At 40.2% G+C, this 71,766-nt stretch overlaps 2 protein-coding genes across 3 annotated transcripts; both read left to right on the forward strand.

The window, feature by feature from the left end:
* The first annotated feature begins 42,198 nt into the window (after positions 1–42,198).
* Positions 42,199–44,394, forward strand: LOC113359934 (zinc finger BED domain-containing protein RICESLEEPER 2-like). The gene is made up of 6 exons (XM_026603493.1): positions 42,199–42,589; positions 42,823–42,963; positions 43,110–43,153; positions 43,229–43,476; positions 43,571–44,141; positions 44,257–44,394. Exons 1-6 carry the CDS (start codon positions 42,199–42,201, stop codon positions 44,392–44,394), a joined length of 1,533 nt encoding a protein of 510 aa, XP_026459278.1.
* A 1,294-nt stretch (positions 44,395–45,688) lies between these two features.
* Positions 45,689–51,971, forward strand: LOC113357290 (glutamine synthetase cytosolic isozyme 1-like). Of its 2 annotated transcripts, none has more exons than XM_026600655.1 (4): positions 45,689–45,902; positions 46,027–46,186; positions 49,861–50,897; positions 51,096–51,971. In XM_026600655.1, the coding sequence occupies exons 3-4, from the start codon at positions 50,505–50,507 to the stop codon at positions 51,777–51,779; spliced, it is 1,077 nt and encodes a 358-aa protein (XP_026456440.1). In that variant the 5' UTR covers positions 45,689–45,902; positions 46,027–46,186; positions 49,861–50,504; the 3' UTR covers positions 51,780–51,971. The 2 variants fall into 2 exon arrangements, with proteins under 2 accessions (XP_026456440.1, XP_026456441.1); XM_026600656.1 differs by having other exon boundaries at positions 49,864–50,897.
* Positions 51,972–71,766: the final 19,795 nt, after the last annotated feature.

Below are 71,766 nucleotides of genomic sequence, written 5' to 3' on the forward strand. Positions count from 1 at the left end.
GAGATAGTGCGGATAACACTCTTGGTATCGATGTACCTGTCAGTTGAGATACTGTGGTCAATACATCCCGTGGAGTCGTCTCTTGTACTACCAACTCCAGCGGAGCAGGAGATGTTCCTGTAAGTGTAACACTACCTATCACCAGAGCCATAGCAACCACAAATCCCGGCATCTCCTAAAGTGTAACGCCTCCGGCAGTCACCAGGGAAACAACTTCCACTCCTTCATCATCAAGACGAGGAGACGGAGGGACGAGAGGAGGACAATCTTCCATTACTATCGCAGACTTGATGGAGAGTCAGGAAGCTCTTGCTAAGACTCAAACGGATATGGCTGCAACTCAGAAGGAGAAACTCGCGTAGCTCTCGAACGCCAAAGAGAAAGGGACCAGCCGTCCAACTTCATCACACGTGAGGGCCTGGAACGAATTCTCCAAAACCGAGGCAAAGGAGATCCAAATATGTACACCAGCATCAGCCGCCGTACCCTCAAGATGTGCAACGAATTCCTCTTCCAAGAGGATACACCTCTCCTTAGTTCTCCCTCTACGATGGTACTGGTAATGCTCGTGAACACATCTCTTGATTCTTGGAATCCCTGGGGGAGCATGGATACAATCATGTTCTCCGCCTGAAAGAATTCTCAAAGTCACTTACTGGAAGGGCATACACCTGGTACAACAACATCGCGCCTAACAGCATATCCAATTGGGACGAGATGGTCAGTGCTTTCTACAGAAAGTATTTCTTCGTATCCGAACATATCACCTTTACATACCTGGGAAGAGTTTTTCAGCGGAATAACGAGCATCCGAACGACTTCGTTAATAGGTTCAGAACCCAAGCACTGGATTGTCACGACCCAAACGTCACCGAATGCCAATTGGTAGAGTTGTGCATTAATGGGATGATGCCCATATACTGCGCTTTATTAGAGAACCTGGGCTTTCAAACGTTCTCCGAGCTCCATGAAGCTGCCAAACGCTCAACCACAACTGCACCAGCATTGCTAGAGAGAACCAGGGTTGTTCGAAGCGAAAATCTACGTGAGAGTCGAGGAAGCAGGCATCTCACGAACAAGCAATACAACACTGGTCCTTCTGTGAGTATGGTGGGCGGAGGAGGAAAAAGGAAAGCTTCAGCAACAGAACAACAAGCCAAGCGTACAGCTCTGACACGCACGACTTCGTCTCGGAAGGGAGCGGAAAAAGATCCTGCACAAGACACCGAAGATGCAGGCTTCCCTTTCCCCATGAATTAAGTAATGGAACTCTTGGAAGCATGGATTCAAGACGACGCCATCAAGCTGCCTCCTATCAGACGTACACCAACTGAAAAAGACATAGCAGACCCCAAGTACTGCCGCTACCATAGGTTTGTCCATCATCCAACCAAAGATTGCAACAAGCTGAAACAAATCTTCAGAGAGAAGATAGAGGCAGGTGAACTCCAACTAGGGAACAAAGGTGTTCATAGAAATCCTCTTCCTGTCAGGAACTGCATGATTGCTGGGGATTCTGTTCGCAAGACTGTACAATCTATGATGGAGCGCTTGTGTGAAATCTTATATTTCTCCAAGGAACGGCGCTAGGACATATTTGCAGCCCTCAACCGCGTTGTATCAGGCAGGAGTTTGTATCCAGAAAAGGAAGCAGTCCCGAAACCTCAATCCTTCTTGGAAGATGCAAGCAGGGGAAACTGGGGACTCTTAACCGTCACTCGTTTGAAGGATGTCGAGTTCGATAGCACATTAATTGATACGGCCTTCGAATTCAAAATCATCACTCTCAAGGCCTTGAAAGCAGCAAGTATTTCAAAGAAGGAAGCTACTCGCAGGCCAACTGTGATTAAAACTCCAGAAGGAGAGCTTGGAGATGCATATGGATACATCGATCTTGAAGTTAAATTGGGTGATGCCTCGACACAAGCAAAGTTCTACATAGTCAAAGAACATCCCAGTTACGACATGATCCTAGGACGCTCTTGGGTACATGACAACAAGACAACACTCGGAGTTTGTCCTCTACCAGGCTCGATACCTGAAAGGATCTCCAACAAGCCGTCTGGACTTGAAGACTGTCTGTTGCCGCACCATCTGCAGCTCGCCAATGTGACAAAACTTCCCGGAGAGAGCCCGTCAGCATACATTAAAAGGTTCCGAGCCCAAGTAAGTCTTATCACGCAACCCTTTTTGCAACCAATCACTCCTCACCCTGACAAGCACTAGGGAATGGTTCCAACTAACAAACCAACCCCGACTAAGAGATGTGAATGGGAGGCCGTCCCCTTCAAGCATTTTATCAAAATCTTAGAGGCTGTCTCGGTCAAAGATGATAAGGACAAGATCCATGCATCTGCACGCCCAAACCCATTTGGAATTGGAGATTTGGTGACGAAGACGGCTACATTCAAGGTTGGAAGCATGACGGTGAAAGTAACCAATCCACCTGGCTCACTCACTGAAAGAGAGGATGAACCATACCTGGTAGCAGACGTTATCCTAGGAGGCTACTGCAAGCTCATCAACGCTGACAAACTGTAAGGCGTAACAATTCACTCGCGATGGCTCAAACCCTACCGTACTTAAGACGTTGTGCTACCACTTTCCAGCGTCCTCCACACTTTAAAACGCTGTGCTATTTTCTCCAGCGTGTCTTTTTACAATTACCTTTTCATGTCATATTTGTAATTCCTCCATAAAATGATTGCAATACTTGCATTCATAATAAGGGTTTCAATTTTCAATTTAAAATTAATTGAAGTATTATTTCCATCCAAGAACTTCTTTACCCCTAAAGGAAGACACAAAGTCCTGAGTCAGCCTAAAACCCATTAGAGCAAGCCAGAGAAGGAAACCCTAAGTAAACATTTCGTAAGAAGTCAAGGAAATAAAATATGTGCGGAAAAGGAAGATGCTTTGAGCCATTCACCCAGCAAGACCAGGGAGATCTCACGTCAGGAGCACATACAGGTCCGTGGTATTCCATTATGACATTAGTTCTTTTATCATAAAGAATCACATACATATGAAGGCACACCATTGCACCTGAAAAGGTTCAGATATAGTCTTAACAAAAGATTATAACATAAAAACGTTTATTCAATCAAGCATACAAAAGATCCTGGACTCAGCCGCCACTGAGTACAAGGAAGATGTTTATGAATTACGGAAATGTATTTAAAGAGAAGAGAAGCAAAAATCCTAGCCGTCAACAAGGTCGACCGCGTCAACACCACTACTAGGTCCTGCTTCAAAGCCATCACCATCGTGGGACGTTACTTTTTTTTCCTTCGAATCTTCCGCTTCAGATGATTCCGCAGCAACGCTCTCCTTCCCATATCATCGGCAGGAGAAACTTCCATGTCTTCCTCAAAGGCCACATCAACATCAGAGATTGTGTTGGATGCTTTCAGACGCTCAGGTTCATCTGCGTCGGAATCAAGGATTATCACACCGTCGTGAATTAGATAATCACACTTATATTCACCAGGAGGGCGTCTGTGTTCAACCCTCCGCCTCTTTAACAGTGCTGCAAACCTCTATGCCCTTGCGCTCACTGGTGCACGCAACGCTTCATCGCGCCTTCATCCCTCCTCCATGTCAATTGCAGCTGAAATGACAAAAATACGTCCCCTGGCAATACGCAGATGCAGAAGAGACATCCCCTGTATAGCACGACCGACTTCGCGAAGTGGGAGATCGATTTTAGCCATTACTTCTTCTTGCGCATTAGCTTCGGACTTGTCAACTTCGAAACTTTTTTCTGGAGAAATTACAGAATGATCATCGCTCACCGCTTCCATGACAAGCTACAAAGAAGAAGAAGTTGTGAGCTCCACAAAAAAAAAATTCGTGAGGAAAGAAAAAGGGTCGGTACCTTTTATAAACAAATAATTGGGAGAATCCCAATAGAACAAGGATTCCTCTTTTGATTGGATTCCTCTTTTGATTCAAACACCCAAGGAAGGAAACCGGTCCCACCAAAGGATTCCATGCTTGCACGGCGGCGTTTACATGGAAAACTACTAGCGATCGGTCAAAGTTCTTCCGGGTAAACTTTCTTTATCCTGTCTTTCTCACATAAGTATGCCACCATCTCATGCCTACCCCACAATAGTGTAACCATTATGTGCTAGGAAGGGGACTTAATGTTGATGGTGGATTTTCATTAAAGGCTAAAATTGTAAAGGCTGAAATTATGCGCTAACATCCTGCAAAGGATAAAGCCACTGATAAAATGGTGAATACTTCCTCACTATAAACTTACAGCATTATCAATTAATGCATGACCAGCCTTGTATTTTCTGTACTGCTCCACTCTCATTATTGGTGCGGCATGACGAATGAGTGTTTCTCTCAGCAGAGCAACACGAATCTCCAAGCGTTAATAATGAAGCATATACGAAATACCCGTACAGGCTGCAATTCTCGGAGTGTTATACTAACCCGATCGAGCATCTGGACTGTCTAGTGTAGATGGTGGATTTTCGACAAAGGATAAAATCATAAACTCGTAATCATACGAAGCTCTGATTCAGTAATCAAACGTGAGTATCGAGACACGGGACTCTCATCGAATTCTCAACGGAGAGTACTTTCTCTCAGAGTACATGTAGATATGTAGTCTCACGACTGGACAACGACATATCTCATGAATACTGAATACTATCAGTGATTATTTCTATATAGCATCACGTGATGGACGGCTCCTAGACAGATTGCTCTGTTAGTATAGAGTTATAACGTCTTCAGGAACAAACAACGAGTTTACCCTGACTATATAAAGGATATGACTTACCGACAATCTCATATCGGGATAATTAATGCTCCTAGACAGCTTGCTCTGCTAGTATAGAGCCACAAAGTTAATTATTCCTAATTACAATTGCTCTTATTCCATGGTCGAATCCATGACTGGTCCCATGGAATGGCAATAACAATTGTTCTGATTCTATGATCGAATCCACGACTTGATCTCATAGAATAACAATAGCTATATTATCTCATTACTCCGGTTTCATGATCGAATCCACAACTGGTCTCGTAAATGGTAATAGATAAATCTTTATTACTCTGATTCTATGGTCGAATCTACGATCCCATGGAATGGTAATGCTCACTTTATTATTCTGAATTCATAGTCGAATCCTCAGCTGATCCTATGAATTAATAATAAACATCTTATTGCTCAGTTTTCTGAATTATTCTCCACCGAATTCCATAATTAGTAATAAATAATCAACAACCGGGCGTTTGAGCTACCTCTAAGTAAGCCCCAATTCAAATGGTGAAAGTGTATTCAACGACGATACACTAACAGTCACCACATAAACGAGTATTTCAAAATACAACGAAACGATGAACCTATGCAAAATAGAGAAGAAAATAATAAATAATTAAAAATATTGACCAGGGTGCTGGAGCACGGACACACGACCAACCGACCGTGTCGTGGTCAATCCCACGCAAGTTTTATATTTTTAATGCATTTTTATTATTTTCTATGATTTGATGAAAATTCTCTCATTTTATCAAATCTCCTTCGTCTCGAGGAAACTCCTCGGTTTCATGGTACTTCCATAAATCCATAAAAAATAATATAAAATTAAGGAAAGGAGTGTGGGGCGTGATCATTGGCCAACCGGCCATGCCTTGGTCCCAATCGGCCCCACACCCCACTGTTCCTTATTAATTTATTATTATTATTTCTCTAATTTCATGAAAAAACTCCTTGATTTCATGGTATTTTGCACAAATCATCAAATAATAATAAAATAAAATAAATTATGAAAACTTGTGGGACCGGGCCTTGGCCGGCCGGCCATTCCCTAGCCGGTCCCACACAACCCTTTGTTTTATTATCTTATTATTAGTTTTCCTTGGATTCATCAAATTCCTTGATTTCATGGTATTTCTCTCAAATTAGGAAAAATTCCTCAAATCATCAAAAATACCTAAAAAATATTAGAAAATTATGAAAACTCGTGGGACCGGGCCCAAGCCGGCCAGCCATGCCTCCACGGTCCCACACACCCTTGTTTTTATTATTTTAATTTTTTTGCTTCCCTGAACTCATGAAAACTCCTTCAATTCATGGAAACTCCCTATATTCATCAAATTTCTCAAAATTCATGAATTTTTCATAAAATCATCAAAATATTATAAAATTAAGGAAAAGGCACCACGGGACCGTGGTCACGACCGTCCGACCATGCCTTGACCACAGCGGTCCCACGCCTCCTCATTCCTTATTTTATAATTATTTTTCATCATCTCATGGTGTTTTCCTCAGTTTCGTCGAAACCCTAATTTTGGCATATTTTCTCGAATGGATGCTCAATTGCACGCCAGAAAATATCAAAATTCTCAGAACTGAGACGCGGACGCCTTGGGGACACGAGCACGCTATCTTGACCGACAAGGATTGGCTCTTTGTCTCACAGAAGCCGGTCCCATCAATTTTCAGCGTTTTGACCTAATTTGCACAATTTCTCGTATTAGGATTGGCTCTTTATCTCACAGAAGCCGGTCCCATCAATTTTCACAGTTTTGACCTAATTTGCACAATTTCTCGTATTAGGTCTCAATTTTCGCCTTGAGTACTACAGATTAATCTCTCGAATCTCAAGCACCCCCTTTGCAGCAGTGCATCTGTGTGAGGTTTAACATTTCGCTAGGTTCGAGGAGTCTCCTCCGTACGATCGTCTCCTCAATTCCTTAAAAACTAGCAAATCGTTTTTCCCCATCTACAGATTGGCGACGACAGTGGGAGATCATTCTCTCGGTTGCAATATAACAATTTCACAAGATGGTTGATCTCAGGTCAGGTTCAGTTACGAATCCTAACACAAACCTAGCACTAGCAACAACAACAATCAGAATATCCCGGAGACAATTCTGACCTCCAACACTGATGGTGGTGACATTACTCCTCCTCACGTCGAAGGTCATCCACTGTCCGGACGACACCCTGAATAAGTCAGAGGAGATGCACCACCTACCATTGCTGATCTTATCAAAGCGCAGGAGGCTCTTGCAAAGAATCAGACTGACATGGCTGCTACACAGAAGGAGCTGTGTACTTATCTCAAAACTCTTACTGACAAGATGTCAGAGAAAACTCAAGAGAAGGGAAAGGAGAAGGAGAAATCCTCAAACGACGAACCTGAAGTAATTCCAATCCATACAGTGGAAGACGACGAAGTCCGCAAAACTGCTGCAGACAACTCATCAGCGAAGGGATCATCGAACTTCATTACTCGCGAGGATCTGGAGCACCTCTTGGAGAACCATGGAAAAGACAAGACATCGCATGACCATCGTCATCAACCTCCTATCCTGCCACGATGCAGAGGATTCCACTCCCCAAAGGTTACGTTTCTCCAATTTTCACCTTGTATGATGGAACTGGCAATGCTCGGGAACATGTCTCTCGTTTTATCAAAGCCCAGGGAGAACATGAACATAATCATGTCGTTCGTCTCAAGGAATTCTCAAAATCTCTGAAAGGCAGAGCACACACCTGGTATAACAACATCGCACCAGGGAATATCAATAATTGGGGAGAAATGGTTAACGCATTCTACAGGAAATACTTCTTTGTGTCAGAACAAGTCACCCTCTCCGACCTTGGAAGGATGTTTCAGAGGGTCAGTGAAAATCCCAATGATTATGTGAAAAGGTTTAGAGTCCAAGCCCTGGATTGTCATGATCCAAACGTCACGGAGCAACAACTGGTGGACTTGTGTATCAATGGCATGCTCCCGGTCTACAGGGCCTTGCTATAAAACCTTCGATTCCAGACTCTGTAAGAGACTCATGAAGCTGCGAAGAGGTCGACAACCACTGCACCCGCTCTTTTGGAAAGATCAAAGTCTACAAAGACTGAGGATTCAAAAGACACTCGAGGAAGCAGGCGTTTGATCAATAAGTACTACAACCTGCAACCTTCAACAAATGCTGTTGAGGAAGGGAGTAAGCGAAAAGCAGAACCACAGCACAAGCATACTTCCTCCACCCCTTCAAAGGCACACAAGAAGGAGAATTCGAAAATCCCTCCTCAGCATACGAAAGATCCAGAAGAACTTAACTTTCCCTGTTCAATTGAAGAAGTTAATGAACTACTCGATGCCTGGATTCAAGATGGTGCAATCAAATTACCTTATGTCAAGAAGGAACCAACTGAAGAGGCCATGGAAAATCCTCGGTACTGTCGTTTCCATAGATACGTCAGCCATCCCACAAGTGATTGTAAAATTTTGAAGCGCATATTCAAGGAAAAGTTCGAATCAGGAGAGGTCAACCTGGGGACTGAGGGAGTGCACAAAAACCCCCTCCCAGTCAGAACTTTTACCATCTCTGAACCTCCTGTCAAGGAAGCGGTCCAATCTCTGATTGAAAATGTCTGCGAGTTGTTGTATCTTTCGAAAGCTCAAAAGAAAAACATGTTTGCTGCACTGAACCACATCGTGTCCGGAAAACGTCTACTGATCCAAGAAACCACCACCGAATCTTCAGCCACCGACAAGGAAATGTATGACTGGGGACTGCTCACCACAGTGCACATTAAAGGAAATGAGTTCAAAAGGGTTTTTGTCGATGTTGGTACCGCTATCAACATCATCCCTTTGAAAACTCTTAGAGCTGCCGGTATTACTCGACAGGAAGCCACCCACACTCCCACAGCAATTAGGGACCACGAAGGAATCTCTAGAGACGCATATGGCTTCATCACTCTCAAAGTTACGGAAAGATTGATCTGCTCTGAGACCAAGTTTTTCATAATCCGGGAAGACCCTGGGTACGACATAGTCCTTGGAAGAACTTGGATTCATGCCGGAAGGATGACGATGCCTTCAACACATCTTGTCATCGACAAGGATTCCGAGTCGGAAGACGAAGCAGAGGACACACCACCATTTGAGCATCTGGAGGAAGTAAAAACTCTGATGGGGCTTACGCAAGAACTTGGAGAAAATCCGCACACCTTTGTCAGAAGGTTTCGAGCTCAGGCAAGTCTTATTCCTCCTCTTTCTCCAATATTACCAATGTTAAAATACGCTACTATGGTCCAGGGACTTCTCCCCATGAACAATTTAGCAGTCATCAAAAGCTACGAGTGGGTAACTTCACCTCAGCAATATTACACTCAATGGTTGGGTTCAGAAATTCTTCAAATCGGTCACTCCATCGAGAGGTTTATTGTTGAAGACTTGGCTAAGCATGATCAACACTATGCTGGATACTCTCTTCCGCGCGAGTGTCCATATGGGCCACAATCGTGGAATTCCATCAAACAGGGAATTCTGAATCAGCGAAAGATATTCAAGGCACGATCGACCAAGCCCAACAAGTTTCATGAAGGGGAAATGGTTCTCAAAGCAGTTCAGCGCGGTCTTCATTCTACAAGGAACTCCAATTGGGAAGGACCATTCATGGTCGCTGAGTCCGTGGCCGAAGGATACTATAAATTGACCAACACAGATGGCAGAACCCTACCAGTAATTCACGAAAATTGGCTCAAGGCATTTATCTGAAATTATTGGACACTTAAGGTATTGGGAGTTTGAAGCACTCATGGCGTTGGGATTTAACATTTTCTTTCATTTGTATTTCAATTCCTCCAAAACATTTGTAGTACTTGCAATCAGTATTTGAATTCAGCAATTTATCAAAATTCAATTCATATTTCGTAAAATAAAATATCTATCAAATCTACAAGAAAATCCTTAACCATCAGTCAATCCAAAACCATCTAAATATCAAAACCCAAGTATAAACCTCATATCTCTCATAAGTTCAGAAGTTCAAGAGATCAGCAAGAAAAGGCTTTCGCTCATCAGCATCCTTCAAGATTTGCAAAGCCGCCCTCTCATTGTTCTCAACTTAGCAATCTTGTCCTCCTTCTCCTTCACATCATCATTGGGAAAGGTTATGTTCTTCTCACATGAATCCTTGATAATGTTTATTTGCTTACGAAGCCATTTCACGTTGAGGCCAAGTCTTTCTGAATTCTCCAAGTTAAACTCCCAATCAAAGAGTATATTTGGAGTCACGGTATTCCTGGGTCTCGTATGCATATCACTCACGACACGCAAGATAACGCTTACTTGCATGGTTAAAGCATAAGCACGCCCAGGGTTTCTGTCAACGATCATGTGGCCAAACTTCTTCCATATCGTCTCGTACAAGCGTGCATATCTAATGGGAACGCTGAATCCGCCGACCAGTTCATTAAAAGGGGGTGAAGTGTTAAAGGGAGGATCAAAAGCGACCCATGCAGTTGGATATTCATACACTATTATACGGTTCTCGGTCACTGGAGCGGCTCCCACGACCAAAACAACAGTTCCTTCGGTATTCTCCGCTGCTGCCTCGGTTTCTTCTATCACTGAGGCAACAACCATATGGGTTTCCATAACAGCAATAGCGACCTTATCATGGCCTTTAAATGCAGGGATGGTTGTCTCTTCATCAATAACTCCGGAATGGTTAGAGTTATCATCGTTGGCTCCAGTATCCTCAACTTCGGTATTTAGCACCTAATACGAAGATTACATGAGGTTAGAGTCACGAATCCAAAGGAGATTATGAAACACAGTATACCAGCAAGGCGACATCATCAAGGTTCATCATACTACATTCAAGGCACGAGCAAATAACATGAAATTCATGAAAACACATTTTATGATGAGTTCGTCTGAAGAAACTGAACTCTGCCATGTACTAGGAGACTAACTGGGAGAAATCTACAAGGAATCTTAGGATTGGTCATATGCCGTTCTCTTCGTATGTATGTCCTCTATGACATGTCACAATTTCATGACAATCCGATGAACGAGCGAGTAGATGTGGCCAAAATATCAAGTGATGCGCAATCTGAAAAAGTTCTGGAAGTCTCCTGGAAGTTTACTATTTCGTCGTTTTCAGGCTTTGAACGTGATCAAAACTTAAAAATCTTCTTTGCTAAATCTTGGAAATTTTCCGGGCTCGAATTTGCACATGCATATCATCAAAATCCGACTCAGGACGAAGATTCTACAGCGTTTCTATCAAAAACCTGGATTCTGAATTTTCTGACGACGAAATTCGACTAAGTTTTCATATATTCACATGGGTTTTCATTCATTCATTCACAAGTCAGCACTTTTATACTTCTATGAAGAATATACAGGATATATACTTACTTGAGGAGTCTCCAAAGTGTCCAAGGGGTTGGAATTGTCCACATCAACGACAATAGGAACATCACTTCCATCCGGCTCTAAATCTTGGGAATTACCTCCATTCCCATTCCCAGAGGATGATTGAGTTGCAGAATTCTCCATCTCCATGACGACATCCTCATGTACACGTCCTTTACAATCAATATTTTCATCTATGAAGCACCATATTTGGACAAGTGAATAAATACTTACAGTTCCTCCGTCACTCAAATCAGCGATTGCTTGTTCAGTAGCGGAAAATTGAAGACCTTCAAGACTTGATGGAGTAAAATTCTGCAACAAAATTAACAACATTGTCTTCATGATTCTAATGTTAATAGCAATGAGAGTCACGGTGAGAAATATTGGGAACTCACCAAAGCACCAACTGGGGACTTTACGGTATTGGGTAACAACTTATAACCTTTATGCCTGCCTTCTCCGCCATGAATAACCGCCTCAGTCTCTGAGAAATCTACACCGATTCGAGGTCGTATATTACGACCGTCCTGTGGTGAAATCCAGTAATGTGATCAGAATACAGTTCTTATAATTTCGTGAAGATTATATGAAGAAACATACCTGAGAGCATCCTGGAGACGACTTTCGTTTATCACCAGAAAGATACTTCAATCTTGGTCGACTGGAAATCATCTCAGCCGAAGGAAGATCCTTGAATGGAGGTCTGGGAAATCTTACAAAGCCACGCAAACGCCCAAGTTGCTGATCCCAGAATTCTACATAACCTGGGGTTACATAGGCGAATCTATCAGAACCAGGAAACCAGTAGCTACTCCCATCCACGTGAGTATGATCCAAATGAGTCATGAGTTGCTCAACTGATGGCTTCCTTCTCCATATGGTTGGAACACACTGATCCATACCCATTTGTCGAGCTGCTCTATCAAGGTTATACTTCTCCACTGAAAGCTCTCCAAACGTGGCTGATAGCAAATGACCAGGGGTGCAACTCAACATGAAAGATCTTTCGCCATCACTCAGATGCGCACCAGACGTCAAACTCGTGCTTTCTCCAGTATTGAAAGTCATCGGCTGAGAAACATAATCAGGTACTGACACCCACGGGCGAAAATTGAACTCGGGTTCTTCATTTAACACATCAATAAAGCGTATTTTAGAACGAGGCTGCTTTGTGGACCAACACATGATCCTAGCATTATCTTTCTCAGGGAAAGTATGGCGCGCATCATTATTTGGTCCTTGCAGAACATTACGTGGAGTAGGTGCATAATTCTTAAAATGCTCCCACATCAAAGCTTGAAGAAACATCGTGTTGGCATAACAGTCAATCTTCTCGTATGTGGTGAAGCTTTTGATTTGAGGGTCAGATGACGTTTCAGTCCCCAGTGTTGAGACTTCTGGAGCGGAGGTACCGCCTAACTCGGATGTTCATTTGATGAGAAAGTCGAGGATGTGGTTTATCGTCTCCTTCATCAGGTCCATGTTCCTGGTATGGACCTCTAGGATTTGAGCCAACTCTGCCAAAGTCGGGATCCCTCTGCCTTCCATGCCGCCAGGTGTAACATGAGGAATGTTGCCGTTTGAAATATTCTGATCTAAATTAGTTGAATTAGTCCTAAGACCAACCATCTTGTGAGATTGTTAGATTGCAACCGAGAGATTAATCTCCCACTGTGGTCGCCAATCTGTAGATGGGAAAAAAGATTTGCTGGTTTTTAAGAAATTGAGGAGACGACCGTACGGAGGAGACTCCTCGAACCGAGCGAAATGTTAAACCTCACGCAGATGCACCGCTGCAAAGGGGGTGCTTTAAATTCGAGAGATCAATCTGTAGTACTCCGGCCTAAATCAAGACAATGATCGTTCCAGAGTAAATTCGGTCACAAGAGAGGATGGGTTGATCTGTATGAGGGAAGCTGAGAAATGTGTGGAATCAATGGTAATCAAAGATTGTGGGTGTGTGAATTCTGAATACGATAAGCTCTGAGTGATTGAAATTGCTCAATTGAGAGTAGTTGCTCAATTGATGAGTTGATGATATCGTGTTGTCAGTTTGACGTGAGATTGATGATACTGATGATGATGATTCAATCATGATTCAGAGACTTATTTATATTGCTGGAATTGTAGACACCATGATTCCATGAAGTGTGACAGTTGATGGAATCAAGGAGTGGGAAGTGGAGATCGTGTTTGAAACCAGTTGCTCAACGTGTGGAGACTTGGTCGATTTTCCACCCACTACCTCGTGAATTCCTTCAACTGATTGCACGACTTGCTCACATTCCATCGTGTGTTTGAACACACGTGCCGTAGACCGCCAAACCAAAACCCTAAGTGATATCCCCCCAAGTGACACGATTGACGTCTCGTGGTTTGTTAGTCAATTGATGACTTCGTGGTTTGATGGGACGATGAGTCCATGTAGTCGTTGAGTTGAACATGATGTTCTGAAACTCGTGAATTGAACATGTCATGAGACAGAGGTATAATTCTTACGATGAAGTGAGCAAGTATTGCTCATTCGGTGGATCGTTGAATATTGATTGTTGAACCAATATTCCTTGGTTTGAACAAATATTTATCATCTGATCAAATGTTGCTCATGTGATGAATTGTTGAATATTTGATCGTCTGAGCATGTGTTGCTCGTCTGATGGATTATTGGCAGCGTACCAAAAATATTAATTAGAATACTGGTCGTTGAACCGAGCATAATTAATAAAATTAATGACCATGAGGTCGTCATAAAATTATTAAGGTTGGAATCTGGAATGATGATCCTTGGATTCAGAAACCCTAATTGGATCAATTGATGATCAATTCATGGTTCGTCAGAATTTCAACCATGGGATGAAGGAGGGAGCGACTACATGGGACCATGGATCAACCATGTAGTTTTCATATGCTCACGTGAGCAAATACGAAGAACTCCTGAAGAGTTGACGATTTGTTGGTGAAAGAATGATTAAATGCTGGTTTAATCATTTATTCAAAAATGCTCGTCTGAGCCTTAGGTGAGAAAACCTAATTAATTATGACGAGGCGAGGGACCGACCATGGAGTCATGAAACCGTCCCTGGGTTGTCACGTGACCGCCTGACGATCACTTCATGAAAATCCAAAGTGTTTGGGAGAGTTTTGGACCTAATACGAGCAATTGTGCAAATTAGGTCAAAACTTGTGAAAATTGATGGGACCGGCTTCCATGAGCCAAAGAGCCAATCTAGGTCGGTCAAGATAGCGCGCTCGTGTCCCCAAGGCGTCCGCATCTCAGTCCTGAGAATTTTGATATTTTCTGGCGTGCAATTGAGTATCCATTCGAGAAAATATGTCAAAATTAGGGTTTCGACGAAACTGAGGAAAACACCAAGAGATGATGAAAATAATTATAAAATAAGGAATGAGGCGTGGGACCTCCGTGGTCAAGGCATGGTCGGTCGGTTGTGACCACGCTTCCGTGGTGCCTTTTCCTTAATTTTATAATATTTTGATGATTTTATGAAAAATTCATGAATTTTGAGAAATTTGATGAATTTTGGGAGTTTCCATGAATTGAAGGAGTTTTCATGAGTTCAAGGAAGCAAAAAATATTAAAATAATAAAACAAGGGCGTGTAGGATCGTGGAAGGCATGGCCGGCCGGCTAGGGCCCGGTCCTACGAGTTTCCCTAATTTTATAATGATTTGATGAAAAATTCATGAATTTTGAGAAATTTGATGAATTTTGGGAGTTTCCATGAATTGAAGGAGTTTTCATGAGTTCAAGGAAGCAAAAAATATTAAAATAATAAAACAAGGGCGTGTGGGACCGTGGAAGGCATGGTCGGCCGGTTAGGGCCTGGTCCCACGAGTTTTCCTAATTTTTAATATTTTTAGGTATTTTGATGATTTGAGGGAATTTTTCCTAATTTGAGAGAAATACCATGAAATCAAGGAATTTGATGAATTCAAGGAAAACTAATAATAAAATAATAAAACAAAGGGGCGTGTGGGACCGGCTAGGGCATGGCCGGCCGGCCAAGGCCCGATCCCACAAGTTTTCATAATTTATTTTATTTTATTATTATTTGATGATTTGTGCAGAAATACCATGAAATCAAGGAGTTTTTCATGAAATTAGAGAAATAATAATAATAATAATAAAATAATAAGGAATCATGGGTGTGGGGTCGGTTGGGACCAAGGCATGGCCGGGTGTCCAATGGTCACGCCCCACACTCCTTTCCTTAGTTTTATATTATTTTTATGGATTTATGGAAGTACCATGAAACAGAGGAGTTTCCTCAAGACGAAGGAGATTTGATAAAATGAGAGAATTTTCATCAAATCATGGAAAATAATAAAAATGCATTAAAATATAAAACTGGCGTGGGATTGACCACGACACGGTCGGTCGGTTGTGTGTCCGTGCTCCCAGCACCCTGGTCAATATTTTTAATTATTTATTATTTTCTTCTCTATTTTGCATAGGTTCATCGTTTCGTTGTATTTTTGAAATACTCGTTCGTGCGGTGACTGTTAGTGTATCATCGTTGAATACACCTTCACCATTTGAATCGGGGCTTACTTAGAGGTAGCTCAGACGCCCGGTTGTTGATTATTTATTACTAATTATGGAATTTAGTGGAGAATAATTTACAAAACTGAGTAATAAGATGTTTATAATTAATTCATAGGATCAGCTGAGGATTCGACTACGAATTCATAATAATAAAGTGAGCATTACCATTCCATGGGATCGTAGATTCGACCATAGAATCAGAGTAATTGAGATTTATCTATTACCATTTATGAGACCAGTTGTGGATTCGATCATGAAATCGGAATAATGAGATAATATAGTTATTGCTATTTTATGAGATCAAGCCGTGGATTCGATCATAGAATCAGAACAATTGTTATTGCCATTCCACGGGACCAGTCGTGGATTCGACCATGGAATATGAGCAATTAGGAATAATTAACTTCGTGGCTCTATACTAGTAGAGCAAGCTATCTAGGAGCATTAGTTATCCCGATATGAGCTTGTCGGTAAGTCATATCCTTTATATAGTCAGGGTAAACTCGTTGCTTGTTCCTGAAGACGTTATCGCTCTATACTAGCAGAGCAAGCTGTCTAGGAGCCGTCCATCTCGTGATGCTATATAGAAATAATCACTGAAAGTATTAAGTATTCATGAGATATGCCGTTGTCCAGTCGTGAGACTACATATTTACATTGTACTCTGAGAGAAAGTACTCTCTGTTGAGAATTCGATGAGAGACCCGTGTCTCGATACTCACGTCCGATTGCTGAATCAGAGCTTCGTATAATTATGAGTTTACGAATTTATCCTTTGTCGAATATCCACCATCTACATTAAGTCCCCTGCTTACTGAGGAAAGCTGTGTTCCTCAGTCATCATTAAATGGTGATTTTCCGGCCATAAATAATAATACCAGTAATTGAACTTAGTCGTAAGTTGAGACGTTACCGGATTTAAAGAGCATGAGCAAACCACGACTTGATGAAGTATTCAATGTCATATTGGAGCGTATTTTGATGAAAATAAATTGGCGTTGAACCGCTGGTTTGGACGACGAGTCCGTGGTCGGTTCGGATTCGCGGGTCGCGCCCAATAAGGAAATCCTTAGAAAATTAGGTTTTGGAAATAAAATTGATATAAAAGGGATTAATCCTTTCTTTTTTTTTATTTCATGCCCAGGGCTCCATCACTCCTTCATCTTCATCACGTCCGAGCATCAGGAGTTTTTTCCGGAGCTCCGATCGCCACCGACCGTCGCCGCCACCGTCCGACCAGTTTCCGGCCGACGCCGACTAAGTGAGATTTTTTTTTTTTTTTTTTGCTGTTGTTTACATGAATTTCATGAAGTTATCATGTTGAGATCGTATACATGTGTATACAATTGGTGTGAGTTTTATGAAAAACCCTAGTTTTTGTAAACGTATGTTCGTTCGATCGTTAGTTTTGTAAACTAACTATAATCCCTGATTTAGGAGAGATTTTCTTTTAGTATATGAACCTAGGTTCAGTGATAAAACTTAGTTTATGAGTTTTCATGTGTACCAAGGTTGTATCATAAAAGAAGTGAATTTTCATGAAGTCGGAATAATCCTTCGTTTTAAAGACAAATAACGATGACACGAAGGAAAATATGTATGATGAACTTGTGTCCAGTGATAAAATTTTGCTTATGAGCTTTCATGTAAATACAAAACTTTATTATATGTATGAGATGTGAGCTTTCACAATATTTTTTAAAATAAACCTTCGTTTCAAAGACAAATAACGACGATACGAAGGAAAAATAATTTTTTTTTATATATATATGCACCCGTGACATATATTGTGTAAAATATGATGGTATATTTTGTTTGCATGAATTTGTTTTCATTAGATAAAATTCTTGAGAATTTATGTATACAAGTTGCATTAATTGCTGCTTTTTTCGAAAAATCAAAGCGTGGGTTTTGAGGAACCTTCGAAGATAGACAATATATTTATGATGAAATATTTTATTGTTGTAAACTTCATAGGTCAGTTGTGTGAATGTTCACATTATGAAAATTGTGACCGTGATTTTATGAAAAATCAGTTTTGAAATTAATAAAGTTTCGTTCGTTTTTTTGCAGTTTTCGAAGAGACGAACGGTTTTGAGATGTTACCTCTAATATTACTATCACTATTGTTAGTGGAAGTATAAAAGGTAAGAGTTAAGAGTTACCATTTTTGCTGATGTTGGTTTGTTTACATAGTAGTAATCTTTGATCTTCCGGTTCCAGAAAATGTCGACCAACAGTAACAACAATTATGATTACTGGTATTCCTCTTCTTCCTCTGGATCTTCTGATGAGGATTCCGACGCTCCTGTAGAGAAATCGAAGGCTAGGGTTACCCAGGAAGGGGCTAAGCCTAATGTTCCTTTGGGTAAGCGAAGAGTCTCTTTTGCTGAACTCGAAAAGAAAAGAGCTGAAGACAAAAGGAGGATGCTCGTCAACGTGAAAAATATCGCATCCGGCGTAAGAGACAGAGGGTTGAGGAGAAGCGTCAATTCTTGGATGGGGTGCCTTCTGATTCTGATGTTGATGCTTCCAAAGGAGAGATCACATGGGAACCATCCGAGCGCTACGTTAAGCCTGATCGATATGAAAGAGAGCATCGAAGGACGATGAAGAAAATTGAAGCTGAAGCTGCAGCAGAAGATAATTCGGATTCAGCTGATGATGTTATCTTCCGTCCACCGGACTTCACCAATGATCCTGACAGTGACTCTTAAGAAGATGATTCCGAGAAGGGCAGTGACGATGAAGCTAACAATTCGGATGAGTCCGACGAGTAGTTTTACTTCCATCTTCTTGTAGATGGTAGAGCGTTCCCTTTTTAGTCTTCATAGTGAATATCTTTCTTTTGACTGTTTAAAGACTTTACTTCAATTAGACTTTTCTTCTGAATGATGAACATTTTGTTAACGTCGATTTCTTTTAATCCATGACATGGACCAATGTCCATATATCCAAATTCATCATGACTTGTCGATTTCATGAGAAGTAACATAACACGGCTGAGAATTCATGACGTGTACAAGGCCGCGTGGCCTATCCTCTGACCCGTGATGTTCAGTCCCCAGTGTGTTATTTTCCTCCGCGTCTTTGGTATCGATCCTTGAAGCCTAAGGTTTCATTGAAACTCATAATTGAGTTGACTGTATGACTATCGCCTCATATATATATCTTCAAGACTCCAGAACTATGATCCACGCAAATATTTCTTCCATTCCTGAGTTAGCTTCATCGTGCAGAGAAGTTTTGATCCTACCCTCTTGCCGCCATGTCGAGCAATAGCATTTCTTCTCAAGATGATCTTCAGTCGAAGCGTGAAATAACATCGTCTATCTCAGTAAGTTGTGCACTTCTTCTTCTTGTCCTTTATTTTCTCTGTTCAATCGAGATTGTTGATCACAAGAGAATGATTTGTCGTAGGACTATAAGAAGAATGTTACTCCTCATAATGCAAGGCCTAAGCGGATTGTTAGATCTCCTGCCCAGTATGGATCGGCTCGTGATGAAGCTGGATCGTCTGTAAGTAAACCTATGAATCTTGAGATTACACTGAGTCCCGGGATTAACACTCCTTCGTTTCATCATAGGCGGATGTCCGTGTCGTCGTCGATGCTAGACGAAGAAATAGTGGAAAGTCTGTGACCGTGGTTGAGGTTGAGGAAAGCAGTAACCAGGCATGTGAAGATTCTGTAGGATCCGTGGAGACCGGAGACGGTGTCCACGCTCGTGAATACCCAACCGCTGGACTTTTATTCGAATGCCCATTGATTAATACCTTCCCAGAAAATGAAATGGTAGGCGGATTCGTGGTTCCCAAATGCCATGTATCTTGTACACCAAGATCGGGAAGAAGTATGGTCACATTGCCACCACAGAAGTGTGGAAAGATTTTCTTCCAACCCTTTTAACCACGGTAGCGGGGTTATTGTCGATCATCGAGGAAATGAATCAGATGCATTTGCGAGACTTCAAAAACCATGAGCTGCACCAATGGGATGAAATGATCTCGAATTGTGAGATATTGCGATTCAATGTAAGCTGGCTCCGTCGTCGTCTTGAGATAATCAAGGTTCATAAGGCAGCAGAGGCTGCTGATGCAATTTCCATGAATGCAGCTTTACTGGATGAGGAGAGGATACTGGCTCTGAAGTCAGCAAGGGTTGAGAAAGCAGTCGAAAACTTGAAGGCAAAGACCAAGATTTTTCAGAAGAAGCTTGACGAGGCTTCTTACAGGGATTATCCGTTGCTAGATGGTTTGCTCTGAATGAGCATTTGTGGTTGTTGTTTTTTGAGTAAATCTGAGTTTCTAGTTAGGTGAAACAGTTGATCATGGTATGAACGAATTTTGCTCATTTATGAAATGAACAAAGGAGCATTCGTATGCTCTTTGGAGGAATGAAATTACATTTTTGAAAATGCTTGAAATGATAAAGAGGTAGTTTGTTTTATGGATCAGGCATAATAAGCTTTGAGCCATTTGCCATTGATGATGTTTCCTTCCTTTCCTCCATTGATTTCTAAAATTTTGTAGTATCCGCTAGACACTGCTTTGATAACAACATATGTCCCTTCCCATTTAGGAGAGAACTTAGGAGCGGACATGTCTTGTTGAATGTGGTTTCCCGTCTTTAATACCAAATCTCCTACTTGAAATGTTCGAGGTCTTATCATTTTGTTTAAGGCTCTGGAGATCCTCTGTTTGTAAGCTTCCACATATTTTTCCACCTTGGTCCTCCTTGATTCCAACATATCTAGCTCAGCGATTCTTGATCTGGAGATTTCGGCCTCATCCCATTGTACACTACTGGGTGCTGCAATCCTGGCTGAGGGAACTTTGATTTTTGCTGGAAGTATGGCATCGGCCCCATAGACAAGGGAATATGGCGAAGTACCAATCGAACTCCTTGGTGCAGTTCTGTAAGCCCATAGAGACATGGGTAATTTCTCATGCCATGATCGAGGATTGTCATGAATCGTCTGACTGAAAACCCTGACCAAAGTCTTGTTGGTACTTTCTGCTTGACCATTTCCTTGTGGATAGTAAGGCGTGGAGAAGATTTGTTTGATCCCATATTTATTGAGCAACTTCTCAACATCTTGATTGACAAAAGGAGTTCCGTTATCTGTGATGATATGCTTAGGAACTCCGAATCTGCATATTATGTGCTCTTTGATGAAGGCGGCAATCGTAACTCCAGTGGTTCTTTGAAGAGGAATAGCTTCGACCCACTTGGTGAAGTACTCTGTCGCTGTGATGATGTATTCATGTTGTTTTGAAGATGCTGGATTGATCTTCCCAATGATATCTAGTCCCCAGCTGTAGAAAGGCCACGAACTATTCACAAAATTCAATGGGAGATAAGGAGTGTGGATGAGATTACCATGAGTTTGGCATTGGTGACACCTCTGGACGTGTGCGGCTGCATCATCTTCCATGGTTGGCCAATAATATTTCTCATGAATTTGAAGAAATAGTTTCCTCTTTCCTTGATGTTTTCCATCATGTACTTCCTTAAGGATTGTAGGGATTTCATGTTAGGCTAAGCACCTTAGTAAATTTCCACCAAAGCTTTTGCGATATAAGATCCCATCGAGATAGATAAATCTCTTAGATTTCTGAATGAGTTTGACTTCTTGCTTCTTTCCAGTGGTAGTTCGTTGTCCAGGAGGTATTTGATGTAAGGATCCCTCCAGTCCCCAGTGTGTTGGATCGTCAAAACCTCTAAGTGATGAGGAGGTGTTTGGCAATAAGGACAAGATTCTTGTAAATCTCTTGATCGAGTCTCCATGGATGTCCAATAGTACCCCATTCTTTGAAGCTTTCTGTAAAGTGTTACCACTAACGTTTGCCCACAGACTTCCTTATGTATGCGCTTGAGTTGTTCTTCCGCTTCGTCGCTCCCAAGACATCGTGATAGAGATCCATAAGGGTTTCGATAGTATATCCCTCCATGAAGCAAGAAGTAGTTCTTCAATTCCTTGAGGCTGACTTGGCCTTCTGAAATAGAGCTGCTCAATTCATGAATGATGGGTGCTCGCCAATCATTCGCTGGAATGTCTTCGATCTAAGTGAGCCAAGTTGATGATACCATACATCTCTGTACAGTGATCGTTTTCTGTGCTCCTTCGAATTGCAGCTTGGAGGCGAGTTGCTAGGAAATCAGCATGCCTATTGTTAGTCCGTCCAGTATGGACGATCGTTGCGTCAGGAAAATAGGTCAACAGTCGCTGAGCTTCGGTTCTGAATGGAGCAAGTGTGATTTCTTTGAGAGAATACGTTCCATTCATCTGGTTGACCAATAATTTTGAATCTCCCCTTATCTTGAGATGTGTTCTTCCTGCTTGCTTGGCCAAGGATAATCCTAATAGGAAGGCTTCATATTCCGCTGAGTTGTTGGTGCAGTGGAAATCCAACTTGAACGAATGTGAGAAAACTTCACCAGATGGAGACACCAGCACTATGCCCGCTCCTCCGGTGTCACTACTAGGGGTGGCAGATCCATCAAAGTATAGAAGCCATGTTTCTTCCTTGATGACCAAGATGTCTGGGAATTCGCCGGGCACTTCTTCATGTAGTGTTGTTGTGTCTTCCCCTGGAAAAGCGGCGAGCAAGTCTGCGACCGCTTGACCTTTGATGGATTTAGGTGGCGTGCAAGCTATGTCAAATTCTGACATCTGGAGTAGCCACTTCGCTGGTCTTCATATCAAGGATGGCTTTGATAGCAAGAACTTTATGGGATCAACTTTGGAGATGAGTACGACCATGTTAGATAACAAGTAATGTCTGAACTTCTAGATTGCATGTACCAATGCCAGGCATGCCCTTTCGTCCTTTGGATATCGGAGTTGAGCATCTCTCATTGTGCGGCTGAAGTAGTAAATCGGTCGTTCGACGCCTTTGTCGTCTTCCTGAGCGAGGAGTGCGCCGATGGAGACGTCACTGGAGGTTGTGTAAAGAATCAGAGCTCGTCCCAGCACTGGAGACCTCATGACGTCCGATTACAATAATATCTGTTGTATTTTATGGAAAGCTTCTTGTTGAACAACTGTCCAGGTGAAGCTTGCTCCTTTCTTCAGCAGAGGTGTGAACGAAGAAATGAGTTGAGCTAATCCAGGAATGAAGCGTCGAATACAATTTACCTTGACCATAAAGCTCTGTAGTTCCTTCACGGTACGTGGAGGAGGCATGGTGGTAATAGCTTTTGCCTTGTCGGGGTCGACTTTGATCCCTTCAGCCGTGACCAGGAATCCTAAGAATTTTCCGGAAGAAACTCCGAATGCGCACTTTAAAGGATTCATTTTTAATTTGTATTCTCTGCACCTTTCAAACACCTGCCTTAGAACTTCGAGATGAGATGCTCGAGTCTTCGATTTTACCACCACATCATCAACATATTCTTCTACTTGCTTGTGCATCATGTCGTGGAATATGGCAGTCATGGCTCGTTGATAGGTGGCACCAGCATTCTTTAATCCAAAGGGCATCACAGTGTAGTGAAAATTCTCGATGGGAGTACGGAACGCAGTCTTGTTGGCGTCATGTTCATACATCTTGATCTGGTTGTACCCACTATAGCCGTCCATGAATGAGAACATACCGTGACCACTGGTTGCATCGACGAGCATGTCAATGTTGGGTAGAGGAAAATCATCCTTTGGACAACATTTATTCAAGTTCCTGAAGTCGACACAACATCTGATTTGACCATTTTTCTTTTTAACAGGTACCACATTTGCTAGCCACGTTGGATAATGAAAAGGTTTGATGAACCCTACTGCCAACAGTTTCTGGATTTCGACCTTGATTTGCTCCTCGACTTCGTGTCTAAATTGTCTGGGCGGTTATTTGACAGCTTTGGAACCAGGGACGATGTGCAGGTGATGGGTGACGAGTTTGTACCATCTTGATATTCTTTTAATAATTTTACCATCTCGTCCGCTCCTCTGGTGATAGCACTGAACTGATCAGGATTGGCCTTGGATCGTCTTCAGTCCCAATGTTGATTGTTTCAAGATCGTCAGTGGTAGAGTCAGTGCCGTCCTGTAGTTGTCGTGGGGCATCTTGGACTTCTTCTTCAAGTGATTGCTCACTATGACACGATTCTTCATGGTGGCGAGACTTTTCATCGTTCTCCATGATTAATTGCTAATCTTTCCGTCGGCGATAAATGACTCTCCCTTCTACGTCTCGATCGGTCGTGAAGTTTGTCCATGGAGTTGAGACTTGATCATTATGGCGTTTAGTCGGTGTAGTAGGTGACTTGATCATTTTAGTAGCTGAGGATGACGGATCGTTATCAGCCTTCTCGATAGTCTTCCAGCTTGGAAGTGGAGTACTGTGAATCCTGCTTGGAGGTTCCGGGATGCCTTTTTGAGATTCAAGGAACTCAGTATCATAGACGGGAGCATAAGGAGATGATGAAGCCAGGATGCGAACGATCTTGTTGTCGAGCAGGGCCTTAATGCATTGATGGTATGTTGAAGGAACCACCTTGTTATCATGGAGCCATGGGTGTCCCAGTATTATATGGTAGTCAGGTTCTTGCTCGATCACATGAAACTTCGTTTTCGATCGAATCGGCCCCACCCTCAAATCTATGTATGCATATCCATATGTATGGCTTTGACTTCCTTCAAATCCTGTCATTAGGATGGGATAGCGAACGATTTTACCTTGTGGGAACCTGGCCATCCCGAGAGTCTTCATAGTGACAATGTTGGTAGAAGCACCGGTGTCAACAAGAGCTCTTATAAATTCGGTGCCTTTGATGAAACCAGTGACATACAATGCTCGGTTGTGTCCTTCATCCGTCATGCGATCTTCTTCTCCAAAAGAGATGTTGTCGATCGAATTCCCAGGAACTAGGGAGACTTCTTCAACTGATGGTGTTGGTGGCGTTATTTGCACGCTGGATGATATCTGGTTGAGTGCTGAAAATGTGTCTGTGCGCTGATCCTTGGAGAAGTGCAGGAGTTCACATAGATTTTCGATCAAATGTGTGACCTCTTGTTCCACCTGCTTCTCGTATGTGGTGAAGGTGTTGATTTGAGGGTCAGATGACATTTCAGTCCCTGGTGTTGAGACTTCTAGAGCGGAGGTACCGCCTAACTCGGATGTTAATTTGATGAGAAAGTCGAGGATGTGGCTTATCGTCTCATTCATCAGGTCCATGTTCCTGGTATGGACCTCTAGGATTTGAGCCAACTCTGCCAAAGTCGGGATCCCTCTGCCTTCCATGCCTCCAGGTGTAACATGAGGAATGTTGCCGTTTGAAATATTATGATATGAATTAGTTGAATTAGTCCTAAGACCAACCATCTTGTGAGATTGTTAGATTGCAACTGAGAGATTAATCTCCCATTGTGGTCGCCAATCTGTAGATGGGGAAAACGATTTGCTGGTTTTTAAGGAATTGAGGAGACGACCGTACGGAGGAGACTCCTCGAACCGAGTGAAATTTTAAATCTCACACAGATGCACCGCTGCAAAGGGGGTGTTTTAGATTCGAGAGATCAATCTGTAGTACTCCGTCCTAAATCAAGACAATAACCGTTCCAGAGTAAATTCTGTCACAAGAGAGGATGGGTTGATCTGTAGGAGGGAATCTGAGAAATGTGTGGAATCAATGGTAACCAAAGATTGTGGGTGTGTGAATTCTGAATACGATAAGCTATGAGTGATTGAAATTTCTCAATTGAGAGTAGTTGCTCAATTGATGAGTTTATGATCTCGTGTTATCAGTTTGACGTGAGATTGATGATACTGATGATGATGATTCAATCATGATTCAGAGACTTATTTATATTGCTGGAATTGTAGACACCATGATTCCATGAAGTGTGACAGTTGATGGAATCAAGGAGTGGGGAAGTGGAGATCGTGTTTGAAACCAGTTGCTCAACGTGTGGAGACTTGGTCGATTTTCCACCCACTACCTCGTGAATTCCTTCAACTGATTGCACGACTTGCTCACATTCCATCGTGTGTTTGAACACACGTGCCGTAAACCGCCAGACCAAAACCCTAAGTGATATCCCCCTAAGTGACACGATTGACGTCTCGTGGTTTGTTAGTCAATTGATGACTTTGTGGTTTGATGGGACGATGAGTCCATGTAGTCGTTGAGTTGAGCATGATGTTCTGAAACTCGTGAATTGAACATGTCATGAGACAGAGGTATAGTTCTTACGATGAAGTGAGCAAGTATTGCTCATTCGGTGGATCGTTGAATATTGATTGTTGAACCAATATTCCTTGGTTTGAACAAATATTTATTATCTGAGCAAATGTTGCTCATGTGATGAATTGTTGAATATTTGATCGTCTGAGCATGTGTTGCTCGTCTGATGGATTATTGGCAGCGTACCAAAAATATTAATTAGAATACTGGTCGTTGAACCGAGCATAATTAATAAAATTAATGACCATGAGGTCGTCATAAAATTATTAAGGTTGGAATCTGGAATGATGATCCTTGGATTCAGAAACCCTAATTTTATCAACTGATGATCAATTCATGGTTCGTCAGAATTTCAACCATGGGACAAAGGAGGGAGCGACTACATGGGACCGTGGATCAACCATGTAGTGTCCATATGCTCACGTGAGAAAATACGAAGAACTCCTGAAGAGTTGACGATTTGTTGGTGAAAGAATGATTAAATGCTGGTTTAATCATTTATTCAAAAATTCTCGTCTGAGCCTTAGGTGAGAAAACCTAATTAATTATGACGAGGCGAGGGACCAACTATGGAGTCATGAAACCGGCCCGGGTTGTCCCGTGACCACCTGACGATTACTTCATGAAAATCCAAAGTGTTTGGGAGAGTTTTGGACCTAATACGAGCAATTGTGCAAATTAGGTCAAAACTTGTGAAAATTGATGGGACCGGCTTCCGTGAGAAAAAGAGCCAATCTAGGTCGGTCAAGATAGCGTGCTCGTGTCCCCAAGGCGTCCACGTCTCAGTCCTGAGAATTTTGATATTTTCTGGCGTGCAATTGAGCATCCATTCGAGAAAATATGTCAAAATTAGGGTTTCGATGAAACTGAGGAAAACACCATGAGATGATGAAAAATAATTATAAAATAAGGAATGAGGAGGCATGGGACCGCCGTGGTCAAGGCATGGTCGTCCGGTCGTGACCACGTTCCCGTGGTGCATTTTCCTTAATTTTTATAATATTTTGATGATTTTATGAAAAATTCATGAATTTTGAGAAATTTGATGAATTTTGGGAGTTTCCATGAATTGAAAGAGTTTTCATGAGTTCAAGGAAGCAAAAAATGTTAAAATAATAAAACAAGGGCGTGTGGGACCGTGGAAGGCATGGCCGGCCGGCTAGGGCCCGGTCCCACGAATTTTCTTAATTTTATAATGATTTTATGAAAAATTCATGAATTTTGAGAAATTTGATGAATTTTGGGAGTTTCCATGAATTGAAGAAGTTTTCATGAGTTCAAGGAAGCAAAAAATATTGAAATAATAAAACAAGGGCGTGTGGGACCATGGAAGGCATGGTCGGCCGGCTTAGGCCCGGTCCCACGAGTTTTCCTAATTTTTTAATATTTTTAGGTATTTTGATGATTTGAGGAAATTTTTCCTAATTTGAGAGAAATACCATGAAATCAAGGAATTTGATGAATTCAAGGAAAACCAATAATAAAATAATAAAATAAAGGGGTGTGTGGGACCGACTAGGGCATGGCCGGCCGGCCAAGGCCCGGTCCCACAAGTTTTCATAATTTATTTTATTTTATTATTATTTGATGATTTGTGCAAAAATACCATGAAATCAAGGAGTTTTTTTCATGAAATTAGAGAAATAATAATAATAATAATAATATAATAAGGAACCGTGAGTGTGGGGCCGGTTGGGACCAAGGCATGGCCGCTTGTCCAATGGTCACGCCCCACACTCCTTTCCTTAATTTTATATTATTTTTTATGGATTTATTGAAGTACCATGAAACCGAGGAGTTTCCTCAAGACGAAGGAGATTTGATAAAATGAGAGAATTTTCATCAAATCATGGAAAATAATAAAAATGCATTAAAATATAAAACTGGCGTGGGATTGACCACGACACGGTCGGTTGGTCGTGTGTCCGTGCTCCCAGCACCCTGGTCAATATTTTTAATTATTTATTATTTTCTTCTCTATTTTGCATAGGTTCATCGTTTCGTTGTATTTTTGAAATACTCGTTCGTGCGGTGACTGTTAGTGTATCATCGTTGAATACACCTTCACCATTTGAATCGGGGCTTACTTAGAGGTAGCTCAGACGCCCGGTTGTTGATTATTTATTACTAATTGGGGAATTTAGTGGAGAATAATTCACAAAACTGAGTAATAAGATGTTTATTATTAATTCATAGGATCAGCTGAGGATTCGACTACGAATTCATAATAATAAAGTGAGCATTACCATTCCATGGGATTGTAGATTCGACCATAGAATCGGAGTAATTGAGATTTATCTATTACCATTTATGAGACCAGTTGTGGAGTCTATCATGAAATCGGAATAATGAGATAATATAGTTATTGCTATTCTATGAGATCAAGCCGTGGATTCGATCATAAAATTGGAACAATTGTTATTGCCATTCCACGGGATCAGTCGTGGATTCGACCATGGAATAGGAGCAATTAGGAATAATTAACTTCGTGGCTCTATACTAGCAGAGCAAGCTGTCTAAGAGCATTAATTATCCCGATATGAGCTTGTCGGTACGTCATATCCTTTATATAGTCAGGGTAAACTCGATGCTTGTTCCTGAAGACTTTATCGCTCTATACTAGCAGAGCAAGCTGTCTAGGAGCCGTCCATCTCGTGATGCTATATAGAAATAATCACTGAAAGTATTCAGTATCATGAGATATGTCGCTGTCCAGTCGTGAGACTACATATCTACATTGTACTCTGAGATATTGTACTCTCTGTTGAGAATTCGATGAGAGATTAATGTCTCGATACTCACGTCTGATTGCTGAATCAGAGCTTCGTATAATTATGAGTTTACGAATTTAGCCTTTGTCGAAAATCCACCATCTACAACCTTGAGCCATCTTAATATCAAAGGGAATCACAAAAGGCTTCAAAAAGTTTCCACTGTCTTCAAAAACGTCTCTGGACAACTATAAACATAAGAAAGCAGCAATGGGTAACATAACGTCGATGGGTTTATCAGAAACCTCGTCTTTGGGCCACCAGTATGTCAACTAGGAAGCATAGCATCCTTTACTACCAGCCTTATTCGCTTTCTCCATTGCAGCTGTCAAGACATGAGAAACGGCGGTCTCCTCATCTGAAAGATCTCCAGGAAGACTGCCCGTGATCGGGAGATGCATCAGAGCCACCACGTCTTCCAAGGTAATGGTAAACTCTCCCTATCTACATATGAAAGTGTGAGTGGGAATGCACCAGCGAGCAAACAGAGCCACAATACCACTTGCGTCATGATAAATGAACAACTATCTAGAAGCTTGAATAGCTCTCGTCACCTGCGCCTGGTCGAGCATAGTCCTCACATGAGGAAAACCCAACATATGCCTCGCCCAGCCGGCAAATTTCTCCAAAGGTCGTCGAGAAAGCTTAAACTCTATGATTGATGAGGTGAAGATCCCTCGTTCAAGAGAAAATCGAATCACTGTCTTAGGAGTCACCAATTTCTTCTGAGTAACAGTTCTGGGATTTATCAAAAGACGATACACTGGGGATTTCAAATGTTGCTCAGCTCCTGGAATATCTTTTTCAAAGAATGCATCATCTATGTTCGGGACATTCTTAATCCCAGGGATTTCGTCTTCGTCTCCCCCAACGGAAGTTTCATCCATGCATGTCCCATCTCTGGAGATACCATCATAAACGCACATCTCTTCCCTCGAGGCGTCGTCAGCTTGGGAATTGGTCATCTTTGCTGAGTGGCTGAAAAGGTTCACACTACATTCTACTTCAGTATGCCGTCCACATATTAATCAAGGAAATACAAGAAAAAATGGTAACTCTTAACTCTTACCTTTTATACTTCCACTAACAATAGTGATAGTAATGCTAGAGTTAACACCTCAAAATCGTTCGTCTCTTCAAAAACTGCAAAAACGAACGAAACTTTATTTAATTTCCGAAACTGATTTTTCATGAAATCACAGACACAATTTTCATAATGTGAACATTCACACGACTGACCTATGAAGTTTACGACAATAAAATATTTCATCATAAATATATTGTCTATCTTCGAAGGTTCCTCAAAACACACGCTTTAATTTTTCGAAAAAAGCAACAATTAATGCAACTTGCATACATAAACTCTCAAGGATTTTATTTAATGAAAACAAACTCATGAAAACAAAATATATCATCATATTTTGCACAATATATGTCACGGCTGCATATATATATATATATATAAAAAATTGTTTTTCCTTCGTATCATCATTATTTGTCTTTAAAACGAAGGTTTATTTCAAAAAATATTGTGAAAGCTCACATCTCATACATATGATAAAGTTTTGTATTTACATGAAAGCTCATAAGCAAAATTTTATCACTGGACACAAGTTCATCATACATATTTTCCTTCGTGTCATCGTTATTTGTCTTTAAAACGAAGGATTATTCCGATTTCATGAAAATTCACTTCTCTCATGATGAAACCTTGCTATACATGAAAGCTCATACACTAAGTTTTACCACTGAACCTAGGTTCATATTTAAAAAAAAAAAACTCTCCTAAATCAGGGATTATAGTTAGTTTGCAAAACTAACAATCGAACGAACATACGTTTACAAAAACTAGGGTTTTTCATAAAACTCATATCAATTGTATACACATGTATATGATTTTAACATGATCACTTCATGAAATTCATGTAAACAACAACAAACATTAAGAAAAAAAAATTTTTGCTCACCTGGTCGGCGGCGATCGGCTCCGGCGGAAAACTCTCCTCCCCTGGCGTGAAGGTGATGAAGGTGCTGGTCGTGTGTGAGTAAAAAAAAAAGGATTAATCCCTTTTATATCAATTTTATTTCCAAAACCTAATTTTCTAAGGATTTCCTTATTGGTCCTGACCCGCGAATCCTAACCGACCACGGACTCGTCGTCCAAACCAGCGGTTCAACACCAATTTATGCATATCAAACGACGCTCCAATCATGACATTGAAGCCTTTATCAAGTCGTAGTTTGATCATGTTCTCTAAATCCGGTAACGTCTCAACTTACGACTAAGTTCAATTACTGGTATTATTATTTATGGCCGAAAAATCACCATTTAATGCTGACTGAGGAACACAGCTTTCCTCAGTAAGCAAGGGACTTAATGTAGATGGGGATTTTCGAAAAAAGCTAAAATCGTAAACTCATAATTATACGAAGCTCTGATTCAGCAATCAGACGTGAGTATCGAGACACGGGTCTCTCATCGAATTCTCAACGGAGAGTACTTTCTCTCAGAGTACATGTAGATGTGTAGTCTCACGACTGGACAACGGCATATCTCATGAATACTGAATACTTTCAGTGATTATTTCTATATAACATCACGTGATGGCCGGCTCCTAGACAGCTTGCTATGCTAGTATAGAGTGATAACGTCTTCAGGAACAAACGACGAGTTTACCCTGACTATATAAAGGATATGACTTACCGACAAGCTCATATCGGGATAATTAATGCTCCTAGACAGCTTGCTCTGCTAGTATAGAGACGCAAAGTTAATTATTCCTAATTATAATTGTTCTTATTCCATGGTCGAATCCATGATTGGTCCCATGGAATGGCAATAACAATTGTTCTGATTCTATGATCGAATCCACGGATTGATCTCATATAATAGCAATAACTATATTATCTCATTACTCCGATTTCATGATCGAATCCACAACTGGTCTCATAAATGGTAATAGATAAATCTTAATTACTCCGATTCTATGGTCGAATCTATGATCCCATGGAATGGTAATGCTCACTTTATTATTCTGAATTCGTAGTCGAATCCTCAGCTGATCCTATGAATTAATAATAAACATCTTATTGCTCATTTTTGTGAATAATTCTCCAGTGAATTCCACAATTAGTAATAAATAATCAACAACCGGGCGTCTGAGCTACCTCTAAGTAAGCGCCGATTCAAATGGTGAAAGTGTATTCAACGACGATACACTAACAGTCACCGCACGAACGAGTATTTCAAAATACAACGAAACGATGAACCTATGCAAAATAGAGAAGAAAATAACAAATAATTAAAAATATTGACCAGGGTGCTGGAGCACGGACACACGACCAACCGACCGTGCCGTGGTCAATCCCACGCCAGTTTTATATTTTTAATGCATTTTTATTATTTTCCATGATTTGATGAAAATTCTCTCATTTTATCAAATCTCCTTCGTCTCGAGGAAACTCCTCGGTTTCATGGTACTTCCATAAATCCATAAAAAATAATATAAAATTAAGGAAAGGAGTGTGGGGCGTGACCGTTGGCCAACCGGCCATGACTTGGTCCCAACCGGCCCCGCACCCCACGGTTCCTTATTATTTTATTATTATTATTATTTCTCTAATTTCATGAAAAAACTCCTTGATTTCATGGTATTTTGCACAAATCATCAAATAATAATAAAATAAAATAAATTATGAAAACTTGTGGGACCGGGCCTTGGCCGGCCGGCCATGCCCTAGCCGGTCCCACATGCCCCTTTGTTTTATTATCTTATTATTAGTTTTCCTTGAATTCATCAAATTCCTTGATTTCATGGTATTTCTCTCAAATTAGGAAAAATTCCCTCAAATCATCAAAAATACCTAAAAATATTAAAAAATTATGAAAACTCGTGGGACCGGGCCCAAGCCGGACGGCCATGCCTCCACGGTCCGACACACCCTTGTTTTTATTATTTTAATATTTTTTGCTTCCCTGAACTCATTAAAACTCCTTCAATTCATGGAAACTCCCTAAATTCATCAAATTTCTCAAAATTCATGAATTTTTCATAAAATCATCAAAATGTTATAAAATTAAGGAAAAGGCACCACGGGACCGTGGTCACGACCGACCGACCATGCCTTGACCACGGCGGTCCCACGCCTCCTCATTCCTTATTTTATAATTATTTTTCATCATCTCATGGTGTTTTCCTCAGTTTCGTCGAAACCCTAATTTTGGCATATTTTCTCGAATGGATGCTCAATTGCACGCCAGAAAATATCAAAATTCTCAGGACTGAGACGCGGATGCCTTGGGGACACGAGCACGCTATCTTGACCGACTAAGATTGGCTCTTTGGCTCATGGACGCCGATCCCATCAATTTTCACAGTTTTGACCTAATAAATTGCTCGTATTAGGTCCAAAACTCTCTCAAACACTTTGGATTTTCATGAAGTGATCGTCAGGCGGTCACGGGACAACCCAGGGCCGGTTTCATGAATCCATGGTCGTTCCCTTGCCTCATCATAATTAATTAGGTTTTCTCACCTAAGGCTCATACGAGCATTTTGAATAAATGATTAAGCCAGCATTTAATCATTCTTCCACCAACAAATCGTCAACTCTTCAGGAGTTCTTCGTATTTTCTCACGTGAGCATATGGAAACTACATGGTTCATCCACGGTCCCATGTAGTCGCTCCCTCCTTCGTCCCATGGTTAAACTTCTGACGAACCGTGAATTGATCATCAATTGATCAAGTTAGGGTTTCTGAATCCAAGGATCATCATTCCAGATTCCAACCTTAATAATTTTACGACGGCCTCATGATCATTAATTTTATTAATTATGCTCGGGTCAACGACCAGTATTCTAATTAATATTTTTGGTACGCTGCCAATAATCCATCAGATGAGCAACACATGCTCAGACGATCAAATATTCAACAATTCATCACATGAGCAACACTTGCTCAGATGATAAATATTTTCTCAAACCAAGGAATATTGGTTCAACAATCAATATTCAACGATCCATCGAATGAGCAACACTTGCTCACTTTATCGTAAGAATTATACCTCTATCTCATGGCATGTTCAATTCATGAGTTTTAGAACATCATGTTCGACACTCAGCAACTACATGGACTCATCGTCCCAACAAACCACGAAGTCATCAATTGACTAACAAACCACGAGACGTCAATCGTGTCACTTGGGGGGATATCACTTAGGGTTTTGGTCTGGCGGTCTACGACACGTGTGTTCAAACACACTATGAAATGTGAGCAAGTCGTGCAATCATTTAAAGGAATTCATGAGGTAGTGGGTGGAAAATCGACCAAGTCTCCACACGTTGAGCAACTGGTTTCAAACACGATCTCCACTTCCCCACTCCTTGATTCCATCAACTGTCACACTTCATGGAATCATGGTGTCTCCAATTCCAGCAATATAAATAAGTCTCTGAATCATGATTGAATCGTCAGCATCATCAGTATAAACAGTATCATCAATCTCATGTCTCATCGACAACACGAGATCATCAACTCATCAATTGAGCAACTACTCTAAATTGAGCAATTTCAATCACTCACAACTTATCGTATTCGGAATTCACACACCCACAATCTTTGATTACCATTGATTCCACACATTTCTCAGCTACCCTCCTACAGATCAACCCATCCTCTCTTGTGACCGAATTTACTCTGGAACAGTCATTGTCTTGATTTAGGCTAGAGTACTACAAATTGATCTCTCGAATTTAAAGCACCCCCTTTGCAGCAGTGCATCTGTGTGAGGTTTAACATTTCGCTTGGTTCGAGGAGTCTCCTCCGTACGGTCGTCTCCTCAATTCCTTAAAAACCAGCAAATCTTTTTTCCCCATCTACACTACGATAGTCTTGGAAATAATCACGACCACGCAAGTCGGCCACAAAGGTTCAAAGTCACGCCTGACAAAATAATCACCAAACGCCAGCCCAGAATGAATATCCAGACTAGTGTGGAGCAGCTTGGAAAAGTTTGTGCGCACAAGACCGCCTACGGCAGTCTCAAATTCATCACGACCATCCAACTTCACCAGCATGGTTGGACGGCGTAGATTATCCCATGACCGGTTAGGAAAAGCTTGTCCTGTACACCGACGGACCTTCTTCCGACCTACATGACCGACTCTTCCCTAACCTGACCAGATTGCAATATACGATTGTCCGAAGTTGGGTCAGCGTTGATAATTGAGGGTCGCAGAAAAGTCCACTAAAAACCTAAAATTGATCACGACCATCCAACTTCACCAGCATGGTTGGATGGCTTAGATTAACCCTAAGATGGTCGGACACATACCACCTCACTCAACACCGGCCTAATAAGTGCCCCACACAATCGGCCTCTCCAGATGAGGTATATAACACGTATTTTCGGTTAGCCAAACTAGCTAACACGCGGCCGGCCAAAAACCCTAATCAGGGTTTGTGTCGCAAATCGATCACGAGCGTCCATTTTCTCCTGCTCGAATGAAGGGTCCAGGAATAGACTAAGCAGGTCCGGTGAGTATCAACACAATCACTGTGGGCCCATCTATCTCCACACCTGATCGGCCAAGGCATACCATGACTGGTTGCCTCGATTCGCACGCCCAAACTAGGCGTGGTCACACTTCCCAATTGCAAACCAATCTTGACCACTCAACTTCGCCGGACAAATTGAGTGAATTAGATCACGTTTCTATGGGACAATAAGGTACATACGTGTACACCAGCCGCCGTCCGCACGCCTGACTGATCAGCCAAGACCGACCAGGCTTGGTCGTCTCGAAACAGTGCCCGAAGTAGGCATGACGCGTGGCCTTTGCGGCATGAGATTTCTGTCGCAAATCAATCTCAGCGTTCCTCTTTGCCTGACAAATTCAATGGTCTAGATTGCACCTTCATGAGACAGTGAGGTATAGGCGCCTACGCCAGCATGCCGTCTACACACATGCCCGATCGGCCCTGCCAAATATGTCTCCCACGCTTGGATTAGACTAAGCTAAAGGTTAGTGTTTGAGCACCTTCTAAACCCTAATCCAACGGTCGCAGATGCGGGTCGCAATCCATCTTGTCCTTCCAACTTCACCAGCTTGGATGGACAACCTAAGACAGGAGTTAGGAGACCAGTGAGGCATCACCAAAATCACCGTCCACCACTCTTCCGCACAAAGTGATCGGCCAAGTCAGGACTTACCTGTACAACCTCCAAAAGATCACTCGAAGATGGCTAGACATGCATCTATTTTAAGACGCTTAATCGCGACTTACTCCGTTAAGCCTTAAAACAGCGATGCTTCACACATGTTGATTATATTCGATGCATTACCTGCATAGAATACACACGATATTTCACAAATATCGACTTCCTAAATAACTTAGTTATTTAATCTAGCATCACATGCTACCTTTTGTGGGTCCCACGATCCACACAATCAAGACATTAATCATGTCACAAACTGGGGGATACATACTGGGGTATTGGTCTGGCGTTTTACAACGTGCAGCGCACAACGCGCCATCACAAGAATGTGTCGGGAAGACATGGACGGTTAGTGATGATGGGAGAAGTGGGCAAGACTAATCGTGTGACACTAACACACGCAACTCCACTACTCCATCACTCCACTTTCTCCACTTCCCATGAGAGACGTGGGTAAGGATCAATGACTTGTATAAATAGGTTCTCCTCACTATTTCAAAACAACACAAGAAAACAGAAACCAAGTGTTGATACAACCGTATCCAAAAACCAGAACTGATAGCTTACATTCTGCAAGCCAGTTCAAATTTCTGATATAAGTCATAAACAGCCAACACCTCCACATTCTCAACACCTTCTTCGCTTCCCTCCCTAAGATCAACCCCATCTCCTTCACTTTGTGACCAAAGCAAGTCTGGAACGACCATTTCTTGGTTTATGCCAGAGTTGTACAGATTGATTTCTCGAATCACAAGCTCTCCCGTGCAGTGCATTTATTTAAGGTTTAGATTCATTTCTCATCCACACACCCCAAATTACCAAAACCGGCAGAAATAGTTTTCACCCATAAACAATTGGCGACCATATTGGGAGGTTAATCTCTCGGTTGTAAAGTCAATTTCTTCAAAATCCGATTCAAATTCATCAATTTCGAAGGGGTAGATCTTAGATTCAATTCAATCATCAACCTGTTTCAAGATGGTAGAACTTAGGTCAGGATCAACAGTCAATTCTGATGGAGCTAGTGCGGATAACACTCTTGGTATCAATGTACCTGTCAGTGGAGCTACTGTGGTCAATACATCCCGTGGAGTCGTCTCTTCTACTACCAACTCCAGCGGAGCAGGAGATGTTCCCGTAAGTGTAACACCTCATATCACCAGAGCCAGAGCAGCCGCAAATCCTGGCATCTCCTCAAGTGTAACGCCTCCGGTAGTCACCAGGGCAACAACTTCCACTCCTTCATCATCAGGACGAGGAGCCGGAGGGAAGAGAGGAGGACCATCTCTCATTACTATCGCATACTTGATGGAGAGGCATGAAGCTCTTGCTAAGACTCAAAGGAATATGGATGCAACTCAGAAGGAGAAACTCGCGTTGCTCCTAAACGCCCAAGAGAAAGGGACCAGCCATCCAACTTCTTCACACGTGAGGACCTGGAACGACTTCTCCAAAACCGAGGCAAGGGAAATCCAACAGATGTACACCACCATCAGCCGCCGTACCCTCAAGATGTGCAACGAGTTCCTCTTCCAAGAGGATACACCTCTCCTCAGTTCTCCCTCTACGATGGTACTGGTAATGCTCGTGAACATATCTCTCGATTCTTGGAATCCCTGGGGGAGCATGAATACAATCATTTTATCCGCCTGAAAGAATTCTCAAAGTCACTTACGGGAAAGGCATACATCTGGTACAACAACATCGCGCCTAACAGCATATCCAATTGGGACGAGATGGTCAGTGCTTTCTACATAAAGTATTTCTTCGTATCTGAACAGATCACCTTTTCAGACCTGGGAAGAGTTTTTCAGCGGAACAACGAGCATCCGAACGACTTCGTTAAGAGGTTTAGAACTCAAGCACTCGATTGTCACGACCCAAACGTCACCGAACGCCAATTGGTAGAGCTGTGTATTAATGGGATGATACCCATATACCGCGCTTTATTAGAGAACCTGAGATTTCAAACGTTCTCCGAGCTCCATGAAGCTTCCAAACGCTCAGCCACAACTGCACCAGCATTGCTAGAGAGAACCAGGGTTGGTCGAAGCGAAGATCCACGTGAGAGTCGAGGAAGCAGGCGTCTCACGAACAAGCAATACACACTGGTCCTTCTGTGAGTGTGGTGGGCGGAGGAGGAAAAAGTAAAGCTTCAGCAACAGAAAAACAAGCCAAGCGTATAACTCCGGCACACACGACTTCGTCTCGGAAGGGAGCGGACAAAGCTACTGCACAAGATACCGAAGATGCAGGCTTCCCTTTCCCCATGAATGAATTAATGGAACTCTTGGAAGCATGGATTCAAGATGACGCCATCAAGCTACCTCCTATTAGACGTCCACCAACTGAAAAAGTCATAACGGACCCCAAGTACTGCCGCTACCATAGGTTTGTCCATCATCCAACCAAAGATTGCAACAGGCTGAAACAAATTTTCAGAGAGAAGATAGAGGCAGGAGAAGTCCAACTAGGGAACGAAGGTGTTCATAGAGATCCTCTTCCTGTCAGGAACTGCATGATTTCCGGGGATTCTGTTCGCAAGACTGTACAATCTATGATGGAGAGCTTGTGCGAAATCTTATATTTCTCCAAGGCACAACGCCATGACATATTTGCATCCCTCAACCGCGTTGTATCAGGCAGGCGTTTGTATCCAGAAAAGGAAGCAGTCCCGAAACCTCAATCCTTCCTGGAAGATGCAAGCAGGGGAAATTGGGGACTCTTAACCGTCACTCGTTTGAAGGATGTCGAGTTCGATAGCACATTAATTGATACAGCTTCCGAATTCAACATCATCACTCTCAAGACCTTGAAAGCAGCAAGGATTTCAAAGCAGGAAGCTACTCGCAGGCCAACTGTGATTAAGACTCCATAAGGAGAGCTTGGAGATGCATATGGATACATCGATCTTGAAGTTAAATTGGGTGATGCCTCGACACAAGCAAATTTCTAGATAGTCAAAGAACATCTCAGTTACGACATGATCCTATGACGCTCTTGGGTACATGACAACAGGACAACACTGGGAGTTTGTCCTCTACCAGGCTCGATAACCGAAAGGATCTCCAACAAGCCGTCTGTACTTGAAGACTCTCTGTTTCCGCACTATCTGCAGCTCTCCAATGTGACACAACTTCCCGGAGAGAGCCCGTCAGCATACATTAAAAGGTTCCGAGCCCAAGTAAGTCTTATCACGCAACCCTTTTTGCAACCAATCACTCCTCACCCTGAGAAGCACTGAGGACTGGTTCCAACTAACAAACCAACCCCGGCTAAGAGATGTGAATGGGAGGCCGGCCCCTTCAAGCGTTTTATCAAAATCTTAGAGGTTGTCTCGGTCAAAGATGATAAGGCCAAGATCCAGGCATCTGCACACCCAAACCCATTTGGAATTGGAGATTTGGTGACGAAGACGGCTACATTCAAGGTTGGGAGCATGATGGTGAAAGTAACCAATCCACCTGACTCATTTACTGAAAGAGAGGATGAACCATACCTGGTATCAGACGTTATCTTAATCGGCCAAGTCAGGACTTACCTGTACAGCCTCCAAACGATCACTCGAAGATGGCTAGACATGCATCTATTTTAAGACACTTAATCGTGACTTACTCCGTTAAGCCTTAAAACAACGATGCTTCACACATGCTGATTATATTCGATGCATTAGCTGCATAGAATACACACGATATTTCACAAATATCGACTTCCTAAATAACTTAGTTATTTAATCTAGCATCACATGCTACCTTTTGTGGGTCCCACGATCCACACACTCAAGACATTAATCATGTCACAAACTGGGGGATACATACTGGGGTATTGGTCTGGCGGTTTACAGCGTGCAGCGCACAACACGCCATCATAAGAATGTGTCAGGAAGACATGGACGGTTAGTGATGATGGGAGAAGTGGGAAAGACTAATCGTGTGACACTAACACACGTAACTCCACTACTCCACTTTCTCCACATCCCATGAGAGATGTGGGTAAGGCTCAATGACTTGTATAAATAGGTTCTACTCCCTATTTCAAAACAACACAAGACAACAGAAAACAAGTGTTGATACAACCGTATCCAAACACCAGAACTGATAGCTCACATTCTGCCAGCCAGTTCAGCTTTCTGATATAAGTCATAAACAACCAACACCTCCACATTCTCAACACCTTCTTCGCTTCTCTCCTTAAGATCAACCCTATCTCCTTCACTTTGTGACCGAAGCAAGTCTGGAACGACAATTTCTTGGTTTAGGCCAGAGTTGTACAGATTGATTTCTCGAATCACAAGCACTCCCGTGCAGTGCATTTTTTTAGGGTTTAGATTCATTTCTCATCCACACACCCCAAATTACCAAAACCGGAAGAAATAGTTTTCACCAATAAACACCTTTCAATTGGGGTTTTTCCATCCGTTTTAGTTGTTTGTCCGTCCCAATGTAGCATGTGGTTGTAGGTGTATAATGGGCAAATTAGATAGTTTGCCCTGCCCATTGGAATTGCTGCAACCCCAAACATGCTTTTGACTTATCAGTTTAAAAAAGCAAAAATAAAGAGCCGCTTCCTGGAGGATATACCAAAGTTTCTAAACAAGCTGTTAGGCCGGTTCCTATGGGAGTTGGTATAAAAGATGTTTTGCCATGCCATGTGGGATGGCAAACTAGTTTCCCCACTATGGTAAAACTGGAAAATTCTAATAAACTAGATATTTTATTATGTTTTATGAGACACTTATCAATAAAAAATCTGTTTGTTTGAGTTTGGTGGGTCTTTATTAAATTTTAAGCATTATATAATATTTGTGGGACCCTTTTATAATAAAATCTGTCATAATAACTAAAAAGTAGGAAAAAAGAAATAAAATAAAAATTAAAGAATTACCAAGCGATCTAGTGCTGACCGCCAGCGGTGGAGACAAAATCGGGAGATCTACACTCAACCGAGCGGTCGAGACTCGACCGCTCGGTAACTAATTGATTTGGCCTGGCTAAGTGGCAAATTTACCATTTAGCCAGACCAGTTTGCTTGTTTGCCAGTTCCATAATGGGTGAAAAACCCGCAAATCTATTGATTTGCCACAACCATAGGAACCAGCCTTGGTCACCATTTTGTAAAACCATTTCGGGGAATGTGACTTAGAAAAAAACTCAGTAACACGTGTGTACCCCTGAGAAACCTCGGGAGTCGGATAGATGCGTAGAATTCCCTCTCTTACACATCCTCCGCTCATAACTATTCGATCTAGAGCTGGCAAACCAGCCAAAACCCGCGGATAAATCCGACCCGGCCCGTGAAAACCCGTACCCGGCTTGGCTGGTTGTCTTAACAAGCTGGGTTAGGGTTGGAGAAATGCCGGATTGTGTGAGAATGGATAAACCCGGCCAGTCCCGTAAATCCGGGGATATAACGCGTATACCCGCAGTTCCATTTATGCCGCGTGTCCCTATCAATTTTTATACGTGTCTGAGGCTCTGAGTCTGAGCATAAATAAAACATAAAAGAAAAAGACCCTAGCGTTATCTTCTCTGAATCTCTGCTTTCTACTTCTTTCTTCTTCTCCGTCCGCAGCGGCAGCTGCAGATCCGCAGTTCACTGATTAGTTGAATGTTGAAATCGATCTTGAAAGACTTGACTTGAATCTTCACAATCACCGAACTCCTGGGTAAGTGTGATTTCTAATTGATTTTAATGTTCAAAAAAACGAGTCTTCTTATCCATCTTAACTTCTGCAGATAGTGATTCGATTAGTTTGAGTTTTTTCAGATTTTGGAATTGGGGTTTTGTTAATAATCTCTGCTAATTCTTCATCTTGTTGTGGAAGATTCAGAGTTGAGGACAGGTAATCTTCTAATCCTATCTTCTTTAGTTCTTCTGTGTACTGTGTTTATGTAATTCATGTCATGTCTGATAATTTCTCTAGATTGGTTATGTTTCAAACTTTCACTGCTCAATCAATGACCAAAGTTGATGATTGAGTCATTTTGCAAGTCAATTGCTGATGTTAGTCCATGAACCATGATAGTAGACAGTAGTAACAATCTGATGGATTTTGTTTTCTTTTCTTGTCCAAGTTATTTTCCCTTATTGGTTTGAAATTGAATTCTTTGAGTGTTTTGTTATTTAACCATGATAGTAACTAGTAAGTAATGTACTGATTTTTGTGTCTTTGACCTATTCTTTGTGGCTCCATCCAGATTCCAGGATGTCAAGTGTACAAGAACAAACTCATTATAACGATGTTATGAGTAGTGACGGTGAGGATGATGATGTTGAGATGGTAGATCCTTTGGATGGCTCTACAACTGTTGATTGTGCACCTGCACCAGTTTCAGGTGAAAAGGAACATAAACTTAGATCTGATGTTTGGGAATATTTTGATCTCATTAAATATAAAGATGGATCAAAGAAGGGAGTGTGCAAGGCTTGTAAAGTGGGATATAAATATGATAGCCAGAAAGGTGGAACCTCATCTATTAAAAGGCATAAGTGCCGTGAGCGTCATTCTCAGGACATAGGACAAATGATTTTATCTGCAAAGAATGGCCAGTTGTCTTCCCGCGTACGCAAAATTGATCAGATGAAGTTTCGGGATCTTATTTCAGAATTACTCATTGCAAGAAATGTCCCATTGGCTTTGGTGGAGTGGAAAGAATTTAGGGACATATGTGCTTATCTAAATGAGGATGCTAAACCAATATCAAGGAATACTAGGAAAGCCGATATTGTCAAAAAACATAATGCACAAAAAGAAGTTATTCGAAACATATTGAAACTTGCTCCAGGTACGATTCAAAATTTCAAATCCTGCTGACCCACACCATATGTTTTGTTTTATACTTTTATGTATGTGTAATTGATTATGATAAGATGTGATGATATGTATGTGTAATCCTTACAGGTAGGATGTGTCTAACATCAGACATGTGGACCGCTGTTACGACTACAGGGTATATAAGCTTAACTGTCCACTTTCTTGATCAAAATTGGGAATTAAAGAAGTATCTACTGAATTTTTGTGAACTTCCACCACCTCATACAGGTGAAGCACTTACTTGAGTGTTAAGATCTTTTATTTTATGTGCATGTGATATTTTACTTCAGTCTTGAGATATTCCACCACCTCATACATGTGAACTGAAGTACTTAATTGAGAGTTTAACTTTTGTGTTCCACTACCTCATACAGGTGAAAACCTTTCTGCCAATCTATTTGCAATGATAGAAGATTGGGTAATTGAAGAAAAAGTATCCAACATCACCTTGGATAATGCTGCAAATAACGGAGCTTGTGCTAGAATTATGCAGAGTAGACTTGTTGCAAAGAAGATCCTGTTTAACAAGGGAAAATACTTTCATGTGTGTTGCTGTGCTCACATCTTAGCTCTTATTGTAAAAGATGGACTTGTGAAGATTGATCCAGTTGTGCTTAAGTTAAGAAAGTCAGTGAAGTCGCTTAAAAAGTCCCAAGTAAGAAAACAAAAATTCTTGGACATTGTTGATACTTTAGGAATGTCTGCAGTAAGAAGGGGTGTTCGTCAAGATGTTAAGACAAGGTGGGTTTCCACTTTTATTTTGTTATACAGTTAAAGAATGGTATCATTGTTTATAAAATACTCATTGAATGTTTGTTAATTTTTCTTTATACAGATGGAATTCAACTTATCTTATGTTAGACAGTTTTCTTGTGTATAGAAGTGTTTTCGCTCACTTGAAGAAGGTGGATTCAGACTATAAAGACTGCCCAACTGACGAAGAATGGGATCAAATTGAAGTGGTCACAAAGTTTCTCAAGACGTTTTATGATCTCACAACTTTATTTTCTGGTAGTAAGTATCCTACCTCCAATCTATATTTTGAAGGAGTTTGTCAAGTTCAGGTGTTATTAAAAAAAGAAAGCACAAATGAAATTGAATTCATTAGGGACATGGTGAAAGAGATGCAAGAAAAGTTTAACAGTTATTGGGAGAACTTAAGTCCTATATTGTCCATGGCACTTGTGTTAGATCCTAGATTGAAACTGAAGTATCTAAACTTTGCTTATTCCAAGTTGTATCCTGATGTAAGACAATTAGAAAGTAAAGTTGCTGATGTGCGTGAAGATATGAAAAAACTTTATAATGAGTATTACACCTTGTCAAGAGCTTCTGGTAGTGGAACTCAGAATTTTGGTATTCAAACTGGTGCAAATTCTGCCCATCAAGAAAGTGAGTGGATCCAGGTAATTTTAAAGCTTACTTATGTCAGTACATGTGGTCTTGTATTATTTTGTGTTTTAACCAAACAAAGTGCGTTTATGAAGTTATATTATATGTCCTCATAGATTGGTTTCGCAGGAATATGCTGCAACACAGGAAAGTGGTGGTGATCTGCAATCTGACTTGTCAAAGTTGGATCAATATCTTAGCGAGAAATATGGATTTATTAATCAACCGCTCGATATCCTAATGTATTGGAAAGCCCAGGAACAATGATTTCCAGTACTTTCAAGAATGGCAGGGGATATTTTGTCAATTCCTATTTCAACCGTCGCTTCGGAATCTGCATTCAGCATTGGTGGAAGGGTAATTGATCGGTTTCGCAGTTCTTTATTACCTGAAAATGCTGAGGCGTTGATAACAACTCGTGATTGGAAACATGGAGTTGGTAAGTGTGCCTAAGTGGCGCCGCGTAATTCAGTAATACTTCATTTAGTTGAATGTGTAAATTTCATATATAGCTTTGATTGTTTTTATCCATGTAGGAAAAGAAGATATGGATGAAGATAATGGGATTATTGGATAAGATGTATTAGGATTTGAACTTGGTGCAGTGGAGGATAGGACAGATGAGAATGGGGAAGTAAGTTCTTATGCGTCTAATTAGTATGCGTACTTCTTCAATATAAAGCGGGGTAATTATGCAAATTCCATGTTTTTTACTTGAATATTTTCTTTTGTTTGATTTATTTTTGCTTGAAATTACAGATTCATATTGAATAGTTGGAGCTACTCAAAGATAGACATGGAAAATGAGAATTTTTTTGGACAGACAGTTATCGCAGTGTCTCCAAATTTTGTATAAAAAAGATGTTGGAGATGTTTTTTTGGACAGTTATCACTTTTTTTTGATTAACCACAATATACATTTTGTGCAGGAAGTGGTTATTAATATCTTTATTGTTGCACTTGGTGATACAAAGTACAAACAATGGTATTACTACGGTTTCGAAGGTTTTTTTTCTTTTTTGAAGATATCATGAACTGATGAGTACTAAACTACAATGATTAGTATACTGTGTATCTGTGACTCTGTGAGTCTGTGTTCCTCTCATGATGCAAAACTAGTGTCAAATTATTGTTAAGTTTTGCAATTTTCTTGATCCTTTCATTAAGTTTTTAAGTTTCGGTGCGACACCGAGTCACTCGCTGTTGAATCTGTAATCTGTTGATTGAATTGAATGGAAATGTCAAATGAATTAGATGAATGTTAGGTTGCAGAGAAGGAGTTTTTGATGGCCTGAATGTGGTCGGAAATAATCCAGAAATCAGAGGAAACTCTGTCAATTCGTTCGTTCACTAAGCAGAAACCAGCTAACCCGCAGGTTTAACCCGTTACGGGTGCGGGTTGATGAAATGACCATCCGTGAAGAATATCAACCCGCGGGTTTTGACCCGTGTTAACCCGAACCCGTATATCCCGTAACAAGCCAGCCCCGGCCCGCCCGTTTGCCGGCTCTAATTCGATCATTTGGCGCGATTTTGCTCCACGATTCTCAGATATCGCCTCTTTTCTGCTCACAGCCAGTCGGTCACAGGCATTTTTCATTTCTCTTTCTAAAGCTCTGGACGGATAATGGTGTCTTCACGAGTCAGGATTTCGGTTCGAGTATTCTTTATCCTTCTTCTTCTTGCTGTCCTTTTCTATGCTGGTCGTCCTCTTTATTGGAAAATCTCTGCAACTATTCACGAGATTCGAGAGAATAGGCAAACTGTTAAACAAGGTCTTCTTCTCCCCAATATATATGTTCTTTATTGTTAAAAAAATTTAGAGGTGGATTCTGATAAAGAGTTTGTTTCTGATTCAGGGTTTGTTTTTAATTTTGATTTGGTGTGTTGTTATTTCAGGGATTTCACAAATTGTTTATGAAGCTCAGAAATCAGTTGGATGGTTCCATGATGAATCTGATCCTGGATTTGAAGACGAACACAGTACTAAGAAATCTGGTTTGATCACTACTACTAGAAGGATTCTTAGCGGTTAATTTCATCTTAAAGAACTTATCAGGTTTCTTCTTTTAACTTCTTTTTTTTTTCTGCTACATTAATTGAGAAATTGGTAGTTGCAATTTTGAGACACTTACTTGTAATTATAAATTAGTTCAAGGATTTTACTCTGTTACTTGTTTATTATTGATTTTGTGTTATAATAATGTCTTGCCCAAGAATTAGTGAAAATTATTTTCATGCTCTTGATTTCACAGTCTCTTTATAGAAATTTGGTATGGGTCATATACTATCATAGTACCAATGGTTCTTGGCAAACTAAGCTCCTTCTAGTTTAGCACAATCCAATGGTTCTTGGCAAACTAAGCTCCTTCTAGTTTAGCACCATCATTTGACAAGCCAATGGCCCGAAAACCTAAAGGTTCGTCTAGGGAGGGCTGTAAGCCTTATTGATTGATGGAGTTTATTTGTAAATTGATTGATGTCAAAACCTTCCATCAACTATCCTTTTCTCTGATAGTGTTAGTTTTTGAAAGTACACGGTTGTTACATGGAGTTTCATATTTGTAGGATTATGGGCATGCATGGTTGCACCAAGGGATATGGAACTGATAGATGCTTAGTTGCTTACCACGAAGTATATTCTTGATATTGATGTTGACATAGTACTGTGAATGAAATGAAGAATATTAGTAGTACTGAAACCTGAAAAGTCTTGCACACGAGCACACTAGGTAAGGGTGCTTTAGCCTGAACTAAGATTTAGAATAGTAGGTCTATGGCACGAATACATAAGTGGGTCTTGAAATTCTCTTGAAGGGGTATTTACTATTAGCCCAGCATAGAGAAGAGTAAGCCATCGCTTACAGTACAAGAAAGGATTGCTCGGAGTAATCTATTTCAGCTACTGTAATCACTGTGGCTTGTTGGCTTCTCGTTGCTTCTGAGATGCTAGGACATCTGCAGGGCTAGGTGCATTTTTGGAGTACAACTAAGGTTTTGCTGTGCTTGACCATTCATGTTAGCCAGTTACCTATCAGTAAAATGCACCAAAGGCGATGAATTAGATTTAAATAGAACTATTTGGCTAGTATTTATGCTATGCCATCTTGGCAGCCATGAGTAGTGCCCTTTCAATCAATCATAATAGCTCTTGACTGTTGTAGTACCTAGCAGATCAGCTACAACTTTGAGAGTGTTCCTAGGGAATTTCTGCAAAGGATTCCTGCTCGTGCCAGTCTTAGGTAGCCTTTGGCACTCCCATCACCCGGTTTTCCGGTGGAGGCAACCAGCTAGTTGAGATGCTTGTCTGGTGACTCTCTGGCCCTGGTGTTGGGCCACCGATAGAACGATGGGTTTTGGTGTGCCAAAGTGAAATTATTTTGCTGGGTAGGGCCATTGCAGCAAATTGTATTAGGATTTACATCATATTCATTTTAAAAATGGACTTATTTGTTGGACATCCGACTAAAAGTTGGTTTTGATGGAACAACATTGGTCGTGTATAGTTTGTTGCATGGAGTTTCTTTCTTATTGTGCGAGCTAGGAACATGGAGTTTGATATTTGTAGGATATGGTAGGTTGTCACTCCTTATGGCTGAGCAATGAGTTATCTCTTAATCATCAAGGGAGAGTACCTAGTGCTACGTTAGGCGATGTAAGTTTGAGAAGAAAACGAGGTGGCAGTTCCCGGTTGTGAAAAGTAGATGGGAGCAGGGGCGGAGCTACATGGAGAGGAGGGTGTGCAATTGCACCCCCTCAAATGTGAGCTCCCAAGCCTAATTTCAACTAATTGATCCCATTTTTAGTCATTTTAGCCCTTTTGCACCCCTAAAACATGTGTTGATTGGCAACTTGCCCACCCATTTCTCGAATCCTGGCTCCGCCCATGGATGGGAGAGTTTTTATGCAACCTTGAAAAGGCGTGTAGGAGAGAGTGAAATCAGTTGGAGAAGCTTGAGGTTTTGCTAAGTCTTTGAATACATCTTAGTGACACTAATCTATTAAGTTTGATTGTTTCTTTTTCTGTTCAAGTTTTGTGATTCTAGAGTTTGTTCAAACCCTACTAGTTAGTAGTTCTACTATTTTCTTGTTGATGTTCTATTGAAATTTACCTAGAGTTAATCCATCACAATTGATGGGGTATATTGGCATTGTTATCCAAGTGCTAGTTTGCACCTTAAAGTTGTGTAATCTATAAATTTGGGAGAAGTAACTGCATCCCATTATTTCACAGTGGAAGTTTTCCCATGGAGGAAAAAACCATGGGCAAATTTCCACATGAAATAATAGATTACGACTACTTCTCACAAATTTGTAATTGCACAATTTCAAGATGCATATAACACTTGGATAACAATGCCAGGATACTCACTCACCAATTGTACGTAGATCAAACCTTAGAATCACCTAGCTTGGGTGGAAGAAGAAACAATTAATTTTGATAAAACCTTAGAATCACCAAGCTTGGGTGGAAGAAGAAACAATCAAACTTGATGGATTAACGTCACCAAGATGTAGCCAAACACTTCCTTACCATGAATCCCTTTTTTTATCCTCAATCAAACACTGATTTCCTTGTCTATTACTCACTTTGTTGCTGCTGCTCCCCTCCCTGTTTTTGTAACTTACACTACCAACCACTCCTCTATGAATTCCATTTTAACCTAACATAGCTCATGATAGGTACTCTCCCTTAATGTTTAAGGGATAACTCATTGCTGGGTCATCAGGAGTGATAGCCCAACAGGATCATGAGCATGCAGGGTTGCACCAAGGGACATGGAACTAATAGACGCTTAGTTGCTTACCACAATATATGTAGCCATTTTGTTATTGAGATATTTACTATTAGCTAAGCACAGAGATATTTACAGTCATCATCAGTTACAGTAAAAGAAAGAAAGGTTTGTTCTGAGTGAGCCCACATTTCAGCCACTGGAATCACTGTGGCTTGTTGGCTTCTCGTTGCTGTCTGAGATGCTAGGACATCTGCAGGGCGAGGTGCATATTTGGACTACAGTTAAGGTTTCGCTGAGATGCTTGTGTGTAGGTTAGCCAGGTATTAAGAAGGTGCATATTTTGAGGATCGCTCATGTTAGCCAGGTATTAAGAAGGTGTTAATTTCCTTCGGCAGTCCCATCACCTGGTTTTCCATTGGGTCAACCAGCTAGTTGAGATGCTTGTGTGGGTTGTTGGTGGTTCTCTGGCCCCGGTGTTGTGGTGTTGGACCATAGTTAGGAAGGTGTTTTGGTGCGTGGTGCACCCAAGTGAATTTATTTTGCAGCGGTAGGGCCATGGTTTCAACTTATGGTGGTTGTGACGAAGTCTGCTTATAGAATAAAGATTTTCGAGCAAGCCATAGACTCCATATAGTAAAGCAGAGGGTAGTGAGTTCTGTTTCGTCAATGATCATTTGCAGAAATGCCAGGGCAGTTCCTCATTTTATTCTTTGGATGTATCTAGGATGAAAGTAAAAAATGGATTTGATCAGAGCTTCAAAATCTGGTTGGTTATCAGTTGGCCAAATATAGTAATAAGCACAAGGGTACAACTTTACTACCAGTAGTTAAAGAGAGCTGACATTCACTTGGTTGAAATATGAAATATGCTAACATGCACATCTGTCTTCTGCGGTCCATGATTTCGAGTCTTCAATTTAAACCTGAAGGATTTTCTTACAAATTGGTGTATCCACTATGTTCTTGCTCACTTGCGTCGTCTGTGCTTTTTCAGCAGGTAAGTAGATTGCAACAGGTAATCTGGCAAGTTGATGTTTCCACTATGTGTGTGCCCTCTTGCATTGTTCGTGCTTTTACAGCCAGTGAGTAGTTTGCAACAGGCAAATAGACCTGGTGTTTTTGGTAAATAGACTTGGTGTTAGGCTGCATGTCCTGCATAACTTGCAAGTTGCTAGAAAATCTCTGCTTGATGGCAAATTTGCTGTATGCTAAACTTTCTACACACTTATGTTTCATTTTAGCAAGCCTGTTAAGGACTTGCTCAGTTGTTTCTAATTCCATGTTGGGGCCTTACATTTTGGGTGTATAAACTATCTAATTAGTTCCGTCCGGGCATGTAAAGAAGCTTTTTGCAAAATTTGTTCCACCTACCTCATGCCATGTGGGTGTCCTAATTTTGTGGCATCACTGCTCTTCCATTTTCAAGAAACGGCCAAGCAGTTAGTTCAATTTCTGACATATAATAAACCAAAAGTTACAAATATTCTACACCAGTTTCATGCAATCCATTACGTGGATGGCCAACATTGTTTCCATCTTCTATTAAATCCAACTTCTCCAAAGTAAAGATCACACTGGGAATTCACAAAAATTTTCCATAGGCTATAGCTTCATTTCAGTACTCCATATTATCATACAATGTCTCTTCTTTCTGATTTAATCAACATAGATCTTACTGATTCAACTGAGAAAGTCATAGCTGAGTACATATGGATCGGCGGGTCGTCGTGCATGGATCTACGTAGCAAAGCCAGAACTCTTTCGGGTCCTGTTACTAATCCACGCAAACTTCCTAAGTGGAACTATGATGGTTCAAGTACTAATCAAGCTACTGGAGAAGACAGTGAAGTTATTCTGTACCCACAAGCAATCTTCAAAGACCCGTTCAGACGCGGCAATAATATTCTCGTGCTTTGTGACACTTACACTCCTGGTGGAGACCCGATTTCTACCAACACTAGGTACAATGCCGCAAAGATATTCAATGATCCTGATGTTGTCGCTGAGGAACCTTGGTTTGGCATCGAGCAGGTAAAAATCCTCAAAATGATGTTCACACTTTTGTTCATAACCAAATATTATGGGTTTTATTTTGGTGCAGATTATTATTAAAGTGCTCGCCAACACCAACTTCGTTTACCGATCAAAAAAACAACCACTGTAGTTGAAAGGGTTACTAACTGGTTTTACCTTTTGGTTGTCTAATCCGGTGTTTACATGCATGGACAGGAATATACCCTGTTGCAAAAGGAGTCTAAATGGCCAATAGGGTTTCCGGCGGGAGTCTCTCCGCCTGCTCAGGGACATTACTACTGTGGGATTGGAGCCGATAAGATCTTCGGACGTGATATAGTTGAAGCTCATTATAAAGCTTGTCTCTATGCCGGTATTAACCACGGTGGAATCAATTCTGAAGTAGCACCAGGACAATGGGAATATCAGGTTGGACCGTCTACTGGAATTTCAGCTGGTGATGAATTATGGGTTTCTCGGTATATCTTGAAAAGAATTGCTGAGATTGCTGGTGTTGTTGTCTGCTTCGACCCGGAACCAGTTCAAAAGGGTTGGAATGGTGCTGGTGCACATACAAATTTCAGCACTAAAACCATGAGAAATGAAGGAGGGTTCAAATTTATTAGGGAGGCCATTGAGAAGCTGGGACTCAAGCACAAAGAACACATTGCACTTTACGGCGAAGGGAATGAACGACGTCTTACGGGGAAGAACGAGACTGCAAATTATAATAATTTCATATGGGGAGTTGGAAATAGGCAAGTATCTATTCGAGTTGGAAAAGATGTTGAAAAAGCAGGAAAAGGGTATTTCGAAGATCGTCGTCCGGGATCAAACATGGATCCTTATTTGGTTACTTCCATGATAGCTGAAACTACTCTTCTTTGGAAACGAATGTAATAGTCTTTTCTTCCAGGCCCCTTGATTCTTCTTTCAGGTCTTACAAAATTCCTTTGGCAATGGTGGTGGACAGTGGACACTATAAAATGGGTTACTTGCTTGTTGCATATAGCAATGATGAAATAAATTGAGGGGTCTGTGCTTGTTTGTTTACTTGCTTGTTGCATGTAGCAATGATGAAATAAATTTTTGTTTGCAATATTTTGTTTTCGTGTGCTTAAATCTTAACAAACCGCCCGTCTCCTCACAGCTTTCCAATGGCGGGCACAAAAGCACCCCCTGAAGAGTGGGGTCTCATTTCCATGCGAGTATGCAGTTTTTATATATATATTTTTTTTGGCGAACCGTGTAGCATTACTCCGCAATACTTTCTCCGTGTCTAAAAAAGAGAGTTACTAAACCAAATTGAAAAAGTTATAATAACTCTTTTTTAGAAACGGAGAGGCTATAAAATTTCGCAAATTAAAATTTATGTTGGGCAAAATTTATTTGTCCTCTGTGGCTCGTTCCGCACGTCGTTTGTGCTTACGAACCTACCTATGCCACTTCATAATGTGGAGTAGAATTAACGGAAATCGATCAACAATGCCGTTTTTCTTTTCTAAAACTTCATTGATAGAAGTAAAAATAAAACAGAAGAGAGTCCAAATGAAGGGAAAAAAGCCAACTCCAACAGCCAAGAAACTGCAACAAACTAGAAAGAAGAGCTAAAGAAATCAACTAACCTTGATATTCTTAGGGGTTTTAAGGTCAAAAAGTGTTATGAAGTGTTGATGGGTGACACAGCTAGCAAGGACTTTGAGGGGTATTTGTGAAAGAAGAATATACCTCCTAAGGTGAGTTCAAGACTTGGACGTATTTTCATGATTCTTTGTTCAGGAAAAGTATGTTAAAACATGGAGGTGTGAATGTGCAAAATGATGTGTGTGTGCTATGTCAGAGGAGGATGAAAATGCGGGTCATATTTTTATTTGTTGTTAGTATGCATTTGAGGTCCGGTCTTTCTTTTGAAAAGCTTTCAAAGTTGATTGGGTAACTCATAATACAGTAAAGAGTTGTTTTGAATCTTGGAAGATGAACTATTTAAAAGGCAGGAGCCAAGAGTAGAAAGGTTTGGAGGAAAATCATTTATACGATATTGTAGCACTTATGGAAGGAGAGGAAAAGAAGGGTGGGTCACTGGTGGCAGGGGTATGGATGTTGCCTAACTATCTTTGATCATTAGGCAGGCTACAGTTTTATTTGATAAGGACCTCTTTAAGGCTTATATATATATATTTTTTTGATCGGTAAAGAAAATATATTAAGAAGAAAGGCATTTACAAAGTAGCGTAGCTACAGCCACATCACTGACAGGGTAAGAAAAACAAACAAAGAAACCCACAAATTAAGACAAAAAACTATGGAGGATCAAAGAATAACCCTTTCCAATTAACAATGACGTCATCAAGATGAACCCCAGACAGATAGTGAGAAGTAGAAGCCCAGTGGAACACATTAACTTTCGAGTCAGTGATTACAAAATCAATTCTACGCTTCATACCAGTGAAACTCTGGCGTTTCGCTCCAATCACACATTCCAACAAATACTAGCAGGGACTCTTTTCCATATCTCTTTCCCACCAATCACAGCGGAACGCATTAACTTTCGAGTAAGTGATTATGGAATCAATTCTGCGCTTCAGTGAAACTCTGGTGTTTCGCTCCAATCACACATTCCAACAAATACTAGCAGGGACTCTCTTCCATATCTCTTTCCCACCAATATTAGTAAGATTGTAAGATCTCTAATTCATGAAGATGTTTAAGAGGGAAGAGAAACGAAGGCATTGCTGGTTTGCTTACCGGAAAAAGAACTCCCATATTTGCTTAGTGAAGCTGCAGTCCCAAATAGATGGTTTACTGTTTCACTTACTTGGTTACACAAACTGCAGAGGGTAGTATAGAGTGACTACTTGCATTATTCACCAGGGCACAGTTCCTTCTGTGAAGGTTGTCGATGGTGGGAAGCTGTTAGAGCATAGCTCGGTTGAACCCACAAAGCGTTGGTATGTCAAGTTTAGTTGTCATATTTTAGTGAGCTAAAACTCATTTAAAGAGTCGCTTGATTATGTACTAGAGTCAACTTCATATAGGTTAACTTGAAAGTATTAAGATATGGGACATTACAAGTATTGCGAAGACTTGAAGAAGTAAGGAGCTACGACGACAACATCATCCTTCCACTTGAGGTTAATGATATTTGACTTGAACTGTTTCATTCCCTAACGTATCTTTCAAGTCGTGTATATTGAAAACATAACTGCGAAGCATGAATGATTACACTCTAGTTAGACGTAGTATTAAGGAATACAATACGAGGTTTATTGCTTAACCATTAAACTTTGTATACACTAGTACAGAAATGTCCTTTAGCCACGCCAAATATAAATTTTCCTGTCACGCCTTTTTGGTTTTGGCATGTCTATAGGGTATAGTTCTACCCTATAGACACGCAATGTTCAATGGGCGTGTTCATATAAGTGCTTTGAGCCACGCCAGCGCTACTAGCGTGTCAAAATTTCAACCGTTTAGTCACGTTAACTTCAAATTTTTGATTGGGCGAGTTTATAGACCAGTCTATGGTCACATTAGGTATTGGGCGTGTTTATAGACCAGTTTATGGCCACATTAAGGAGCTGTGGCGTGTCCAAAAGGTTAGTCACGCCATTTAAGGTGTGGTTTTAAAGTTGGTTCATTAGACATGCCAGTATATGCGTGTCCATAGTATACGATTGATTGACACGCCAAATTCAAAGTGTGGCCAAAAAGTTCTTCTTTGGACACGCCGGTATATGTGTGTCCATAGTGTACGATTTATAGACACGCCAGTATATCGTGTCCATAGTGTAGGATATATAGACACGCCAAGTTGAAAGTGTGGCCAAAAAGTTCTTCTTTGGACACGCTAGTATATGTGTGTCCATAGTGTGCGTTCTAAAGACACACCGGTTTTATAGTGTGGCTAAAAAGTTCGTTTTGAAAAAATTAATAAAAATCTTTCGCCCATATTCGAACGCATGACCTCGAAGATTTAGATAACGTACCAATCCACCAAGCTGGCCATCTTTATATGTTTATGATTAGTGTTTTGAAAATACTAGATTGGTTGAACTACTCAACATTTAAATAAACACGCCAAGTTGAAAGTGTGGCCAAAAAGTTCTTCTTTGGACATGCTAGTATATGTGTGTCCATAGTGTGCGTTCTATAGACATGTCGGTTTTATAGCGTGGCTAAAAAGTTCGTTTTGAAAAAATTAATAAAAATATTTCGCCCATATTCGAATGCATGACCTCGAAGGATTTAGACAACGTACCAATCCACCAAGCTTCCCATCTTTAGATGTTTTTGATTAGTGTTTTGAAAATACTAGATTGGTTGAATTACTCAACATTTAAATAAACACGCCAAGTTGAAAGTGTGGCCAAAAAGTACACCCAAAACCCTCAAGACTAATTCCCTAGCTTTCTCTGGAATAGATTCTGACTTGCATGTTCTGCAAGTTATTAGGTTCTCCAAAACTATTTCTGCAAATCTTCTAAACACCTATAATCAAAATTTCTTTGGTAATCCGTTGCATTGGAATGCTATAAATAACTTGGGAGTCTGCAATTTGGTTTCTAAAAGATCCTACTCCTGGACTATGTGTGCTATCAAAATTTCCTCTCAGCTACCACACTGCATTTCTGGTAGATTTTTCATTGCTCTCTCAAGTATTCCTGTACTAATATGTTATTATATCTCTATAACTTCAAAGTTGCCTATTTTACCAGTTGGAGTAGTTCATATGAATGCCCAGATAAAACTATTAACCCCATAAAACAATTTCAAACCTTCATGATAACGAGAAAATTTTCAAAGGTGTCTAGTTTTCTTTAGTTATTCCCAAAAATGTTATAAATTACCAAAAATGTTTGAATATGTACCCATTGCTTGATATTGTTTACACAATATCAAGAATCCACACCTATAATGTGTACACATTATACCTTTTTCAGAATTTTTAAAAAACTAGACATTTTAGTAAATAACTTTCTGTAGAAAACACTTTTGGGCATAAGCCCCTTTCAAATTCCCCCTGCTATTTACTATAGTCACCTTATCAAGCTCAAAACCAAAATTAAACACAACAGCCACTCAACCAAGCATAATACAATAACCCAGAACCACATATACATTCAATTGAACATCATTGTCTTTAAAACCAACACTATCAAATCCAAAATCAGCACCACTAGCATTAACTGTTTATCCATGAGAAACATATGCAATATTCAGCCAAAAAACATTTACAGGAATACTTACTTTACCATCTGGAAGGGGATGGTTGAATACTGGTCAAGCTCCTGGTGCAATCCCAGAGGTCTCCACACCACTTCCAACAACCTTCTTGTTAGCTCCACTCCTTTCTGGTGCAGCCCTCCTCCTTGGCACATAATAGTTTCCCCTAGGAGGAGGCATAGACACTACTACATCCTCAGGAATCTCATTAGAATCAGTTATCTCCCCTGGTCTGAAGATTGCAATATCATAAGCATCCTCTGCCAACTGTCGCATCACTGGTGCCAGCATGAAGATATTGGGGAATACTACCACATCATTGGGGAGACCATGAGTGTCATTCTCCCGAATATTAGCTTTGCATGCAACTGGAACTGGTGCAGAATAGAACCCATGTCTAGCACCACCACAAACCACCTGCTGCTCCCACCACACCCTCATTAATCACAAACCGGCCTTTGTCAGGATGAACGACATACACCACCCACCCTTCATCAGCCCCTTGGAGTTGAGGAAGTTGAGGATCCAACACATAAACACTGGCACTATCATGCATAACAACCCTATCCTCTTTGACTTCTCCAACACCTCCAGTACCAACTTGCATGTTTGGCTTTGATTCCTCACTACTGCTACTGCTTATCTCTACTACCTGACAAATTGGAGAAATGGGGGAATCCTAATCAATAACACCATCACAGTTACTAATAAATCCAATTACAACTACGAAATTCACTTTCAACACCTTGAACCCAACAATTCTTCTATGATTATCAAAAATCAATACCTGGTTTTCTTGCATATTCATCTTAGCCTTCTTTTCCTCTGGTCTACCCATGGATTCCTGATTTTTAGACATGGCTGGGCGATCATTCAGATTTAGATATGCATTATAAACTCGCTTAGACATAGCTTCAACAATTGGAACACTGAAGGGATTTTGCGGAGATGGAATGTGGAAGTTATAGAGTTACAGAATTGGAAATTAAAACTGATTTCTTCCAAACAGGCCTTATGGACGAGATGACCAACAGTTAACACATCTCACCCATCCTTTTTCAATCCTCGAGATCAATTAGTTGAGATATCGTGGAGGCACATGCCTACTAAGTGCATGCAAAGACCTATTGAACGCCACCCCAACTTATTGACCGTTAAGAGGCGGCAACAAACACTTGGCAGCTATTTGGCAAGCGGACTCTCTAAGCGGGCTACCCGTGACCCGAAGTCGAAACCCAGTACCGAACCGCAACTTCCCTCAACTATTTTCGTCAGAGACGGGCTTGAAGTGGCAAATGGAATCCCAATTACCTTAAAACTTCTAGAAGAAGACGCTGCCATCCTTATGAACAAGCCCATCCTTCTGAAAAAATAATAAAAAGCTTTCGAACGCAATATTCGAACGCATGACCTCAAAGAAGTTAGGTAACGTATCAATCCACCAAGATGCCCATCTTTAGACGTGTCTATAGGGTGTTTTGAAAAAACTAAACTGGTTCAGCTACTCAACATTTTAATAAACACGCCAAATCAAAGTATGGCCTGTTATAATATGCATGGGATATGGTGGCTATCCACTTAGCACCATTAGTTACACCAAGCACCTTGCATAAGCACCTTGTTACACCAAGCACCTTGCATAAGCACCTTGTTACACCAAGCACCTTGTATAAGCTGCTTAAGAAATAGTAAGCTACTTTGTTAGATGAGATTAACACCTAAAGCTAGTGGGTGTTGAATTGCATGGTTTGCAACTAGAGGTGTTATTGCTACATAACATCCTACATGTAGCGTGACTTGTAATACTGGGTGGTGTATACAAGCTAACACCTTAATACTTGTATAAATAGCTCCCTTAGACAATTGTATTTTGTATCCCAATTTCTTAAGTGAAATTCTCCCTTCTCACTTATTACTTCTCTTAATATCCATTTTGAGTTTAGTGGTTAATTAGTATTTGCTTTAATTATTATTAATATTACTTTGGAAACGTAATATGGCCAAAATTTTCCTTTTTTGGACACGCTATTATATGAAGGACTGTTCTAGCAGGAAGAGCATTTTTAGCAGGTTGCAATGAAGCCTCCCAACTGGTGCTGCCATCTCCTAGTATGCCTAAAACATAAAGAGTTAATTAGACCCCAAAGATAAACATCAAAGTTTGGTGACCCACCAGATACTCCCTTAATGGCAGTTCCAAAGAGGGTAAAAGTCTTAATGGGAATTAGGTGTTGAAAATAGGTCTTGGTAGGGTAATTATGGTTATTAGAGTGAAGGGGACACAAATGGCTTTGAATGGGCGTAATTAACAAAGTGACATGACGGCTAACTAAGCACCATAAATGGAATTGAATTGGCACAATGGGGTATTTGAGGGGTTAATTAGCAGAGAGATTACCATTTTCAGAGATGGCAAGTTTCTTTTGTATTTTGAAAGTTGATGCAGACGGTTTTGGATTTCCTTTTATTTTGATTTTGTGGGAAAGTAGTAAGATACAGGGAATTTTCCTGTGTTTGTATTGTAAAGTTGAAAGGGGTAGTCATTGTTTCAAGTTTGTAGTAATGGTTTGTAATGAAAGGGGTTTGGGTTATGGCCTTTTGGTGAAGGTATTTTGAGAATATGTAATGGTACTTGTAATGGTAGTTTAAAGCTTTGATCTTTTGAGGGTTTGATAGTTGTGTGAACTTGTGGTGTTGATGCGGAAATTGAAAAAACTTGATATAATGCTCAATGAGCTGATAAATGTTAAAGGAATGTTTGTAGTATTGGACTTGTTTTTGTTATTGTCTTCTTGTTTTTGTAAATGTACAAACAAGCAATGTTTTTGGTGAATGATTATAAAATTCCAATGATTGGTAAGTAGAGATGGGTAGGAATGACTGAATTAATGAATCAATAGGGTATATAAAATGTTGTTTAAGATGGTGGGTATTACTCCAGTTTATAAAATGTTGTTGGAGTAAGAATTAACTCAAAGACTATTTTAAGCCCAATTCCAAAAAAAAATCTATGTGCAAGCTCATCCAACATTGCTAATCCTAGCATGACAGAATATTAATTCAATAATTACTATAGCAAAATCCAAACTCATCCAAAATTGCTAAAACACATCTGCATACAAAACCCCACCATTATTTAAGAATCAATTTTTTTTCAACAATCCATACATTCATTCTCTAGTTAACAGAAAAATCCAAACAACTACATTCTATCACCTGGCTTGTCGCTTAGTCCTTGGAAATGGTTGCTCAGATGCAGTCGTTTGAGAAGAAGGGACTGCTGTTGGTGCTGGTGCTGGTGGTTTCCTTGCAGTTCTACCCTTAATGTCGTCCCGATAATAATCATCCATGGATGTCCTTTGCAGGTCAAGTTTATCTACCTTTGGCAATTTATACTCATTCCGACAAATAACTGCCGTACTGAATTCCTCGTCGACTTCATCACCAACATATTTCCAGATTTGGGTAGGTGCACCTAACACAATAGACTTTCTTTTATTTTCATGGTCTGGCACATAAAATACCTGTTTAGCTTGGGAGGATACAACGAAAGGATCATCCTGGAGGCCCAACTTATCAAGCTAAACCAAAATGTAGCCAAGTTTGTCTTTTGAGACCCCTGCTTTGGTAACCCATTTACACCTGAAAAGTGGCACTTTCAGCGAATGATATATCAGCACCCATATATCTTGTAAAACACCATAATAATCCGCCAGATTAAGGGTAATCCCCGCTTGTCTAATGTGCGTGTCAGTTGCCTCTACGTAAACCACGCTATTCTGGTTAACGGAACCATCATGAGATTTTGTGCGAAACAGGTATCCATTGATGTGATATGCTTCATATGTCTCTACTTGTGCATTCGGTGGGATTAATATCCACCTTAAGTCCCTATTGAAGTTTTCCCTAGAGTCTGCCTACTCACTGTCAGCCTGAAATACATTATAAGGATTAGCCTCCGTCTCAACGCAAAAGTTACATAGCAAGAGTGACATTTTCTGCAAACTCTTACCACTTTTTGTAACCATTTGGCGAACTCTTCACGATGTTTTTGATCTAGCCGCATATCACTCATACCAAGATATTTATCCTTCCAAAAAATTCAGGTGTCGGCTGGACATTGCAATGATTAATGTTATTATCTTTACGGAAATTCGGACACAAAATCAAAAACTAAATAAAAAATTAGGTTATCTGGTTAGATCTAATTATACTTACTCAACGTAAGGAGCAACTTCAGGCGAATTCCGTAATACATAGAAATGCGCTTTATCAAACAGATTCTTATCAACACGAGGAAACTTAGGATTTGTCATTGGTTTTCCCTTGAAAGAATAAGAATCTTCGCCAGTGTCAGATGTGTTGAGTTTTTATGGTGGAATTCCGACTGTACCATTCATGCTTTGTTAGTGCTCACTGATAACCTCAATTGTCTCTTCCGCAAGGTTCCCTTCAGCAATGCTTCCTCCAGGTCTGTTTCTATTTCGCACATGCCCTTTTATGACCTTCATGCACCATTCAAACGGATACATCCATCGAAAGAATACATGACCACAAATTTGCACTTCCATGGTAAGATGCACAGTTAAATGAACCATGATGTCGAAAAGGGATGGAGAAAAGTATTTCTCGAGCAAGCACAACGTCACAACGAGATCCGACTGCAATTTTTCTAGCTCTGCCACCTTGATTTTTTTGCTAGATATTGCCGTGAAAAAGAAACAAAACCTGATAATAGCATATCTTGTTGGCTGCGGCATAATTGTTTTAATCGCAATGGGCAAAAAATGTTGCATTAGTATGTGATAATCATGCGATTTTAGTCCGATAAGATTTCGATTTTTTCGATTCACCAATGTTGAAAAGTTTGAACAATACCCTTGTGGAACCTTTATCTCGGATAATGTTGCACAGAACTTGTCCTTTTCCTCTGGGCTTAATGAGTGACATGATGCCTTTAGTATATATCCCCCTTTGCCATTTTCTCGAGGTTGCAACTCGTCTCTGAAACCCGTCTCCTTCAGGTCTATTCGAGCAGCAAGGTGGTCTTTCGACTTAAATTCATTGTTCAACAATGTTCCAACGATACTCTCGCATACATTCTTTTCGACGTGCATGAAATCTATGCAATGGTGGACAACATGATACCACCAATAGGGGAGGATCCGGAACCATATATTGAACTTTTTCCAGTAGCGCCTTTCGGTATCCTTCTCCTTCCCCTTTTGTGGGTCGATGGTATTTTCGATTCTCTTCATCTTTCCACCTCTTCCAGGGTCATCCTGCACGAATTCCACCACAATGTTCTTCCGTCCCTTTCCCCATTTATTATTTATAATCTTTACCTCATTGTATATTTGTGACGGGGTCATAAGTTTCGGAGCCTTTTCAGTTTCTTCTTTTCCGTTGAACCCCTTTTGACGTCTGAATGGATGATCGTATGGTAGGTATCTTCTATGCCCGGTATAAACCTCTTTTATACAATGTTTTAGCCTGACATAGTAAGTATTTCTCCCACACACCTTACAGGCGTCTCGTCCCTGGTAGGGGCAACCACAAAATGTACCGAGAGCAGGGTAATCATTTATTGTCCATAAAACAACCGCACGTAAAGTAAACATCTGTTGTTTCAGCGCATCAACACATTGGACTCCCTCAAAACATTCCTTGAGATCCTCGACAAACGATTGTAACATAACATCAATGTCCTTACAAGGCCCCCCATCGATAATTAATGACAGCATGGTGAACTTTCTCTTCATACACAACTCTGGGAGGAAGGTTGTAAATCACTGTCAGAATTGGCCACACATTGTGCTGTTTTTGCATGCCTTTGTTTACGTCAACCCCGTCAGCCGAAATGCCTAGTCGCAGATTTCTAGGATCATCACGAATTACGATCTTTCATCTATATTTTTCCATGCTGGTGAGTCCGCCGGATGCCGCAAAACACCCTCTTCTTTCTTTCTGGTGTCGTGCCACAATAAATATTCGACAATTCTCTTTGATTGAAACAGCCGTTTCAGTCTTGGGATAATTGGGAAATACCACAAGAATTTTGCCGGAATTTTTTGATGCACCTCTTTGGTGGTGTCGTCAACTTTCCATCTTGATTCCCCACAGGTGGGACACTTGATGTCATCCTTGTATTTCTTCCTATAGAGAATGCAGCTTGATGCATACATGTATCTTTTCGTAACCTGAAACCACATCTCTCATCACCTTCTTAGCTTCATATGTACTTTTCATCATCTCATTTCCTGGAGGGAGCATGGATTATAACATTGGTAGAAGTTCATTAAAGAACTTGTCGGAAGCTCCGTGCTTGCTCTTGAAGTTAAACAGTTCACACATTGCAGATATCTTTGTAAAACCCTTACATCCTTCGTATAGGGGTTTCCCAGCATCATTGAGTATTCGTTGCATCTTCTCAGATTCCTTTGAAAGTTTTTCTCCTAATAAAGCATTAACCATTTCTATAGTCTCTGCAACATGTGCTGGTTCATCAGAGTGCGGACCGTCGCTGCCATTACCATCCAGAAGTGTCCACCATGATGACTCATCTCCTTCTTCGTGCTTAGTCCATACAGAATAATTTTGAATGAATCCAGAAGTATATAAGTGATACTTAACTTCACTTGCCTTGTGCACGTAGACGTTGAGACATTTCACACATGGACATAGAAACTTAACTTTGCCCTTGTTGTATGGTTTCCGTTTCCCAGTCGCAATATCCTGTTGGTATGTATGCGTAGCAAACTTTATAAATACATCGACTCCGTCTTGATAATGCGGTTTGGTTCTATTGGTATACATCCAAGATTTATCCATTACTCTAGGATCCATTATGAATTCTCAGATACCTGGATGGAGAAAAAACTTGTCAACATCTTGTGAAAATGTTATTGTGGTCCGAATAAAACTACGAAATAATAAAACTTGTCACAAAGAGTAATCACAAATCACAATGTGAGTTCAGTTATCATATATGAATCATACAAATAATCAGAGGTTATCTACCTACATACAGTTGCATGTGAAGACGATATTTACCCTTCTATGACCATTAGAGTTACAATCTCAGTTAACAAAGCAGTACTGAAAAGAATTACTTACACGGTCGATCCGATTAATCCGCAAAGCAAAACTGACAGGAGAATATATGGTTTATCCAGGAGATGAATCAGATGATCAAATTAAACAACTTGTTTTGTTTTCTAGGGGGAGGTTAGAAGATTTAAGAGCAGAAACATGAAATGATTTAAGACGAGAGAGATGAACACGTAGGGTAAATGGAGATTTGGAAATATCTTTACTAATAAATAATTTGGAAAAATATTTAAGTGTATATCGTAAATAATTTGGTAAAATAGGTAGGCAAAGATCCTTCGATTTTCATGCTGCACGTTCTATGTTTAGAATTTTCTCAGTCAAATCTTGTTATCCTGATGCATAATTTTCTGCTTTGACGGCTCTAAATGATCGGAGTTAGATGCGATACAATTAATATTCATTCCATATTGAAGATTTTTTGTTCGTACCCGAATTCAGAAAATAAATCAAAATGAATCAAAAATAAATAAATAAATCAAAATGATAGGTAAAAAGCGGAGTACGTGTTGCTGCAGTTGTTATAACGTACTAAAGTAAAAAACTATCTTTGTATAAAGTGGAGTACGTGTTGGTGCAGTTGAAAATAAAAATCGTAAGAACTGTTATGGCCCAATTAGAATTAAGTGAACTAAAACACACTACTATATTTGTTTGTTCTGTCCAATTAGAATTAATATCTAAGACAAAAGCTTGATTCATCCAATTAACATAATAGGTTTGATCATTGATGGATTTTATTGAAGTTTGTCAATCTGATTCAAAGATAACATGATTAAAGTTTGTGCCAGAGTAACAGCTGCCATCATAGCCTTACATTCCAGCTCCTCAGCTACAACTCCTATCTTCATTCCTCCATTTAAGCATTGTCCTTGCACCCGAATGCATCTACCTGCACAATTCCTAACTATTAACCCTATTCCACCTTGTAATGAATCTGACTTAAAAGAAGCATCAAAATTTGTGAACATTATCAGGAGGTTTCCATCTTAGCGGCTGCACAACCCCATTAGTATAAGAAACAAGATTAGTTCCAGGAGGCACAAGTTTATTAATGACATCTATTGACATTGTCTTATTTGGAGTTATGTTCTGAAAAATCTTTGAACATCAAATTGTCCAAACTGATGCTTCAAATGTCCTGCACCAAAGGTAATATTATTTCCTGCAGAAAACCAAGAGAGAATCTAGCTCCTAAATGAACAATGTTGTGCCATAATATTACTAACATTGATATTTAAAACCAAACAAATAATTTCCATATCTAGCTAGTTTATCTCTTGTTGGGACTATATCTTTTAAGCACTTCCAAACAAATAATTTAACTTCCACAAAGCTTCCCATACCTGTGGAGAAACAGAATTAGAACCTGCAAAAGTATTAGATGCAATAGACAACACATTATAGACACTCTTAACAGAGAATTGGCCTTTGCTATCTGGAAGCCAAATAAGAGTATGGAGTCCAATTCACCCACCATTGAGTTCTGGTGGTACTCCATAGCTGGTGGTACTCCGAAAATATGAATACTATGAAGTAAACGATTTCATCAAATGTGAATGCTTCCCTCTTTTCCTCTAAGTAGCGCGCTTTAACGGTTTCGTGCTATAAAAGCAACACACAAACTTATTTGGTTACATATAAATTGAAAAAATTATTGTGCCGAGTAAACCATAAAGATACGTACAATTTGTAGAGGGGACAAGCTCAGGTGGCTTGAGTGCCAGATCCGGTGTTTGATTTTAAAAATCCCAGCTACCGCATCTAGGATGATGTTGTGCTTATCCTTGATTTGTTGAACATTGCTTCCTCTCGGGTTCCCATAATCTTGGCTAAATTTGTTATGTATCTTCTCCCAAAGGGTCTCGGTCGAGGAGCGATCTAGAACTCGACTTCCGGACGCCCATGCTTTGGTGATTTCTAAATATTCCGCGGAGTCAAACGATGCCATTCGTTGTATGTGGAGGTCGGGAATGAGTAGGTTCTCTAATAGGCGGAGTGCACGTGCGTTGCTTGTCAAACGCCGGGTTCTAATACGCCTTCTTCCCTGTTAAACCAATTGCTTAGCATGATAGAACACCGTTGCGAAGTGAAGAAAAACAAAATCGATAGAATACAGTAACAAATTCTCCTTTCCAGCTATATAACAACGCCAGCCTAATCTACAATGTAACTTTTACTCCTTACAGCAACAAAAGAAAATTCCTGAATCCATTAACATCCACTAGTAACAAAAATTAGCTCAACCTAAACCAAATTCCATAATTTCCGTCACAAGAATCACACAAAACATCAATTGTTTCAACCAATTAATACTAAGATATGAAAGACCTAAATTGGTTTATGATCATAAAAATATGAAAGACCTGAACAAAACAAAAGAAACCCTGACAATAAAAAACTCTTAAAATTCTTATTAAGATATAGAATCACAACCAAGATCATAAAAAACTCTTAAAATTGATAGAAACCTAGGTTTACATAATACAGTAGAAAACGATTTTAGATTTGGGAAAGGTATATACCTGAATCCCTAGCAATAGTAATTTCAAATTAATAAACTAAAAACATACCCCATTCATGAAATTAAACAAGTAAGTTTGAATTTAATCTGATAAGAGAAGGAAAGAATCCCTTACCTAGGGTTTCTCTATTTGGCCTCTTCCAGTCTTTCTCCCGCGCAAGTAAGAGAAGGAAATAAAAAAAAAATCTACTTTGATTAACCAAAATGCCATTTTACCTAGGTTTATCACGTCATTATGACGTTGTGGGTTATAATAGGTGCCAATTAGACTAGGGTACGTGTTCGATTAAAGCTTTCTCTTGGGAATATCCGTGACCCTACAAGAATATAGTTTATTCCAGAGAGAGAATAAATAGGGAAACCAAAGGGATTAACAAGGAAATCAAAGGGTCGGAGAGCAAAAAAATTCAGAGAGAGAATTTGTAGAGGGAGATTACTGTTTTCTGATTTTTTTCTCAATCAAATCAAATCAATCAAAATGGCTGGTGGTGATGATCAACACAGACCAAAGGGTAAATCCCCCATGACTGAAGAACAACTATTGAAAGAGTTATAAGAGAAAGAAAGATGTGAAAGGCTATCAGCCACTATGCAGATGATTGGGCAGATGAACAAGGATGATATGGAGAAGGTAAACAAGAGAGTAAATGACTTGTTATATGATATTGAAGTCCCTACACTCTGGGAAGAGATACATGCTGCAGTGGATGTAATCAAAGCAGAAGAGAAACCAGTTGAAAAAGAGAAACCAGTTGAAAAACCAGTACAGATTTTGCAAAACAAGGGTCGTTTTGATCTTTTCAAAGATGAATAAGAGGAGGAGAAGTTCTGGGAAGTGCATGCTAAAAAGATGAGGTTGGATGAAAGGGAAGTAATGAAGAAAGAAAATGACAGTGATGCTTTCGAAGATGAAGAGCCTGCTGCTTTTTTTGGGTATCAAAGTGATACAGAATCTGCTCTAAGAGTGATGATTGAGGATTTTATCCAAGATGAGAGATTTGGGATTAATGATGCAGTGTTGGCCCAAAAGACCGATTCTGAAGCGGACGATGTAGATGAAGACGAGGATGAAGATTGGTTTGATGAGGAGCAAGAGGGGCCTGGCGATGAAGAAGATGGGTCTGATGATGAGGAAGAGGCGTCTGATGAGGATAAAGATGAATCTGATGATTCTGATTCCGAGTGATGGGTATGACAATAAGTAAGCCTTATCAACATTTGAATTCTTATGTAAAGAGATGGTGGATTTTTGGGTAAGTGCTCGAATGGAAATGATGACATAATGTTAAGAAATAGCTATTATCAAAGTACAGAGAAGAATTCGAATGGAGAGGGGTCTAATGCAAATGGTAAGTCACTGAATCATGTTTTCTTTTTTGGTTCTGGCAATGGAGACTGAAAATGCAGGGGAATGTTATGTTTATTTTGCTTTTTTCTTTTTCTTTTTGATATTTAAATTTTTTGTGGGTAAGATGGTGAAATACTTTTAAATGGGTATGTTTAAGTTTATGAACATGTAAATGTTTCTCAACACTGAATGAACAGAACAGTTGTAACTTTTTTAAATGCAATATGATGAAGTCGGCTTATTTATATTGTCCAATGATTGTGCGTCGATAATGTTGGAGATGCAGGGTGTATTCTAGAAACTAAAACTACAATCAAAGAACTGGATCATGTACAAGACTAAGATAGTAAGATGTATCGAAAACAAATGCATATTGACAACAAGTCACTTTAGTGTTTTTCTATCCAGTCTAATTCACTTGATAGAGAGGCATATACACACCTAGTCTTAATCTACAATCTGGCAAAGGGAAAAATTACGAACATCCATATATGTTTGATCTTTAGATATAAAGATCAAATCACAATGACTAGCAATAATTGGCTTGCGTTGATTGCGTCGTATTCTACTTGCACATAATTGACATGAGCACTACTTGGTGGAGCCTTATGCACACCTAATTTAATTCTACAATCTGACAGTGAATACAAATCACAGTGACTCCTGAGATGCTGCTTCTCAAAACAAAATACAAGCTTTATTCACCAATGATGGAATCATACAACCAAATATTATGTCTTAGTTTAAGATCATCTGTCAACTGACATATAAAACTACTTGGTGGAGGCATAAATCATGCAATTGAGATGTTCAGAATCACAATACATTCTCAAAACAGGGTACAATCCACAACAACATAATAAACATAAAATCTAAAAGATAGAGATGTTCATAATCACCAAAACATTCTCAAAACAGGATACAATTCACAGCAAACATAATGCACCTAAAATCTGAAAGATAGAGATGTTCATAATCACCATCAGAAATTGTACCATTCAAAATCAGTAGTGTGTAACCTCCAATTTGAAAAATCATTAAACCCCCAAATGAATGAATGATAAATACCTTAGATGAAGATGACCAAGATTCGCATTTCCAAAATTATGAATCACTAGCAATACTTCTATGAGAGATCAATTAAACTTAAATCTAGGCCTGAATCGATCTTTCACAGAAGAATCAATTGATTCATTGTTGTTGATGAAGTTTTCTGCAGATGAATCTCCAAGAAACCCCAAATGAATATTACATGAAGATAATCATCGTGGAATTAATTTAATGAATTCACCCAATCTTCGATTAGAAAGCTGAGGACGAACTTGGTGATGGTGGTGGTGGTGGTGGTGGTTTGTTCAATTCACCCAACTTTGAATTTAGGGTTACAGGTTAGAGAAGATTGAATATTCAATCAACCAAATCCAAACTCTGCAATCTAAGTCGAAATTGAGTAAAGATTGATGGAGATTTTAGGTTGTGAAATTGATGAAGATGAAACTGGATTTCGACGAAAAAGAAAGGATTCAAGAGAGATTCCTGTTGCTGATCGTTTGGGAGAAAGAATAGACTATGTCTCAGGCGCTGTTGACATAGTGTTGGTAGTTGCCCATGCTAGCTAAAGTTCAAGATATGGCCCTTGTTAACTAATTAAAATTAAATAAATAAATATACACAATTTGTGCAGGGACCTTATATTTGACCATTTTTTGATTTTAATTGTTGGTAAAGCAGTTAAAGACATGGATAGGGTTTACGGGTTGTCTGCAAGCCGGGCATGTTCAGGATTTCTTACTTGCTATTCTAATTATGGGGAACATGCAGTTCATTGTAAGGTAGACCCTGGTTTTAAATATAGACATGATCATGTGAGGGACATTTTATATGATATACTATGGAGAGCCGGTATTTCTGCAAAGAAAGAAGCGGCTGCCAAGTTTTTGACTGATCCACTCGAAGGGAAATCGACGCTTAGACCAGCAGATGTTTTAATTTTTTGGTGGGCTAACGGAAAACATGCATGTGTTAATCTTACTGGGGTTTCTCCATTAGTAGGAATTGTACATGGTACGTTTATAGTCGGGCAAGCGGCGTTGAGGGCTGACTCAGGTAAGATAGCGAAACATGAGAAAGCGTCTTGATAATGGGCATACCTTTATTCCTTTTGCTTTTGATACTTTTGGTTTTTTAGCTCTGGAGGCGGTTGGACTCCTCAGAAGAGTCCAGAAAGTCATGCACAGTAATGTCATGACTCCTGCTTCGAGGGAGTTTGTTTTCCATAGGTTAGGTTGCAATTCAAAAAGGGATCGCGGCATAGCTTGTTGCGCGTTTTCCTATTTCGTCTAGGGATGATCATTTGCCCCACCCAAACCCATCCCTGTGGGTACCCTCCCCGTTCGGGTAGGGTTTTACCCGCACAAATGGAGATGGGATCGGGTACCCGAAAACTAAGCTACGGGGATGGGGTGGGGATGGGATTCAAGGTCCCCGCCACATACCCGCCCTATATCTTTCACAAGTTAGGGGTTTAGACTTTTATGCAACAATGTGTATAATTTTTATACTTCCACCACTTAGTCGAGCTTTCTTTCATTTATCATATTCTCGATCGTTCTTGTACATTCATCACTTTTGTTCTTTTTTTTGTGATCAAACACATTCTCTAAAAGTTAAAATAGAGAAAATGAAGCAGATAATGAAATGGTTAACGTGGACGAAGATAGAACGGGACAGGAAAAAAAAGAAAAACTAATAAGTCATTAACAGATTCTTTTGTTCACTTTAAGATAAATTACTGAATTTAAGATTCCAGAATGCGTCGTTCTTACGTTATTATTTTTGTTTGAATCATATTTAAGTTTTGATTATAATCAAATTTATGTATTAACTCAGTGTTACGGGTAACCCATGGGAAATACGCCCCATATGGGTATTCCCCATACCTGCCCGACCCCAATTCATATGGGTAACAGGGCGGGGATGGGTATTTTTTTTACGAACGGGGCACTGACTGGGATTGACACTACCCGCCCCATGACCATCCCTAATTTCGTTGATGTAAAATATTATTATTTTATTTTATTATTAATTAGATCTTATTGTTGGTCACTTGGTCAGGTACTTATATTTCTTGATACATGAGCCAAACATGCGAACCCTAGTGAACCATTATGCTACAGTTATGGCCTTCAAATTAGGCTACCGCCTCGTTTTACTCTTAAAGATAACACTGTGTGCAATTAAGAGATGGGACGGGTCAGGAGAGGATAATAATGATGTATTTTGACAAATCAAGATATGGCAATACACCAGCGTCACATAATGCCTGTAAACCCTGGTAAACCGTGCATGATCAATAAGTGCTGGTCTATGAATTTTACAAAAAATCAATTATGATAGTAGTAATAATGTACTAGGAAAAAATGCGTCTAAAACTCAATAAGGAAAGACTATTTTGTTAAATAAGGAAGGTAAACTTTTAATTTTAACAAGTGTACTATCTCATTGACATGAATGCTTAACGTGTCAGGATATTTAGAGATTTCTTTAGGGTTTCATCAAGAATATAGGCGTCTAATTAGAACTGGCCATCAATGGTCTAATCCTAGAATCCTAATGCAATATTTTTCTGTTGGGTCTCGCAAAATCCGCAAAATCGCACTTTCTATATATCACCTTGATTTTTGTTTGTTATATTCATGGTAAACATAAACCACCCACTATATTTAGATTTGCATACTAGATATTTATGGGAAAAAATAATATATTTATCTAGATTTGGATCCTAGATACCTCGTTCAAAAGTAAAAGAACGAAGGAATTGAGAGGATGAGTTCTAATGAGAAATGTGTTGTTCCTGCCAATGGTCTTGTTAATAATGATCCTCCTCCTCCGAAGGGCTTTTCTTCATGGGATGACTTTGTGGAAAGCATTGGTGATATACTAGAATAGTATGTCTATGAAGAATGGGAATTAGTTCATATTAAGAAAATGATCCATGTTGAAGATGATCCTCCTCCTAAAGGTTTTGCTTCTTTGGATGCATTTGAGAAAAGCTATGGTGAACATTTGGATAATGATTATAATGAATAAGAACATGGGAAGGCACCAAGACCAGCAAATTTATGGCTGAGCACTCGACATAGACTAAATTCAAGTTTTATACATTATTTTTAGTATGCTAATTTTGTTAATTTTGTAAGCAAAATTATGTAGCAGTCAAAGGCCTACTGTTCAATTGTGCTCTCAATTATGATTTTTTTTTGGTTAAGTTTGTCAGATTTGGCATTGCAATTTATGAAAAATTTGGCTATGTTTTTCAACTCTAATACAAGACTCAGTATATAGTCCCTATCATATTCATGATCCTATCACTTTAACAGCAAAGCCACAACAAAATCATGGTTAACCCTAACTCTTCAGATCCAAATCTCTAAGCCAATCCCCCTTAAACACATTACTAGTTCATTCTGTTTCATCAAGAGATTGATACTTCAACAGATGAACAATGGACAGAAATTAAACTACATATGCACTTGTAATCTAAACAAAATATTGCATCCTTAAATATTAAGCATTCACAAAAAGTAAACTTACAAACAGCTTTACAAACAGACTAATTAAACATCTACAAAAAACATAAGATACACTAATAACACACACACACAAAAAAAAAAAAAAAAAAA

Source organism: Papaver somniferum, chromosome 3 (assembly GCF_003573695.1).
Source record: "Papaver somniferum cultivar HN1 chromosome 3, ASM357369v1, whole genome shotgun sequence".
Taxonomy (NCBI): Eukaryota; Viridiplantae; Streptophyta; class Magnoliopsida; order Ranunculales; family Papaveraceae; genus Papaver; species Papaver somniferum.

Bases quoted from the DNA above. Each gene is read 5' to 3' on its own strand.
- LOC113359934 (XM_026603493.1), top strand. From the start codon at position 42,199: ATGGTAGATCCTTTGGATGGCTCTACAACTGTTGATTGTGCACCTGCA. The intron at 43,154-43,228 runs GTAATTGAAGAA...AGAATTATGCAG, and splicing joins TTGCAATGATAGAAGATTGG to AGTAGACTTGTTGCAAAGAA. The intron at 44,142-44,256 runs GTAATTTTAAAG...TTGGTTTCGCAG, and splicing joins AAGAAAGTGAGTGGATCCAG to GAATATGCTGCAACACAGGA.
- LOC113357290 (XM_026600655.1), top strand. From the start codon at position 50,505: ATGTCTCTTCTTTCTGATTTAATCAACATAGATCTTACTGATTCAACT. The intron at 50,898-51,095 runs GTAAAAATCCTC...ATGCATGGACAG, and splicing joins CTTGGTTTGGCATCGAGCAG to GAATATACCCTGTTGCAAAA.